The sequence below is a fragment of the Mytilus californianus genome, unplaced genomic scaffold, assembly GCF_021869535.1.
Source record: "Mytilus californianus isolate M0D057914Y unplaced genomic scaffold, xbMytCali1.0.p SCAF_21, whole genome shotgun sequence".
NCBI classification, from domain to species: Eukaryota; Metazoa; Mollusca; class Bivalvia; order Mytilida; family Mytilidae; genus Mytilus; species Mytilus californianus.
Window position 1 is genome coordinate 5797373 of NW_026262670.1, and position 72089 is coordinate 5869461.

Genomic DNA, 72089 nt, shown 5'->3' on the forward strand with positions numbered 1-72089 from the left:
TCTGTATGGGGTACATATCTCCTAGTTGTGTAAATTTATCTGCTATGTTGGGGTAAATTTCCCCATAGTTGATTATATATCTGCTATATGGGATAAATTTCCCCAAGTTGTTTAGATTTATCTGATTTATTGGGTATATATCCGTAAGTTGATTAGACATATTTTCTACATGTTCTATATAGGGTAAATATCCCCAGATTGATTGATATATCAGCAATATAGGAGAAATATCTTCAAATTTACTAGATATATCTGCTGTATGGGGTAAATATCCCCAAATTTATTAGATATATCTGCTGTATGGGGTAAATATCCTGAAGTTGATTAGATATATCTGCTGTATGGGGTAAATATCCTGAAGTTGATTAGATATATCTGCTATATAGGGTAAATATCCCCGAGTTGATTAGATATAACTGCTGTATGGGGTATATTTCTCCAAGGTGATTAGATATATCTGCTGTATAGGATATATATCCCTAAGTTAAAAAGATAAATAATAATAAAATTAACGCAGGTAACTCAATCAACAAAAACCTTTTAATCTTCATTTAGACCTTCAAAAAATATTAATACAATTAGAAAAAGAAATATAAACAAATAAAATGCATAATAGATTTAAGATTTTAATAGATATAAGAAGATGTGGTATGAGTGCCAATGAGACAACTCTCCATCCAAGTCAAAATTTATAAAAGTAAACCATTATAGGTCACAGTACGGTCTTCAACACGGAGCCTTGGCTCACACCGAACAGTAAGCTATAAAGGGCCCCCAAAAATTACTAGTGTAAAACCATTCAAACGGGAAAACCAACGGTCTAATCTATATACAAAACCAGAAACGAGAAACACTTATGAACCACATCAACAAACGACAACTACTGAACATCAGATTCCTGACTTAGGACAGGTGCAAACAAATGCAGCGGGTTTAAACGTTTTAATGGTACCAAACCTTCACCTTTTTTCTGAAACAATAGTGTAACATCACAACATAGAAAGACACACTATAAAATATCAACTGAAATAGCGTAACTCAATCAAAGGACATATTAACACCATTGAACATACACTGAACAAATAAATTTGACCTATGACACAATGTAAATACAAAATAAATAAACTAAGGGAAGAATAATAAAAGTAACATGTTATATCGGTAAGAATGTTAAACAATTAAAGAAAAACAATATGCTCGAACAAAAATATCAGCCATTTGCAATAACTTTAAACACAGGTAAATGAAAATAATTTTGTTGTTAGGTATACGTGTACAGTACCAATAGAGAAAGGAAATATTTTCATAGTACGAAGTGAAAATCTATAGTTATACCAAACATTTATCAAAGCTGGTATATAGACCAGATATAACCCTAAGCAAATAAATTTGTAATGAGATTTTTCAAAAGACCATTTAATTAAATATGAAAACTTTTTCTTGATAAGATTGTGTGGAAGTGTAGTATAGAGAGTAGAAAAATCAGAACTGTCAACAGAATTAAAAGGACCATCAAAAGCATGTATTTTATCTAAAACCTCTAAAGAATTTTGAACACTCCAAAAATAATTAATACCATTATTTTCATAAGCTTTATTACAAAAGTTAATAACAAGTTCTTTGATAGTAGTAAGGGAGGTAGTTAGAAGCACTGATAGATTAGTAGTAGAACACTTACTAGATGCGGAGATGAAACGGAATTTAAATGGTTTTTTGTGCAATTTAGGTAACCAGTACATAGTAGGGACTTTCAAATGTTCGGAAGAGGCCTTAAGCTGGGTAGTGGCAGTGATATGCTTGTTTACAATTTGATTCTCTGTGGAGCGTACGGACCTGAATGTAGATGAATTTGTAATTTCGTTTTGGAGAACTTCCGTGTAGTATATGCGTCACACCACCACTACATTATTTGCTGCTTTGTCTGCCGGTACAAACACAAACCGCTTTGCGAGTACTTGGAGTTTATTTTTTATTCTGGGAATGGGAATATCATGGACCCTATTACTAATTTCAGAATTGTTTTCAAAATGAGATATACGAATATTAACAGTATTCATAATTTTATTCAAATAACTGTCTAGAGATTTTTTATCAGATTTTTCACGTTTACACCAATTTTTACAGTAGACAGACAGAGCGTCTTTAAAGATCTGACGACACTGTTTCCAATCTATTTTAGATGGAGGACGATATTTCGGTCCTTTCTTAAGAAAAGTTATGACCTCACGGTCTTCGACGATGTTGAGGTCTCCTGTAAGGACATGACCATAGGGAACATATCTAAAACTAGATGTTTCACAATCTCAAGTGGATGGAACATTATTTTCTATATTGACATCTGATGTAACTGACGTATAATTAAAAATCAAACTTCTGCTGGGTTTTTTATAAGAATACAAAATAATAGGTGGTTCTATATTATCAAAATATGGAGGTATTTGGCTTTGGATGGTAGAGTCATTGAATATACTAGATAAGTTAATAAAATCAATACCTCTATTTATATATTTTAATTTAAGAAAATGCCGTTTATGATTTTCAGGTTTATCGATACTAGGAAATAGCCTATGATGACAAAAGGCTGAATAATACGGGTGTATTCATACATTGGGCTAAAAAAAGAAATTGTATCACACTCCAGAAAAATAGCATATAATTTACTTATTGGTATCTGACCCAGTTTGCATAATACTTGATGTCTGCCATTATTTTTTATTAAAGATAACAGATCAGCAAGTGTATAATTTATACGATGTTTAATACGTTGATTACGGTTTTTGCGTTTGCCATGAGACCTTTTATTTCTAAGTCGTTTATCGACAATATTAATGACATCAATTAAAGTTTTAGTTATGTTCCCCTGTCCTAATATTTTGTCATTAAGACCGATAGGATAAGCTGTTTGAAGTCTTTTTATCCAAAATAATTCGCGAACTTCACGTGATTTTTCAAATTGCTTGTGTGATTCTCCTGGTTGTTTCTGAACGGTTTCAAGTGGTTGAAAGGAGTAGGTCCGGTAAGGGCCGATTTTGGCCTCAAATTTCAGACTCATCTGATGAAAGATTTTGGTCACTTTTTAAACACTTAAGTGTCTACTTCAGTCGATTCAATTACTTTATGTGATAGATTTGAACTGATTTTATCATTAAAGACGCTCAGATTCAAGCTTAAATATGAAAAATCTATCAAATATGCCATAATATGTCACTTTTCAGATGGTTTTTGTCAAAAATGAAAGTGGCCGCATCCGTGTTCACTCTCAACCTTTATATATGTTATGTATTATAATCAAATACAAATTGCGTTTAAATATTAAGAATGAACACAAATGCGGCCACTTCCATTTAAGACGGAAACCGTCTAAAATTTTACTCAAATGCTAAAATTGTGAAGATTTCAGTAATTTAGCATGACTTAATGATGCTAGTACCCTATATATATATGCATTGTGTTGTCAAAAACTGCCCATATTTATGTAGCAGAAGTATTCTACTTTCCAATAAATAGCTAAAAGTTTACATTTTAACAATTTGGTAAAACTGCTATATTTTGGGGCCAAAAAGGGTTCTTACTGGACCTACTCCTTTAATAAAATTTAGATTGTGATTATGTTTATCTGAATGTTGATATATCAAACTTTTGAATTTTTAGGTAAACACATTTTATTCATTAAGATATAAAAAGGATTGAGCAACAGGCACAGTCTATAAAGCTCTCTCCATAAAATGCATAATACATAATACAGTTAACTATATGAAACACCTTAAATATTGAATAAGCACATATGCATTCAATTGAAAAGAAATACATTAGATTCAGGTATTTTCATTCTGTACAGTTAAAAACATAGTTTGAACATTTGATCTTAAATGTATCTAAATTATTTATTTCCTTAATATTATTTGGCAAATTATTGCAAGTAATAAGACCAGAATATTTAAATGTTCTTTTAAAAAAATCAAAATGAGGTCTTGGTACATGAAGAAGTTCTGAGCGAATACTTATAAAGATCAGTACAAGCAGTAAATTTATTATATAGATAATATGGTGTTAGACCATTCATACATTTAAACATTAAGACAGCTTGAAAATATTGTATCCTTGTAAATATAGTCATCCATTCAAGCTCTTTAAGCATTAAAGTTGATCAAAAGAAACAGATAAAACTAATCTTGCAGCACTTTTTTGGAGCTTATGAATCATTTCCAGATTACAAGTTGTGGTAAGACCCAATATTGTACAACAGTAGTCAATAATGGGTAATATATAGCTGTTAATAAAAAACAAGAATACGACCCTATAATGGTAAATAACGTTTCAACCATTTTAACAGGTATACTCTGATTGGAATAATTTCACATATTTTATTAATTTGATTGACCATGACAATTTTTTTTATCAATATGGATTCGAAGAAGTTTTTCAACTTTTACATTATCAAAAGCGACATTATCTTGTGATAAAACACATACACATTCATTGCAGCTTTCAAGTTTTCTGTCTGATCCAACAAGCATATAAAGTTGAATAAAGATATTAGCAATATGGGGTAAATATCCCCCAAGTTGATTAGATACATTTTATATATTTGGTGAATATCACCACGTTGATTAGATATATCTGTTATATGGGGTAAATATTCCAACGTTTATTATATATATTTGTTATTTGGGTAAAATATCTTGAAGTTGATTAGATATATTAGCTACATGGGATAAACATCCCCAAGTTGACAAGTGTAGCCGTTTAAATAAAACCAATAGTTCTAATAATTTATTTTCTTGAAATTATTTGTATTATCTTCTATACAGAAATGTAAAAAAAAAAACTACAAATGAGAGAGTAAATAACAAAGGAGAAACAAAACGTATAGGTAAAAAAAAATCACTCACGCCATGACAAAAATCGAAAACACTTACAATAGAATAAACAAAACTCTGCAGAAACAATAGACTGAGCAATTCGCATCCTTCCAAAAATTGGTTTGTGATCAGGTGAAAGGGTAAGCATAACCTGCGCCACATGTGGCATCTCATTGTAAGTGCAAAGTCGATATTAAGTCTCATTCGGAAATGTTACAATCAAGTCAAAGATTACGAGAGAACAGCTACGACAATTGAAACATGTTTGTGGTAATCTTTTACACAGCTATGTCAAAATGGCATTGTCAGTTTATTTGAACCAATTCATGATGTTGCGTATTTTGTGTGTTTTTCTTTTCGTCGTTTTCCGTATTTTGCAAAGGCATTGTCAGTTTATTTGGAATTGTGAGTTTGAATATCCCTTTAGTATCTTTCGCCTCTTTTTTTAACTCTCAATTTTACCACTTGGGATCCTTGGTTCAGTAGCCCATTGTAAGCAGCAACGCTCTATCAAATAAATCATGATAGAAAACGTAGGCTCTGGAATATTGTATTAGTAAGGATACATATATACAAGTCTTTGTAAAATCTTAAATCTTAAACTATATTTCCTAGTTGCGATTTAAAAATTCTAACTACTTTATAAAAACGTTACATTTACATTATTTATAACAATTAATAAAGTAGTTTTATATCTTTTTTCATTAGGTTAATGTAGACCTAGAAATATTAGATAACATCAAATCAGTAATTTTTTCGAAATAAATAGATTAAATCCTTCCGAAATTGTACTTACATGACTATAAATACGCATTTAACAGGTACATGCGATGAAACTATTGTTTATGTCAATATGAATTGTTCCATTGAAAAAGATCATTTATATATAAGAATTCATTTTTAATATTCAAATCATTCACTACATAATATACAATTTGGAAAGATATGATCTTTTCCTTAGTTAAGGGAATACATACATTGAGGGAAATGTATAATAAGTTTTTTTCTTACGGAAAGCCTTTGTTCTTTGAGTTACTGGACTGTTGATACCTTCAGGGACAAATCGTCCACCAGCTGTGGTAATTTTTATATTATACGATTGGTATCAGTAATCGTTTATTCTACTGCTGTCCTTTGTGATATTTAAAAATCAAAAACGTCCGTCCCTTTGTGTTGCTCAGTCTTTTGTTTTCTAAGTAGTGTTTTGTGTACAGTTGTTTGTCTTTTGGTTTTGTCTTTTTATTGCCATAGCGTTGTCAGTTTAATTTCGACTTAGGAGTTTGAATGCCCCTTTGGTGTCTTTCGCCTCTCTTTTAAAACAGTGATTGATTTGCTATACTATTTTATTTTATTAGAGCACAGTTCATTATTTGATATTATTTATGATAGGAAGTATTGATCCGTAAAACTATCCTTCTTTAACATAAAAAGTATAACAAATATACCGAATAAAATAAAACGTCATCAAACAACGGAACGATTGTAAAACAACTTTCGTATTCCTGACATGGTGCAGGCATTTCCCGAAGAAAATATTGGGTTAAACCTGGTTTTAATAGCTATTTAAACTTTCAACTTGTATGACAGTTATTATAGGTAACATGTTTAAGAAAAATCTGTTTTTATAGTATTGGCCAAATTGTGTTGGGATAATCTTAGCTACGACAGTGTTATATTTTTCAATAATTTTAAATATTCCGTAAAATAAAAATACTATTCAACGCTACATATTGCTGTTGATATTACTTTGATGATAAAAATGCAAATCTACCTAAAATAAGCTGTGTCTGTAGGAGCAGGAATTCAAATTCCTTAATAATTTCTAAATATATAAAAAAAGACAGAAAAGAAAAACCAAGGGACAATAACAAATATTGAGTTCAAAAATAAAGACCACAAAAGTTAAGAAATTTACCTGTGATAAAGTACACGTCACAAAAAATACGTCACTTTTTGTGGCATTGATACATTCGTGTGATGCACAGTTTATAATTGGTTTGTGGTGTCCTTGTGTGCTGTCGTGGATTCATGGTAGGAGTTCGTTGTTATTCTGTGGTTTACATGTTGAAATGTACTATTATATTATTTATATATGTGTTTCTCTGTCCTGAGTGTTCTTGCGTTTATTTGTAATGTATTCTTGTCACATAATGTTGTCATTTTAGCGGTATTTGTTAACATTGCCATTAATTCAAATAACAATAACTGTATGGCAACTGATTCCTATAACAAAAACTTTATAACAACTAATTCCAATAACAAGAACTTTATAACAACTGATTCCAATAATAATCATGTATAAATTAACGAAAATAACAAAATGATTCGTTGCATTTAAAAACTGTAGGGTAGTGAAAGCTCTTCATTATTTGAATTATAATTTATAATAAATGCAGCAATCATGCAGTTATAGAGATGAAATGTTTTGTTAAGGTATATATCAAAAGTAAAATAACAAACAAACCGAACTCCAAGAAAAATTTAAAATGGAAATTCCCTTATCATTATGTCAAAATCAAAAGCTCAAACACATCAAACTAATGGAAAACAACTGTCATATTCCTGACTTGGTACGGGCATTTCCTTATGTAGAAAATGGTCGATTAAACCTAGTTTTATAGCTTGCTAAACCTCTCACTTGTAAGGCAGTCGCATAACATTCAATTATATTGACAACAACATGTGAGCAAACAAAACAGATATGATAGGTAAAAATGTCAAAAATTGGGGTGCAGCAGTCAACATTGTGTAACTATCTTAATCACTATAAAACAAACAACTATGTCAACAAAGGAAAACAAAATGGCATATAGACACTCTATAGACAAAGCACATAAACAAAAATGAAAAACAAGAATACAAAAAATGACCATAGCACAACAACACAATGGCGGGATGTATAAATACCAATCCAAGGCAGAAGGATATCACCAAAAATGGAATAAACGGCTAATATATACAAAGCCAATAAAAAGAACTCGTACCTAAGATGATTAACAATTTCAGCACCTAGAATCTTTACTTCAAGACTATCGGTATTTTTTGCGAAGTTCATACGGAATTTTTATCAACAAGGTCTTGGTATCTTCCGAGAAAAAGGTAATACTAGTAACAATCTCTTTACTCTGGTTGAATTATTCATTCACAGTGACTTGATATCGAGGTCAATTTTACATCCGTTATAAAACACATTTTATTCAAGTGCTTATTATAATATATCAATATTGAACTGAACAACAAATAAAAGAATACATTGTATTAATGTGTGTATAGTGAAACATTAAAAAAGAACAATAGATCAACTAGATAATACATCTGGAAAAGGTTTCCTTCAAATAATCATTTATGTATTGTAAATCTTCCTAGTACACATTGCATTATTTTGAAAGAAACGGATATATTTATATTTACAGAAATGGATGATTAAAAAGGCATTAGCAACCTTATTGAACAATGTTCATAGACAGTACAGGTTAGTGTTTTATAATTGCAATGCAAAGTTAGACTTTAAAATATAATGTTGATATTGCGAAAAATTTATGTACATGCATATTTGATATTAGGAAGATATCCCATTAGAACTGATTTTGTTATCAAAAATTAAAATCATACTAAATAGTTTTGTTATACACATATGCACTTTAACGGTACTACAATCTGTCGATACCTTTATTTTGGCATTGCACAAGGTCATGTTTTTTCTCTGACTGTTAATGACGCCTTTATACTAAATCCGTTGGATGTTGGCTGTGTACTAATTGATATTTTAGTCTTAGATATATGATTTGTTTTATTAGTTGTTATTGGCTTTAAACTAGCTGTCAGTAACTGCGAGTACTCTCAAATCTGTACTTAATGTCTTTTTTGCTGTTAGGGATGAGGGATGAATAAATACCCTGCCACTTCCGGTCTGTGTTTATGTTTGATGTTTTTCTGCTTTGCATCGATCTGATGAGTTTAGCCCTTTTGAACTGGTTTTATTGTTTGTTCTTATGGTGTGCTGTTACACCACTGTCCAAGGTTAGGGGAGGGTTGAGCGCTCACAAACATGTTTAACCCCGCCACATTTTTATGTGCCTGTGCCAAGTCAAGAGCCTGTAGTTCAGTGGTTGTCGTTGGTTCATGTCTGGCATATTTGTTTTTCGTAAATTGTTTTGTTGTAAATTAGGCCGTTAGTTTTCTCAATTGAATTGTTTCATATTTTTCATGTCGGGGCCTTTTATAGCCGACTATACGGTATAGGTTTTTCTCACTGATAAAGGCCGTACGGTTACCCATAATTGCTTACATCCACTTTATTTGAACTTTGATGGGTAGATGTCTCATTGGCAATCATACCCCATCTACTTACTCTTCTATAGTTACGGAAACACATTTCTTGTAAACAGAAATAATAATTGATTTATCAATTCATAAGAATGCCTTGTTTGTACTGAAACCTTATTTAGGTCATTTTCAGCACATCTATTTTTATATTATACATTTAGAATAAAACTGTTATGCGATAAAAAAAACGTATTTTTTTTCTAAGTTAATTCTCTTATATAAAAGTAAGAAGATTTGGTGTGTTTACCAATAGTCATTATTTCATTATGAGCCGATTGCAAAATGAAATGAAACAAAATGTTCTCTGAAACGGGCAACATTATACAGTTTGTGATTTGACTGTGTAATGTTGCCCGTTTTGTATGTTGTATGAGCTTACATCTGATAATTTATTTCTAGACAAAAGAGTCTAAATTAACTCCTTTGTACAAGTGAAATGTTTTTATAAATAATCGAGTTATCTCTTTGATAGGAAAATAACAGACTTCTGCTCTTGTCTCTTTGACATATTCCCCGTTTTCATTCTCAATTCTATTCATATTTGAAATATTTCCAAAATCAAACACAAATAATAAAATCAAACAGTGTCTTGACGCTATGTGATTGCTCTTAATGTATTAATATGAATTGATAATAGATATTTTCAAATAAAGTTATTGAGTATAAGAGGACGTGATCTGGCGCAATACAAAGAGCAATTCTGCAAAGGATCTCAATGAAGAAAAGCACTAAAAGAATGATTTAATCTAGATTCAAATACGCGAGTTCATGTAAATTCTAAGAAAATAAGGAAATTCAAAACAAAATGCATACATGCATAGACGACAGAAAAGGGTGTTAAAATTATCATATACTAGACATTGTAATGCTTTGAATGCCTGTTCTTAGACAGAAATAAGTAGCTATTTTTTGACATCTTTCAGTTACATTGACTTTAATTCTTAATCTTACCTTTCTTTAATTCTCTGTTGATGAATTGAAAAATTATTTAAAGAAATTTAAGTCCCAACTTCCTTGAACAAAGTTGACCTCAAATATGTTGTTATGCTTTCAGTCATAAAGCTCATCACGTCTTCAAGTAGTTATACATCCTTTTAGCTTGCTTTCATAATTTCGGTTTTGAGCGTTCCCGATGAAGGTAAACCAAGAACAACACTTCAAACGCTCCAAATTGAAAAGAATAATTTGGTTTAAAAAATTGTATTAACTTACAATAATTCTAGTCACAGCTTGACTTCATGAATAGTTTGAATGGCTCGTTCCTTTATTCATATGAGGCTGACTTCATACAAGAGCTTCTTAGGAAATATGAAAAGAAGCTACGATTGTCTATCATCTTTACTTTCGACCATATATATTATGTCCTCTAACTGAAAAATTCAAAGTTTGGTGACTATGTTAAACGAATATCTCCCATTGAACTTGAAAAAAAAAGATACAGCAGATATAGTTAAGTCTGTCCCATATCTAGAAATTGACAATTTGAAACGGTTGAGAACAAAACTACCGAATAAGACTTATCACCAGGTTAGTACTAACATGAGCCACACTACGTGTGCCACATGTGGAGTAGGATATGCTTACCGTTTCGGAGCCCCTGAGTTCACCCCAGTTTTTGTTGGGTCTGTGTTGCTCAGTTTTTTGTTTTATATGTTGTGTCTTGTATTTTGTTGTTTGTCTTTAGGTCGTTTTTTGTTTTTTGCCCGGCTTTGTCAGTCTGTTTTCAACTGTAACTTATGAGTTTGAATGTCCCTATGATATCTTTCAATTCTCTTTTAGTGGTGAAAGTTTTAAAAATTGTGGTTGAATTTATCATAATTACGAATTGGTTACATATCAAACTAAGCAAATTAACTTATGTTCGCAGATATTTTTATTAATGTTTTTAGTCCTCTTTACTTTACTGAAAGGATATTTTTTTGGCGATTTTCATTACTGCAACTAAGTTTCTTTAACGTAAAATGATACCAAGGAGATTATCTCAAACCTTGAATCAAAGAAAGTAAGATAACACCACGACCAAAATAAAAAAAAAAATCCAACAGACAAACAACAGTCCACAAAACACAGCACCGAAATGTAAAAACGAACACTACCTAAAACCGTGAAAAATCTTATGTGGTCAGAAAGGATATTCAATAACACAACTACTTATAAAGTCGTTACTTACACAATTACCTGCATTTGTGTTTAAAAGTTTATAATGAAAACACCCCAAACAGCTTTGATTCGAATACTGAACATATTCATTCGAATATTTAAAGATATTAAACTTCTTAACACAATTAAAAAGCAGTATTATTTCTAGTTCGTGTATATCAAATAAAAGACAACCAAGTGTTCCCAAACGCTGGTTACTTATTTTAATGTTGCCTACGGTTTAGTAGCAAAGTCATGTTTGCATTTCAACTTGACTTTAAAAGGTAAATAAGTTTGACTTCGAAAAACACATATTTTTACCTCAATCAACTAGTATATTTCTTTTCGAACATTAAATACCCCTTCTTTAATTATGAAAAATTATTGTCCTCCCTGATATTGACGTGCTATCTAAACATAGAAAAGGAAAATGATCGCTATTCGCTAATGACAGTTTTTCGGGCAACTGCAAACACTTCAATAGAAGGCTGTGCACAGAACAGTATATACCAATTGCATCTAAAAACTATGATAAAATATTCATTGACCTAAAAATCATACATTTATTTGATTTTTGAGTATACAAATATCGATCCCCAAAGATATATTTTGCTTTTAGACCATTTTTCTCATTTTTGTAGGATTGGTTTAGGAATTGCAATTTTCGGGAAATATTGCTCAACTAACTTCTTAATTTACGTTTGATTCGGAATTAATGTATCCTGTTCTATAAGGTTCATATGATCTTTAGGACAATTTTACCGTAAAATTTGTTTACGACCGGGCATAACAGAAAGTACAGATAGTAAGCGTTCGAATGATATTTAATACAGCCGTGTGTTAGGTGGGTGAATTAAAATCCACAACTAAGAGGCTTTTTGAAAAAAGTAAAGTAATATACATTTAAGGAAACGAAAATAAATTAAATGAAAAATGCAAGTACTACCGCTTTTCGTCGATTTTTGTTTGAAGGTTACAATGATAAATTCCGATAGTAAGGTCTTTAACGATCAAAAAGTGGATTGCGTTAAATAGGTTCAGATATAATTTCAAAGTTTGTGTTGTTGAATTGACATGTTTCAATTGAACAATACTGGAATCCCGAAAAATAAAATAAAAACATTACTTCTTACGTTTTATGCGTCTGAAGCACGTTTCTAGATCTACCTTCATCAGGAAAGCTCGATTCCGAATATTTGAAAGCCAATGATGTATAAGAACCGAACAGATAAAGAGTTATATAACCAAACATGACCTAAAAATAATAGTCAAATTCAGTTAAGGTCAATTTTGTCTTAGGGAATTGAAACCTTAGTTTCTTAATTATTTCGAAATTTATAAACGGCCAATTTTAGAGAGATTTGTTATAAATCATGTCAGTACCGAAGTACTGACTTCTAAGCTGATGATACCCCCTGGGACTGATAGTCCACCAGCAGCGGTATCGACCAAGTGCTATAAAAGAGAAGTTACAGACTACATCTGAATCGATCGGTACCCTATTTTCATCCGACAAATCGGTTCAAAATCGCATCGTGTGAACGGAGAAACGACAAATCTGTACGATTTCTTACAATGTTGATAGTATAAAAGCTATAAAAAAACCCAAAGAAAAATGAATTAAGAAAACATACATGTACAGAAGCTCCCCCTTTTTTCTTCTAAACTTGAAAATACTTCTCAATAAATCTAAATTGTTTAAATTTCAAAATTTTCAAATAGTTCGATAATTATCAGATCTGTTCTTATCATAAAAAATCATCGTTTTTCTATAGAGTCAATCTTGTATCATAATATTTTCGACCTGATATTTTTGGCTGAAATCGAAAGAAACGACGCGAGAGAAGAAGCTGTAAGCATAGAAAATGATTTGTCAAAAGATGTCATATTGATAGAACTATTTGAAGCAGAAAAGGCACTATGGGATGTCCAAGAGAAATGTTGTCTTTAGAATTAGAAAGATATGTTTAATCAATTGAGCTTATATTGGCTGGTGACGTTGACCTTACATTTCAGCAAAATAAAGAAATTTTTGAGTTTGCACAATCTTATATCAGAATTACAAAAAGATTCTGAACATCCAATTAAAATTCTGAATTCCTACTTTCTCATACTTCACTCCAGTCCAGTTGTTTTCTAATATTTCATATTATATTGTATTTTTGGAAAGGGAAGAACGTCACTAATGTTGTGATAACTTGTGTCATTCCCTTTTGCTACTTTTGCAAATAAATTATGTTTAAATTAAACAGCGGTTCTTCTAGAATCTAGGGTTTACTATCTGTACCTGTTGAATTTAATATCATATACCATTTATTTTGCCAGGAACATATACTCTAATAGTTCTTCCAGTCGAAGTAATTTCTATTCCACGACATAGAGCTTTCAAAAGTCCTTTTTTATTTTTGTCGTTGGGATGCTGGCTCATTGACGGATACGGCCATATTTCCTTTTATTCATCATTATAAGCAGTTGTCTCATTGGCACTCATACCACATCTTCCTATATCTATTTGAGCATATTTGATAAATTATGAGCAGTGCGAGTGAATGAAGAAGCACATTATGTAACACGAAAACATTCATATTTCTTTTAAAAAAGTGTAAAATTTGCATTCAGCAAACAAAATCTGATCAGAAACTAATTTATTATATGACACACGACGTGATATTTGTTCAAATATCAAGCGAAGACACCTGTTCGAATCTGTCCAAAATCGGATGGAAAATCGTACCGTGTAAACAGAACGCTGCACAATTTACCTTGGCGACGGTATCAAATCGGATTGAAAATCGGATGGAAAATCATACCGTGTAAACGCATTTAGTCTTTTCGTTGTTCTTTGTTTTTGCAATGGCGTTGACAGTTTGTGTTCGACTTCTAAATTTGAATATCCCTTTGATATTTTCCGACTCTTTTTTCTGATATGAATTTATCATAAGATTAAAATTATTAACATCACTTTTATCAGCCATCAAAGTCTTTGTGAAATTACCTATTCTAGAGGTGGCGTGAATCAGATGTGGATACTGAAAAATTCCAAAGATCTTTTAGAGTACATACAATCTAAGATTCTTTCATCTTGCAATAGTATTAAACATTTGACATTTCTACATTTTACACAAGTATTCCCCATTCCAAACTAAGAGACAAATTGAAAGAGTTGGTCCTGCTTTGTTTCATAAAACAGAATGGCTAACGTAGATACAAGTATCTTGTCTTAGGGAGGGATAAATCCTACTTTGTAAAAAATCACTGATTCAAACAAAAATTTCTCTGAAACTGACATTATCAAGATGCTTGAATTCTTGCTTGACAATATATTTGTTACGTTTGGAGGACGTGTTTTTCAATAAACAATCGGCATTCCCATGGGAACCAACTGTGCCCCTCTTCTTGCCGACTTGTTCCTTTATTCAAACGAGGCTGACTTCATACAGGCACTTCTTAGGAAGAAAGAAAAAAAGTAAGCAGTATCCTTTAACTGTACTTTTCGCTATATAGATGATGTTCTCTCACTAAATAATTCAAAATTTGGTGATTATGTTAAACGCATCTATCCCATCGAACTTGAAATAAAGGATACAACAGATACAGTTAAGTCTGCCTTAATATCTTGACTTACATCTAGAAGTTGATAACGAGAGTCGGTGGAAAACAAACTTTACGACAAAAGAGATGATTTCAGCTTCCAAATTGGGAACTTTCCATTTCTATGTAGCAACATTTCAACAGCGCCTGCATACGGAGTAAATATCTCCCAGTTGATACGATATTCCCGGGCTGGTATTTCCTTTCATGATTTCCTTGATAGAGGGTTGCTGCTCACAATGAAGCTATTAAAACAAGGGTTCCAAGTGGTGAAGTTGAAATCATCCTTTCGTAAATTTTACGGACGCCATCCCGAGTTGGTTGGCCGTAATGGAATATCCGTTTCACAGATGTTAGCGGATATGTACTCAATGTCGTACTACAATCCCGTCCCCTTTTCCCCGAATGTGAACTACTTATTTAGACTTATAACCGGTTTTGCATTAACATGAGCAACACGACATGTGCAACATGTGGAGCAGGATCTGCATACTCTTCAGGAGCACCTGAGGTCACCCCCAGTTTTGGTGGGGATTGTACTGCTCAGTCTTTAGTTTTCTATGTTTTTTTTGTACTTTTGTCTGTCTTTTTCTTTTTTAGCCATGGCGTTGTCAGTTTATTTTCGACTTATGAGTTTGAATGTCCCTGTCCCTTTGATATCTTTCGCCTCCCTTTTAAACCTAAATGCGCTGTCAAATATGAATGTCATTTTTTGATATTTTGTTAAATAAAACGATTCAGCAGAAAACAACCGAACACTTCATTTCTTGTAAATTTACTGTTTATTAAATGTTGATCTAATCAAAACACTTAAAGTATTTTCTACATACAAGCATATATAGCATTTTTCGTATTTGGCAAAACTGTTGGAATTGTTTGATTTTCAATGTTAACAGTGTATTTGCTTTAGCCTATCTTGATTCGAATGCCATTGGTGAGTTAAATGTAGATGAAACGCATGCGTAGAAAATCAAATTATAAACCTGATATCTTTGATAAGTTTTTACGCCTCGTGAACATTGTATAGACATTAGCAAAGCTTTGATGTTTCACTAAGTCAAATTATCCTTTTTCTACTAGGTACAATTGAAGGTAAACGCCAAAAAATACTTATCTAATTTTGATATAGGCTTTACTTACTTCATTAGTACTTTATAGATAGTAACTGTTTGTTTCTCTACCGTTATAAATTTTGTTGCTTTCCGACAAAATGCTAACTAATCCACAAAAGGATTTTAACCATAAATTTGAAATTTAGATTCATTCAATCCTTACTTTTGATTATAAAAGTTATTTTACACAATTTAAAACTTTCAACATTTCCATTACCATTAATGATAATTTACTAGTTCTGAAATGCTCACTATAACCAGTTAATTTACAATAAAAATCATTTTACTATACTATAACTGTCATTTCTGGTATTATTGATTCGACCAGTTTGATATTTCTTTTTAATCATGCTTAAAAAACTACGTTAAAAAAGATAAAAGAAATTGCCATAGAGAATATAAACAAATGTGTTATACAAAATGTTATTGTCAAAATAATCATAAAACGATTCCGTGGATTTTCATTGTTTTTGTGACTATTTGATTCTTTATTGTTCTCAATATCTTCTTCACGACCATATTATGTCGTATATCCAGCTGGTACACAAATTTTAATAAATGTGGTTATGATTATTATTGATACAATGCACAGCTATATAAGTGTGTTTGGTGATAACAATCTGACGCCAATTTATGATATTTCCAATTTTTCATTACGAAATATTTGTGCTCTTAAGCAGTATATTATTGTCTCGAAAAACATTAACTTTACTTTATTGATAAAGTCACGCTATGATGTTATGTGGTAGCTGTATGGGATGCCAATAACATAACTTCTGATTCTCAAAAGTCTCATTAAATTCATCAGATTACGGAAATAAATATACAAAGTTGTCAACAATGATGTAATTGTGCCCTTACATTTCCCTTTAATTTGAATTTACAGCAGAAAGAATTAAACATTATTTCATAAGAGTTATCGTACTCATAGATACAAGTCTTCGATAAAAGCTGGCAGGTTGTCTTAGAATTTCGTGAATGTTAACTCATTAATATCCAAGCTGTTCAAAGATGCATATTTAAACACTTCAAAACTTTTCCTGAGAATTTTGTCCATTTTAAATGAACAACTATAAGATACAGCACGCACTAAATTTATAAAATGCAATATCAATTTCTTGTTCTAGTCGATACCGCTGCTTGATGATTGATAGTCTGAATCGCTAGTGACTTAATTTATAATATACTTTTCTTGAGTTCTCCGTTTATTGATTAAGAAATTGAAAAAAAAACCCTTACGATCCATCTCCGAAGACAAAAGTGACCTGAGATGGAATTGTCTATTTGTTTCAATATTGAAATAAGAAGATATGTTATAATTGGCAATTAGACAACTCTTCACCTGTGACTAAACGACGTAGAAGTTATCAACATTAACTATACTGAATCAGTTGTAACATAAAAAAAAAAAAAAAAAAAGTAAAAAAAAAGAAAAAAAGGACGGCCTGAATAATATACAAAGCATAAACGAAGAACAAAATGATAAGCGCACAACGAACTACCATCAATGAATTACAAGCACACAAAGACTATGGTGGGGTTAAACATGTTAACGGGTTCCCCCTAAATCTAAGATAGTTTTACAACCGAACAACACAAGGACAAACAAACGAAAACCACTCAATTACAGTCTCTAATCCCTAACCTGGGACAGTGGTATCCTTTTATTCATACATGGCCAAACGTTTGTAAGTACTTATACTTCCTAGGGTTTCAATATCTGATTGTTTGAGTGTTCATCGAGAAGATAAATTAAGAGAATGGTCGTGCTCATTAATTTTACACAGTGTCATTTCCATTCACTATTTTATATTTTTGTTGGTCTCCCATGCATTGCTTCTATGCTAAATAGTAAATACCATGGCAAGTTTCATTATAATGTGTCATATTGATTCTTGTTCTACTATTTATCAATTGAAATTAGACTTTTGCTTGTTACCTTAGAATTTCAATCATAATAACTCATTAACATTTGATTTTTATAGATGTTTAATACTTTAGACTTTTGCTTGTTACCTTAGAATTTCAATCATTACAACTCATTAACATTTGTTTTTTATAGATGTTTAATACTTTAGTCGGTTAATTGATAGCAGTTCCTTGGTCTATAGTTATATCTCTTCTCGGTCTTTACAACTTTATCGTGGTTCCTTAGAATGTAATTTATGATACCACTATAACGGTTCATGTTTATATATGAAATTCCTAGATACGTCGATATGCCTTCGTCGAATATCATTATTGATTAATAAAACCTTATATTGCAGTTTATAGCTATAGATGTTGTGGTGTCTTAACTCATTAACGACATGTTTTCGCAGTCATAGATCTTTAGACGCCAGAAGAATTGTCTGATCAACAGTTTAAGTGATTGTGTCCTATTCCCGATTGAGACATTTTGACTAAGTGTGTATTCGCATTCGGATGATGCCTGCATAACAAGAGACGCTTACCTTGTCGACATACCCAGTCTTGCTCTTTTTTTGAGTCCATGCGATTTCCTCAGTTTTTGTCTGCTGACTTGATTTGTCTCCCATTAATTCACATACGGGATCTTTGAATATCGGTAAACTTTTGGCACCTTATCTATAGAATAATCACTTTATTATTTTGACCTAGTCTGCAGATTTAAATATTTGTCAACCTTTTTTTTAGTCAGTATTTAGTGTTCTATGTTGAGTTTTGTATACTGTTGTTCGTCTTTTGGTCTTTTGTTTTGCCATGGCGTTGTCAGATTATTTTCAACCTATGAATTTGAATATCCTTTGGTATCTTTCGTCTCTCTTTTTCGTATTTGGTTTGGCATTTTGATGTTTTTGATTTGTGCGTCACTGATGACTTTTGTGCATGTCTCATTATGTTTTGATATATTATTCTATCAACAAAAAAATATTTGTGTTTGTTAGGCGTCTTTGTCAGATTTATCTGTATAAATAAAGGCAACAGTAGTATACCGCTGTTCAAATGTCATAAATCGATTGAGAGAAAACAAATCCTTGTTACAAACTAAAACCGAGGTAAACACATCAACTATAGGTGGAAAACAACGGAACAACAGAAACACAGAAGTGCAACAAAAACAAACGCCAACATACATAGAAACGAACTATTTGATAACAACTGCCATATTCCTGACTTGGTACAGGACATTTGAAGAAAAAATGGTGGGTTGAACCTGGTTTTATGGCTAGCCGAACATCCTGCTTATATGGCAATGTTGAAAAGTATCGCTAAAATGACAACACTACGTGACAGAAATACAGCACAAACAAACGCAAGAACACTCAGCACAGAGAAATACATAAATAAATAATATAATAGTACATTACAACATGTAAACCGCGTTTGCTTTTGTTGTAGTTCAATGTTTCGGTTGTTCCGTTGTTTTCCTTTTAACTTAAAGTTGATGTGTTTCCCTCGGTATTAGTTTGTTAACCGGATTTGTTTTTGCTTAATCGAATTATGACTATTGAACAGCGGCATACTACTGTTGCCTTTATTTCCTAAGTACATTAAATCATTAGGTGCATGCATTAGTAACTACAAAATCGTTTTTGTTGACGTCTTTGTCAGCTTTATGTGTATGTTTGTTTATATTTGAAGCCAGTTGTATAGTGTTTCTGTGATGAATGTTAACACAATTTTGGCTGCTAGATGACAATTATTGTCATGTTAACCAGTTATTCTCGTGGGGTTATATTCGGTCAATTATGTCAAAATATCCGATCAAATGTCATACAAAGGGGGTTTATCTATCAGATGTTTAAAACCTTGTTCAACCCAACATTTTCTTTAGAAATTGTCTGTAATAAGTCAGAAATATGACAGCTGTTTCTAGTTATTCTGTTAATTGATATGGTCGAGCACTTGGTTTTGTCAGGCTTCATGGACGTCCCCCTATTCAAATTTACCTTGAATATTGGTATTTGTGTTAACGCATTTTGTACATGTTTTGATCAATGTACCTAAACTAGTTTATTGTCTAAATGAATCATAGGACTTATGATGAACAATAATGGTTAAGTTTGTTGTATTTGCCAATGAAGTCGTCAAGCATATTTTCATTTTAACCTTGATCATGTTGATGCTACAGTTGTTATTCCTTATGCTTACCGTTTATATTTCAGATACATTAGTAGAATGTGATTTTGAAAAGAAGACTTAATCAAAATACTTAATCAGATGGAATCATTTACACAAGGTGTAAGTAAAATATTATAGAATGACAAGGGAAAATAATCTATTGACAAATAATGTACATGTCATTAAAAAAAAGTTTGGTGAAAAATAGAAGAAAATCAAAGAACCTAAATTTATAATTTAGTCAGTCAGAATCGCTATTAATATATTCTGAAGACGGCACATATTCTTTTATGAATTTTTTCAATTTGTTTTCTGTGGACTTACTGTAGACACGTGTAACGCTCGTTTTTGAAAACAGTGCAGTGACTTGTATTCGTTCACATGTATGTTTATTGTCTTTTAAATGATCGTTGTTTAAATCAAGACAAAAACAAAAATTGTGGTTATCGCTTTAACTCAACACGGACAGAGACAAGTCAAGGTTAATAACAGAAAATGAGGGCATTGCAATTTACAGCACAACAAGGAAGGAAACCTCCTGCTATACTTACATCGCCATGCGCATTCACATTCAGTAAAAAGATCACAATCGAAAATAGGTTACAACGATACAATAACAAATCAGACGACTTTAGTTATATCTACAGTTCTCATACCGCGCAAATATGTCGCTAGTAAGTTGAGACACTGACACATCGTATCGGAGAACCAATTCGCAATGGTGACCGCAAAACTTACAAAGTGTCGATTTTAGGCCTTATTCCTCATAACAAATCTGTTTATTATTAAAAAAAGTTAAAATTTAGCAATGGAGCATTCAGAGCTCATATTAAATAATTTGTAGGCCCTTTTTGGTTATATAGTTTAACGGTTTTGGTTAATTTACATCTTTGCTTTCAAATATTCGGCCTTAAGCGTTCCTGATGAAAGAGGGGCGAAAGATACTAGAGGGACAGTCAAACTCATAAATCGAAAATATATTGACAAAGCCATGGCTAAAAAAGAAAAAGAAAGTCATTCCAGACAATCTTCGGACACATACAATTTATAAGTGTTGTTTTTATTTTGTTTTATTTGCCTCTTTCAAATCGATATACGGATGTAAAAATCACCCTGATTAAGTTACATTTGTAGATTTAAATTTATATTCTGTTCAAGATATTTCATGAAAACACGTACAATTGACAACATAAAAGGCAAAAAAATAAAAAAATAAAAAAAAAATAAAAAAAATTGGTGATTCATAAATGACAAATACTAATAGTACATATGTGCCATATTTTAATTAATTTGCAGGTAAACGAATCAACAGCGATATGTGGTGGGATTAGTGTCTATGACAAACTGTTTAACTTTTTAAACAATGATATAAATCAAACAAAATGTGCTTTGATGAACGACGGTGTCATTTCAGAAATATACAATACTGGGCGCAATTTCTATGCATATTTTACCCCGGTTATACTGTTGATAGGAATTTTAGGAAATTCATTATCTCTAAATGTTTTCATATCGCGGAGTATGCGTTGTTTGTCAGCTAGTACATATCTAGCTACATTATCAGCATCAGACCTTTCAGTACTGATATTCTATGTCACAGTTGAATGGCTAAGAAGAGGGCTTGCGTATTTAGTACCAGAAGCAAAAATATATTTTTTAGATGTAAATGGCATGTGTCAGCTACAAATTTATCTGTCATATGTATCACGTTTTTTATCAGCTTGGATAATTGTAGCTTTTACAGTTGAACGTTACATTGGTGTGTGTCATCCGTTACAAAGACGATATATCTGCAGTTCTAAAAGCACAAAGCAAATTGTATCCAGTATATTCCTTATTGCAGTAGTAATTGTGATATATAAACCTGTTTTAAGTGGCGTTTATAAAAGTAGTGTGGGAACGCCATATTGCACTGGAAGCAAGGAGCATGGTTTTGCAGCTTTTGTTCTTGATAGCATTTTTGCGATTCTAATAACACTAGTTCCATTTATTGTAATAACAGTGTTGAACATTTTGATAATGAGGAAGCTGTTTATCAGAAACAAACGACAAAAAGCCTGTAGAGTTATTACTGAAGAAAGTGTAATACGACTTGAGTTTACAATTATCCTATTAGCTATATCCGTTTGCTTTATTGCCTTTAATACACCATACTTTGTTTTATGGTGTAGAAACTTTCTAAATTCTAAATATGTATCTAGATATGTGGACAATGCATCTGATGCTAATTTACAGTACTGGAGAGGTTTACTTTACATCGCCCGTACGATATTTTACATGAACTACTGTGTCAATTTCTTCTTATATAGTATAACTGGTGCATACTTCCGGCGAGAAGTGCGTATGTTATTCACGTACTCAAATAGTAATGCAACGCAACAACAACCAATATTCACCAGATGTACCCGTAATTCAAAATATAATACTCCACTCACGTGGTTGTGATCAACAATACGGTGTGATGATTTCTGCTTTTGAAAATATCCATTTTCTCCAATAACGAACTGAATTAAACACATTTTTCTTTTTGTTATTCTGTTTTGTAAAATATTTCTGTTTCATAAAAATCAAGATTATAATGTAAATCTGTACTCTTTCGTCGTTAATATTAATCGGATCTGCAGTGTTTGCTTTTGTTGAATTTTATTTTATTTAATAGAAGACATACAAAATATTAAATGGTTGACATTTTAAATATTCTATCCATGAAAAGTTTAATAGTAAACAAATCATTTAAGTGAAGGAGCATTATAAAATGTACAATAATTAGCACACAAATAGAATAGGTAAACTATCCAGGAACTGCTTAATGGTAGACAGATGGAGGACAACTATCAACCAGAGACCAAGGAATGTTCAACAATTACACATCACCATACAGTCTTCGAGATTGACCCAAACCCTTACCGTATCTATAAAATGCCTTCGTATTACAAAATACATAATGTCGCTGGGCTACGTATGATTGATAGCACTCACTGTACCCTTATATGGAACAGTTGCATGAAAGAAGAACGCAAGAAATATTTTCAAAGTCGATTCAAAAGGTTGACGCATCAGATCGACATAAAGTACATGAACACTGAACTAACATAAGCACAACAGACACCAATTAACCATCTACGAGCGTTCACAAAAGCTGCAAGACTGTTTAGACCAATTGCAATTAATATATGAATCATATGTCCCATGATTGAAATATCCGATTAATTCATTGTAAAGATGGAACAAATAGTCTATAGAAAGTGTTCCGACAGAATGTAGGACGATAAGTATTACTAACTGTATAGTTATGATTTAAGTATATCAATGTTAGTAATGATTCAGTGAGTTATCAAAGATATTTATACAACATGGCAGACCCAGTAATATACCGTTGTCTGTAAGGATTTTAACGTTATTTAACATGGCTTAATATTCAAAGCAACATAGCAGAGACAAATCATTGCTCAGGATTTTAATGTTGATATGGTCTAGAAAATAAGAAACATTCAGAGGACTCTTCATGAAAGCGAGAAATCAAACGCAATATAAGAGGTGCACATCCGTACAAACATAGACTTTAACGATCAAACTGCACTCAAACTGAATCACTTTGTAGGTAAATACAATAACTTTTTTCGTTTTGACATGTTTATGGTTTTTAATGTCAGTAACTGCTAGTAGTCCTTTGTTCATTTATGTATCATTGTCATTTTCTTAGTTTCTTTTGTTACCTATTCTGACATCGGACTTGGACTTCTTTTAAACTGAGTTTTACTGTGCGTATTGCTTTGTGTTTCTTTTTTCTTCATTGACTAGAGGTATAGGGAGAGGGTTGAGATCTCACAAAACATAAAAACCCCGCCGCTTTTTTGCGCCTGTCCCAAGTCAGGAGCCTCTGGCCTTTGTTAGTCTTGTATGTGTTTTAATTTTAGTTCATTTATATGTTATTGAGTTTAGTGTGACGTCCATTTTCACTAAAATAGCACACAATTTTATTTACGGGTCAGCTGAGGACCACCTCTGGGTGCGGGATTTTCTCGCTGCATTGAAGACCCATTGGTGGCCTTCGGCTGTTGTCTGCTCTTTGGTCGGGTTGTTGTATCTTTGACATATTTTCCATTTCCATTCTCAATTTTACTTGATAAATTTGACGTGTAACAGCGACATCTTAAATTACTTTTGTACACTAAGACTGCCAGACTATATCATTGTTCTTTTATAACCATAATTTGAAAGGTTTAAAGAACTAGTTGCATCAGAAATTTTATCAAATAGTTAATTAACTTTTATACGTCTTCTACGTTATAGATATCATATCATCTAAATATCACTATAAAGTTATCAGATATAAGAACATAATCCCTTTTACTTTGATATAGAAACCTGTTATATGAACGTGATGAATACTGAAAGTGTTTTGGATAGGAAATTGACCATAAATGTAAGCCACATCGTGAATAGTACAAGGTGTATATTATTATTTGTCACTCTAAAATTGAGAATAGAAATGGGGAATATGTCAAAGAGACAACAACCCGACCAAAGAGTAGGCCACAAATTTATTTGTCAAAGCTTTTAACTTTCAAACTGAATATGTATAGACTCATCATAGAAATCAGGCATAAAAGTTTGTATGACAGACACATTTTGTCAAGAAAAGATTCATCAGTGACGCTCAAATTAAATAAGTAAAAAAAACCAAATAATATACAAAGTCAGAGCATTTAGGACCCACAATACATCATGGTTAGCCAAATACAGCCAAAGTAATACATTCCTGGGGTAGAAAATCCTTATAAGTTGGTATAGGTTATCTCTCGTTTTACTGTTCATTTAACTTAAATCGTAAAAAGAATTGAGAATGCTAAACACTTGAAAAGAATGCAAAACACAAAAATAATAGTTTACAATCCTTTATCAAATTTTTGATTTCATACATCAATCAAAGTATAGTACAATTTCGAATCGTGTTGAACAGTAAAAACTTAAAAAAATAAAATTCTGCCGTATAAAAGAATTGAGACGGTGAAATACTTGACATGAATGCAAAGCATTTTCTACATAAGGAAATGCCCATACCAAGTCAGGAATATGACAGTTGTTTTCAATTCGTTGGATGTGTTAGGGCTTTTGATTTTGCATGGAGTTCAGTATGTTTGTTTTTTTGACTTTTTCTCAAGGGTATCACCAACCCCGTAGTTAGAACTTTCATGCTGGCATAAAATATCATTGATATATAGAAAAGAGGAGCCATGGAATGATTATCGATGAGACAACTATCGAGCAACGTTCAAATGCAGTTGTAATAATGAACTGCTTAATTTATGAAAAAAAAAAACAATTTACGAAAACAAATATGACGGACATGAATCTAAGACACCCCCTGTACTACAGGCTGATGACTTGGGACAGGCACATACATAATGTAACGGGGTTAAACATGTTTGTGAGCGCTCAACTCTCCCCAAACATGGGACAGTGGTTTAACTGAACAAACTGTAAAAATCAGTTGCAATTAGCTTAACTCAAAAGATCATTACGAGGCGCAAAACAAATAACATAAAAACAGTAGACACAAAACACCGAAATACGAGTACATGCAGTTACTGATAGCTAGTTCAAAGCCAATAAAATGTTGAATTATTCGAAACATTAAGATTTTTCTACCACAGACATTTTCGCATTTGACAACCTTGTTTTTGGAATTTTTGGTTTTTTAATGCCCTCCAACTTAATACTCGATTTGGCCTTCCAACTGTTTTGCTTCGAGCGTCACTGCTGCGTCTTATATAGACAAAACGTGTGTCTACTGTACAAACAGATAAGCCTGATATATTTGGTGAGTTTAAACTATGTTGTACGGTTCATTCCTGAACCGTCTGTTCGTACAGACACATTAGCTATAATAAATTATTAACAAATGACAAAGATTAGAAACAAACACAGCAACTGACTTACAAAAGTCAAATAATTTATTATATCGACTCGAATTTTTACATTAAAAAATAGAAGTTTATACAAATTGAAAATATATTAAATTTATACTTACACACTTATTGTTTAGAGAACGTTTATTTTGTATAAATGAATTGAAATAGTAAAATCAAAATGATATATTACATCGAATTAAAAATTTGTGATAAACTCATATCATTAATTAGATAAGGAATATATTATTGTCAAATGATGGCAAATAGCAATGAATTACCAATAATGGAATTTTTGGTACTTCTATCTGAAAAGTAGTACATATGTTTTTTTACACTTCATATAAAGTCACTTTCTATGTCGTAATGAATATTTATTCGTTCTAGGGACTTCAATACATTTAAAGTAAAAGTTGGCCATTTGCTTTTGTCTTTATAATGTCCCCTGCGGTATAAGAACATTTCTTTCATTCCTTATATGTTACAAACTGATGTTCTCATAGAACATCTTCCATAGTATTTTTTATCCTGATGCAAAAGACCCGATGCCTCTATCTATGTCAAATCATGTACATTTAATTTAAACATTTTAATGACAATGACCTATGCCGGAAGTTACAAATCTAGGTACCTCCTACATTTGAGTTTTAATATTACATCTACATATTTTAATATCTTATTACAAAAATAAGGAGATATGGCTAAACTCCTAATGTGCTTAAATTTTAAACCTCAAAACTGGCTTATGAGGAAAAAGGAAAATATTTTGTTTGAAAATGTTTTTTTTCTAAATTATAGTTGGAGATAATCCGCGGCATTTTGTTTTCTTCCTTAGTTTACTTCAGATAAAAAAGATATATCTATTATATAAGATGAAGAATTGTCAGCATACAGCGAAACCCATAACGATGACATATATCGCATAATCAGCTTATATTTAACGAGGAAACTGATTTTAAATGTTCGAATTGTCCGTGAATTGTACCATTTAACCTGATATTTAGAAATAGTTAGCCAGCAGGATTAATAAAACATTTCTAAATGATAACCTAATAACATGTCTTTAGAAAGGTTAGTTTCAGAGATTACATATTATTTTTCAGTTTTGTGTCTAGCATGAAGTGTTGAAATGAAAGATATGAGAAGGTAGTAGGATTATATATTACTTTTCAGTTTTGTGTCTAGCATGAAGTGTTGAAATGAAAGATATGAGAAGGTAGTAGGACTATATATTACTTTTCAGTTTTGTGTCTAGCATGAAGTGTTGAAATGAAAGATATGAGAAGGTAGTAGGATTATATATTACTTTTCAGTTTTGTGTCTAGCATGAAGTTTTACGGTGATGCTGTAAACCGAGTCCGGAAATTTAGATACGATCCTGGTAAACTTATAAATCCTTTAAATGAACTTATTCTAAAAGGTTACCTATTCAACATTGTAATTAAATCTTTGAATATTGTTTTATTGGTATAAATATTAATTTTGTTATCAGTAAATTAAAACCATGCTAAATATTACAAATATGTATTTTAACGGTACTACAATCTGTCGATACCTATAGTTTGGCATTGCACAAGGTCATGTTTTTCTGTGACTGTTGATGACGTCTTTACACTAAATCCATTTGATGTTGGATGTATACTGATTGATAATTAAGTCTTAGATATCCAATTTTTGTATAAGTTGCATTTTGCTTTGAACTAGCTGTCAGTAACTGCGATTACTCTCAGATGTGTACTTAGTGTCCACGTCCACACTTTGTTTTTGTTAGATATATTTCTATTTGTATCCATCTGATGAGTTAAGCCTTTTCGAACTTTTTTTATAGTGTGTTCTTATGGTGTACTGTTACACCACTGTCCCAGGTTAGAGGGGGAAAGGGGGGGGGGGGGGGGGTTTGAGAGCTCCTAAACATGTTTAATCCCACCACATTCTTTATGTGCATGTCCCAAGTCAGAATCCTTTTATAGCCGACCATACGGTATGAGTTTTTCTCATTGTTGAAGTTCTATAATTGCTAACATCCACTTTATTTCAACTTTGATGGATAGTTGTCTCATTGGTAGTCATACCACATCTCCTTCTTTTTATATAGGAGATAAGCAAAATGCTATTTCCCACAAATAACGGGTTTCCACCGTAAATATTCATGCATTCAGTCAGTCCTATAATAGTCAGCAATATAATTACAGACAGAATATCAAAAACTAGATAATTTCCTTTTACCAAATATGTTTTAGATTGTTCTTAAGCATTATTTGATTTGTCAGAAGAAATATTTTAATAGTTTTTATATCTTCAACTATTTCGAGACAATTATCATTGGCAGGAATATTGTGTATATAAATAAAGGCAGCAGTAGTATACCGCTATTCGAAATTCATAAATCAATTGACAAAAAAAACAAAACAAATCCGGGTTACAAACTAAAACTGAGGGAAACACAAATATGTAATAGGAGAACAACGACACAACAGAAACACAACACTAAAATGCAACACACACAGAAACGAACTATATATAGCAATGGCCATTTTCCTGACTTGGTACAGGACATTTTAAGAAAAAATGGTGGCTTGTACGTGGTTTTTTAGCTAGCCAAACCTCCCGCTTTTCTGTGTTTATATTTCCTCCAAATAATTTCATATAAAAGAATGTATAGATCAGTCCCTATCATATAAAATAAAACAAAATTCAATTTCCTGTTTTGCTCCTGTGTAAAGGTTAAAAAATAAATCCATGAACGTGTTGCACTAATTAGTTGGACAGAAATAATTTAACAAAATATAATTAAATATCCTATTCTTAAAAGTCTTTAAAAATACATGGTTTATATTTTGGTATGCTAGATTCATCACTTGCTCTCGAATTAAAACAGACAGTGAGAATTCCAAAAATAAATTACAAATATATCTTAAATATTTGATTGCAATATTTAGAACAAATACAGCAAAGTCTGGGTTTTATTTTCTTATTTTTGGTAATAAAGTGGATACCATCTTCATATATGCTTATGATAGACCATAACACGTTTTTTTATTCATGATTTCTTTTCAATAATACTTTTTTTGTAATTTCTTTTTAAGAGGGATAATAAACTGAAAATAACAACAAAAATTTGCACGTTTTGTATTACGTCGTCTAAACTGTGTACTGTGAATACTTAGACTAAAAAAAAGAAATAACAATCAATAACAAAAGTCATGACCGTATGAAACCTTAAACACAGAAACTGGAGAGTTATTTCCAATGGTAAGGCATGTTTGAATGATCCTAATCAACTAACGCTAGGATTCTATTTGAAGGAATGTATTAGTTCAATAAAAGTCTGACACATTGAACTATTAACTGATAAAGAATTTACAAGCATTCTGACTTTAGCAGATTAGCATGGCATACACTATTAAATCATAGATTATGTTCCTTTAATCAATGGTGAAACGCCTAACGTTATTTTCAGCTATAAAACTTGTAAACGATATTGATTTTTATGTTCTTTCAGTGATACATTGTAACATGAGAACGGTTACAGTTAGAATAAAAGTACATTAAAAGGAAATTGGTTTTGTCGCAACGGCATTAATAAACAATTAACTTGAATTTATTTCGAAATTTTGATTGGTAACCTAATGATATTCTTGGATTATTGCTTTGCTGACCTTTCAAGATTTTATTATTTTGTTTTATGTATTTTTCAGCGTTCTTATCAAATGTATAATAAACCTATGAAATACTTTAATGTATATAGGATTAATGTTTTATTTTCTCATTATCATGCACTAGGAACGCTCCTAAATTTTACAGTGATGTTGTTTACCGAGCCCGGAAATTATATACGATCCTGGTAAACTTCTTAACTTAACTCTATCCTTAACTTATTCTAAAATGTTATCAATTCAACTCTGTGGTTAGATCTTTGAATATTGTTTTTTTGGTATACTAATGATATAGTTATCAATTAATTAAAACCATACTAACTATTATTGTTATACACATATGTGACCAGCCATGAGATCTGCAGGCTTATGGAGGTACCAGGTTCAAAATGAGTTTTTTTTTCATTTTGATGAGGTTAACATAGATTCAAAACACTCTGACAATTTATCTTGCTAGATTCTGCAAAATAACAGAATAATGATCATATTTTTTATTACCCATTTTATTAATAAAATTTCATTTTTTTCAATCTTTCACATGTATGTTGAGTTGATCAATTATTGTTATTTTTTTAACTTATTGCTTGGGGGGGGGGTTCTATTTTTTTAATTAATCAAAATGTAATTGTAGCTTTTAAAACAATATAACTAAAAAAATGTATTTCTATATCAGCAATTCGGTTGCCATAGCAACAAGATACCGGAATTTGTAATCTGAATAATACTGACTAAAATATTTCTCTTTCTCTTAAGGAAAACTACATCAATGCTAAGAAAGTGAATATAATAAACGATCAAAGAGCTGTGTATCATCCATAACCCCGATTACGTTACGTGACTTTACATAGACGTTTTCTCATTATGACGTTTACCGCCATAAACCTGGAAATGTCATGGCGGGTCACATATGCGCATTCACGGTTCTACAATCTGTCAATACCTATATGTTGGCATTGCACAGGGTCATGTTGTTTTCAAACTGTTAATGACGTACTTACACTAAATCCATTTGATGTTGGATGTGTACTGATTAATATTTAAGTCTTAAATACATCTTTTTGTCTTAGTTCATTTTGGCTATGAATTAGTTGTCAGTAACTTAGAGTCGTCTCAGAAATGTACGTTGTGTCCTTTTTGTAGAGATGATGGATGGTTAAATTCCTTTCCACGTCCGATCTGTGTTTTTGTTGGTAAAGCCCATTTCAACTGATAAATATAGTTTGTTCTCATGTTGTTGGTTGCACTTTGTAAATACAGCTGTTTTACAAGCCACGCCTCTTTCGGGGAGATATATAATATTCATAGATATGTTAATTTGTTAACATACTGGTTCCCAGATATGATCTCTGTGTTTCATCTCATAGAGACATAACTTGAGAATGTGACAGTATAGAAAAAAATGGTATCGCCTAAAAATTAATTCTTAGGAGGTCCAAAAGTGAAGGTAAGGGTAGTATAGAATTTTAGTATAAGTTTAAACTCTTAGAAGTTCAGGGCATATGTTGCGGAGACGATTTGAATTGTGCAGTGGAATAAATTGTTCATATAAAGTTCGACGATTTGGGATTTGGGAGTTCGACGATAATGTTATACCAATAGCATTATTATATCCATAACATATAACTAACTCGAATGTTTGCTAATAACTACGTTTTAATCCAATATTTACAATATTTAAAATCATTGCGTATTACAATTTTACAACATTGTTTTCGATGTTAACTTATCGCATGATAAAGACGATCTGTTTACGTCTGAACATTAGACATAAAATTTCACACTAATTTAACCTGGTTCCCAAAGATGACCAAAACAAAGTAATTAAATCGCCACAGCTGCATTTGCAGACGACTATTATTTGAACTCTAACTGACTAGACTGACCTACTGAAGGTGTCATAAAATTTAGGAATCCCGTTAAGATTAACAATTAACTTTCTACACTGTAATAAATTCTTTGGAAAATACTGTTATCTTTAACTAATCTTAAGAGACGATAATAAAACTTTATTTCAACATAATTATATTGAAAATTAACGATGAAAAATAAACTTGCAAAAATATAAGTGCAATTAATAAAAAACCAATTTCTACTCTATTAAAAATTATAACTAAAACACAATCATACTAATAAAAACAAAAAAATATTGTCTTCAATCCATTCTCCCCCTCTTGATTGCTCTAAGCCAATCAAACAAAACAATAATTAAACGATACAAAACTGTCTCTGATCTTAGTTCAAATTATCAAATCATTATTTCAAGATATTAAACTGACTAGATTAAAATGAAACTATATGTCCACACTTCAATTATTTATCACTGTCATTTTCGGAGGTTTCGATGTCTAACGGACACAGTTTTGTTATTGGTCTTATTAATACAGTTTGTCCAAGTGAAACTTTTGCAACTCGAACATGTCCATCTTTTCCGGGGAAAACTTCGAGTATTCTACCAAGCGGCCAATGTCCTCTCGGAACGTTCGGATTCATAACAAGCACAATATCATCGGTTTTCATGTCCCTTTTCGTTTTAGTCCACTTGTCACGCTTGTTTAGTCCCGGCAACCATTCTCTAATCCAACGTTTCCAAAAATGTCTAATTAATTCCTGTATTCTTCTCCAGCGTTTTCTCGGATTAAGATCAGTATTATCAACAGTTTCTGGAGCGAAATGACCACCTAATTGTCCGTGTAAGAAGTGGTTCGGTGTTAAAGGTGTATCATCTTTCGGATCGGCTGACTGGTACGTAAGCGGTCTCGAATTGATCAGCGCTTCAGCTCCGGTAAATGCTGTTAAAAGTTCTTTATCGTTAATGTCTGCATTTCCTAATATTGCATAAATAGCCCTTTTTGCGGATGTTATCATTGTTTCGTGAATACCACCAAAATGCGGTGCTAGCGGTGGATTAAAATGCCACTTAATCCCTTGGTTACTTATTGAATTCTGTATTTTATCATTGTCTAAAAGCGCAACTAGTTCTTTCAGTTCTCTATTTGCTCCAACAAAATTAGTTCCAATGTCTGAAATAAATTTCTTTAGGAAGACCTCTCCTATTCACCATCCGATAAAATGCGTTTAAAAATGAGTCCATATCTAATCCAAATGCTACTTCCAAGTGCACTGCGCGTGACGCTAAACATGTAAATAGACATAAGTATCTTTTTCTGACGTCGTTTTCCTCTGCCCTGAACTGTTATGAACGGTCCTCCAAAATCAACTGCTGTACGAGCGAAAGCATGTAACGGTGTTTTGAAACGAATTTCCGGTAACGGAGCCATAACTTGCTCGGCAACTTTAGCTTTCCTCTTACGACACGTATAACACTCATGTTCATATTCTCTTATTTCTTCTCTCCCTGAAATAATCCAAAAGCGTGACGATAATGCTGAAAATATTTGATTTGTCCAACTAACATGTTTTCCAAGTTCATGATAGCGTTTCACAATAAGCTTCGTGTTCCAATGTTTTCGTGGTGATATAATCGGATATCGAGCATCGAATGATAGAAAATCGGCGTACTCTAAACGTCCATCACATCTGATTAATCCATTTTCATCAATTCGCGGTTGTAATCCTAATAATTTGCTAGTTTTCGGTAAATCTTTATTTTTATCAGAGCGTTATATTCGTCTGAAAATGCCTCTCTTTGTGCATTTTTAATTATTTCCAGTTCGGTATCTGCATATTCGACGGTAGATATACTTCCTATACGACGTTGTTCTTGCTTTAGTCTGCAATTGTCAATAAATCTGTACACATACGCATGTACACGAACTAGTCTTACAAAACTTGAATAACGTACGGGATCTAAACGCCAATCTGAATCACTAGTGTGAATACTTTTCAGTGTAGTACAGTTAGTTAATTTATGGCTTGTTTTCTTTTGACACTTAAGTTCGGTATCACGTACGTTTACTATCTGAATATTAGTTTCCGGCCATTGAGGTTCTTCTTCTTGTAGAAATTCCGGTCCATTCCACCAAATTAAGTCCGACTGTAATTGTATAATTTTCCTACCTCTAGATACTAAATCTGCTGGGTTAACTTTTGTTGGCACATGTCGCCATTGTTTAGGGTGCGATGAAGTGTGAATTTCTCCGATTCGATTCGCTACAAACGGCTTGTACTCTCTACTCCTGCCTCTAATCCAATAATACAAAACGTTCATACTGTCTGACCAGAGTGTCATGTTATCCTCAGGTACTTCTAATGCGTGTTTAACTGAAAGTGCTAATCTTAATCCCAAAACTGCAGCCATCAACTCAAGTCGTGGAATGCTGACTGAAGTTAACGGAGCAACTCTCGATTTCGCTACTATTAATCTCGTAGATATCGTGCCACTCTTATACTCTTGTCTAGCATATATAACTGAACCATAAGCCTCTTGAGAAGCGTCGCTGAATGTGTGAAGACTCGTTGAAACAATGTCATCGTCTAACTGCAAACATCTCGGAATTTTAATACAACATAGTTCATCAAGTTCACGGAACCACTCTCTTGATTTGTCAACAAGTATTTCGTCTAACTGGTCGTCCCAGTCTAGTCCTGCTGTCCAAATGTCTTGTAGTAGTAGTTTTCCTCTTATTGTGTACGGCGCAATAAATCCCAACGGGTCGAATAACGTAGCAACTTTGCTTAGAATGTTTCGTTTAGTAAATTTGAAATCATCTGCCGGTGGGTTAGCTTTAAACTTGAATATGTCATTGTCTGCCTGCCATATAACTCCTTGAGTTTTCACGGACGGTAAATATCCCTCATCGAGGTCGACTTGTGACGCACGATCTTCTTCTGGAATACATTGCAAATCTGACTTTGAATTCGATAGCCGTTTCCGTGCATACATCCCTGCTTTTTCCCATAACTGTGATAGCTGATTATAAAGTTCGATGCCTTGTTCATCGTTGGTTACAGAGTCCATACTGTCGTCCATGTATGTAGATTTTAAAACTGTTTCGGCGGCTCGCGGATTAAATCTTTCGTCATTTCGGCATGTTTTCTAGAAACAAACTGAGCTTGAAATGGAGACGAATTTACTCCAAAAACAACACTATTGAATTCATATTCCTCTTGTACATGTTCAGTTTTCATTGCGCGCAATAAAAATCTGTGAAACGGTCTGTCGTCTGGTGCAATTTTAATTCTCAAATACATTTCGGCTATGTCACAAACAAGTGCAACTGGATTCTTTCTAAAGCGTAATAGTACATCAAATACAATCCTCGTTTTAGTAGTTTCCTTGTCCGGTCTAATCACCGGAAAATGCGGCAAATACCATTTTCCTGCTACGGTCTCCTCCTTTGCCGACACTTTTCGAACATATCCCTTTTCAATGTATTTCTCTATGATTTTTGTGTAATCTTTTGCAATACTTGGGTCTTTCTTTAATCTTTTTTCTGTGTTTTCTAATCTATGAAAGCCATGTTGAAATTGTTCGGTAACAATGGTGTGTCGTCTTTCCACAGTATTTTAACTTCGTAGTGTCCGTCCTTAAATTCCAAAGATTGCTCTACAATAGACAATGCTTTTCGCTCATCACTGTTTAGAAATACGTTTTCGCTTGGTGTTTTGACATTTTCAATTTCCCAAAACTTCCAAACAATGTTATCTAAATCATTTCGATTCTCTTGTCCACGAGCAAAATACGTTCGGTTAAATAGTGTCTGCTCCTGTACGCTATTCGCATCTCCGATACACGTCCAACCTAACGGTGTTAGTCTAGCAATTGGTTCTCCAAGTTTACCACGAATAGCTCTATAAGAATAATTTAGATCCGGATAGTCCAGCCCGATCAACATATCAACGGTAGGTCTTTGTCCTAGATTCGGAAATTTAATCCCTACAAGATGCTCCCATTTCCGAGCGTGTTGTTTCCAATCAACTGGTTGTAAACTTCCGGTTACACGGTTAGTAGTGAATGCGACTATATTGGCGTCTGTCTGACCATTATGACTTTGAAGTCTAACCTCGACTGGCATAGTTTCAAATGTTTCGACATTGTCATTTAACACATTAACTGTCACTTTCTGAACTTGTCCTTGAAGTCCCAATTCAGCGGCAACATCAGCGTTGATATACGTTTTCGTACTTGCGTCATCCAGTAATGCATTTACGCTTACGGTACGGTTACCATATTTAAATATTACGGGTACTGTTCTAAGCGTGACGAAGTTTGATTTTCTGTCTCGGCCGATCATTGTGCGATTCTGACTCTCCCCCATAGTGGCGGCGGCTGTATCTTCCTTCATTTCAGTAGCATAGTTCTGTTTTGTTTTCGATTCGGTTTTCACTAGAACTTTAGGCTCACTGAACGATTGCTGTGCACTTCTTTGCCTAAGTTACACGCTCGTCTTCTCGGACACTGTCTGCCAACGTGATCAAGTCCTAAGCAACGATAACACAACTGAAGTCGTTTTGCGGTATCCCATCTCTTGTGAACGGTTAATTTCCGAAATTCATCGCACCTCCAGACTCCATGATGACCGTAACAACACTTGCACAAATGTTTTATTGATTCCCTTTTTCCGATGTGGTCCTCATTTTGCGATTCTCCAAAAAATGTTCTAAATCCATCCCTACGATTTCCCTTATAATTCCGCTGTGAATTGCTACTAGTGTTCGCACTTAATCCATGTATTGTTTCTGATGCTATAGTTTGAAACTCTGACTCTTGTAAAATCCACTCCCGTAAACATTCAACTGATTCTATTTTTCCGTTTCAAATATCCAACGATGGTTCCTCGACAACATCGATTCTGTCATCTTTCGCTGCAATTTGTTGTACAAAGAACCATTCTTTAACTCCTCAAAACGACCTGCTTCTTTCAAGTTCACAACTGCTATATCCAGTAAATCTGCAAAATTTTCTATGTCTTTTGCGAATCCTTCTCTCATAGGTTTAAAGTTTTCAAGTTATTCGATATACAATGTTATTTGTCTTCTTGGTCCTCCATACTTTCTTTCTAAACGCTCCTTTGCAGCATCGTAAGCAACTGCTGAATGTCCTAAATTTTCTATAACTTGCAAAGCTTCACCTTCCACATATTGTCTCAGTTGCAATAATTTATATTCCTTTGTTGCCGGTGCTTGGTCAATACATGCTAAGAATGCAGCTTTCCAGCTCTAATAGTTCCTTTTATTTCCTGTGAAAACCAGTATTGAAACTCTGTCAACTGTTTCCACATATCCTGTCCTAATTCTGAACTATATTTCGTTTCATTTAATTGCTTGTCGTTATTTTTTTCTTTCGTAGTTTGTTAAAATTCTGGTTTAACTTCCTTTTCTTTATTTATAGGTTTACTTTCCACTTTATTTCCGGAATTCACATAAGCTCGTTTCGATATTCTCGATACACTAGAACCAACGCTTGACCCAACCTTACTCTCGATCAATTAATCATGACACTCATTTTCTGCGTCCGTAAATTCCTCTTCCATTTTTTCCATCTCTTTTGTTGTTTTCTTCACATTTAGAATATCATTCTTGAGCTTATATTCATCATAAATATTTCCCATAATATCCATCGCTTTTTCTTCTGCATTTATCAGTTTCTCTTGAAATACTTTTATTTCTTCACGATCCGGAAAATCTTCAAGAATTTGTAGTAATGAATGTATAGTTTTTGTGAATGCCGATTTTGCTTTGGCTTTTTCCTTCTTCAGATCTTCTAATTGTAAACTTTAGTCCGGTTTAGCAATAACGGTTTCGTCCATTTTGTCTCCCTCGCTTGCCACTGCTTCTATTTCCAAATCCCAATTACTCATTTTATTTCACAAAACGATTACGATTACAGTTCATTGAACCACGCTCTGCTACCAAAATGTTGCGGAGACGATTTGAATTGTGCAGTGGAATAAATTGTTCATATAAAGTTCGACGATTTGGGATTTGGGAGTTCGACGATAATGTTATACCAATAGCATTATTATATCCATAACATATAACTAACTCGAATGTTTGCTAATAACTACGTTTTAATCCAATATTTACAATATTTAAAATCATTGCGTATTACAATTTCACAACATTGTTTTCGATGTTAACTTATCGCATGATAAAGACGATCTGTTTACGTCTGAACATTAGACATAAAATTTCACACTAATTTAACCTGATTCCCAAAGATGATCAAAACAAAGTAATTAAATCACCACAGCTGCATTTGCAGACGACTATTATTTGAACTCTAACTGACTAGACTGACCTACTGAAGGTGTCATAAAATTTAGGAATCCCGTTAAGATTAACAATTAACTTTCTACACTGTAATAAATTCTTTGGAAAATACTGTTATCTTTAACTAATCTTAAGAGACGAAAATGAAACTTTATTTCAACATAATTATATTGAAAATTAACGATGAAAAATAAACTTGCAAAAATATAAGTGCAATTAATAAAAAAACAATTTCTACTCTATTAAAAATCATAACTAAAAAACAATGATACTAATAAAAACTAAAAAACTATTGTCTTCAATCCAGCATATAAATGTTGAAAATATGCCGCACAGCCCTATATTTTGACCTTTGAATAAAATAGTAGTGCATATCAACTGTCCGTTCTGGGATATAATTTTTCAATATACTTCGTAGTATAAGTGGCACAGTTTTAGCCGCAAAGGGAGTTCCTATGGCAAATTGCATTGTCTATTTTTACAGAATTGCAACCTGTACTGTTTTACCTTTGTCCCATGTTAAGTGGAGGGTTTGGTGCCGGTAAACATGTTTAACCCCGCCAAATTATATATGTGCTTGTCCTAAGTCAGCAGCCTGTAATTGAGTGGTTGTCGTATTTTGCAGTTTTTACGTGTATTGTTTTGCATATTTTGTTCTTGTGTTGTGCCGTTAAATCATTGTCCCAGGTTTAGAATGTTTAGGGAGAAATGCGCCTTCAAACATTTGAAGTGTGTCTGTCCCAAGTCAAGAGCCTGTGGTTAAGTGGTATTCGTTGGTTCTTGTCTGTCATATTTGTTTTTCGTAAATTGTTTTGCTAAAAATTAGGACTTTCATAGCCAACGATTTGGGTTTTTCTCATTATTGAAGGTCGTACTGTTGCCTATTATTGATATATCCACTTCATTTCAAATTATGTAAATAGTTGTTTCATTGGCAATTATACCAAATCAATCAAATTAACTAAAATGATTAAATCTTGTCACTCTATGGATGAAATGGTAATTCTAAATGTCTTATTTGCTGAAATTAAACAGGATCTTTTGAAGCTTACTATATGATTTAGGTTTTGTTCGTATGTCCAAAAGACTGTGTAAATAGATACTTTAAAATAATCCAATCTATATATCATTTTTACTAAACTCATTTTCCTTCATCATGTTGATGTATAAATTTTCATGAAGACGTCTTTACTTATATTTGCACTATAAATATTCCGACACAGTTCATTAGATATCAAACAAATCAACTGAACTCGAGAGTTTATAGTATTAAATTTGATAGAATGAACGGTGTTAAGTCCTTACTCAACTGTTGAATACCTTATAACAATAGAATTCGGAAAGCGTCCTCTGATATTGGGTACGATACACAATATAGATGGTTGTTTATATATTCAACATCCTTTCTTTCAGTATTTTGCCAATCAAATTATATCTAGAATTTTGATAATTGTAGCTCTGTGTATTTTGAATTGAAATCAGTTTTTTTGAAAGAGTGATCTACAAAGTGTAACACACTGAATCAAGATTGATAATGCATGAGAAGGTTATGAAGATCAAAGAATACAAAATAAAAGTTAATTTTTCCAATAGTCGAGCAAAACTTATATGATTGTTAAATGAGACATTTAGCATATGAAGTTTTGTATCTTGACAGTTATGTTATTCTATATCATTTAACAATATTTCTGTCTCTTTATTTTCTTATTGACGTAAGGTAAATGAAAGTATTACCAATTAAAACAACGATTCCAACTGTGCTGCACAAAATCCAAATAATGTGTTTTCAGTGATGCTCCCAGCCGAAATATGCGAAAATCGGAAACCTAATACAAACGTTGAATAGTTGATAAAACAAAAAAGGACCAAAAGTTAAGCTCACCTCAGAAACGGAATCAGCTATGCACGAAGAAGACATTAATTAAGAATAATTCACAGCAAATTTGGATAAAAAAATGTCCTGTTGTTTAATTATACAAAGGTACTGTGTAATGGTCTTATGATACCATCGGGAGTATTCGAAATACCATGAATGTTTTACCCAAGGAATAGATAATCTGAGCTGGCAAATCCTGGTCCTCAATCTTTTAATGTCGTACTTTGTTTGGCCTTTTTAAATGTTTGAATTGAGCTCACTTATGAGTCTTTTCATGCGTACCAAATTTTAATCTTGGTACCTATGATGAGTGTATTTATAACCACTGAGTCGAAGTCACTGCGAGTTTAGGTTTCTTCTACCCCAGGAATACACTACCTTAGCTGTATTTGAAAAAAACTTTTTGGAATCGTGTGTTCCTCAATGCTCTTCAACCTCGTACTTCATTTGGCCGTTTTCATTTTTTTGATTCGAGCGTCACTAATGAGTCTTTTGTAGACGAAACGCGCGTTTGGCGTGCAAAATTTTAATCCTGGTATCTTTGATGAGATAATTCACTTACAAATGACTGACAGAAAGGTTTTAAACTCTTATATAGAGGATAATAATATTTAATTTTTATCAACTAAGGATAGGTTAGATCGTCGTATAGACTAGCCTTCTGCAGATAATTATGTTAGCATAAAATACCCAGACATTCAATATATTGACAAAAAATTAAAAAAGTATAATGAAAACATAGCAGTCCGTACCCAAATGAAACATTTTCGTTAAAACTTTGAATAAATCATTTTCAAACAAAGCGACACAACTGATAAAGAACAAGATATATTTTGTTTTGTATCTTGATTTGTTTCTTCGTAATAGATTAACCGGATTTGAACATCGGTAAACTACTGTCGCCTTAATTTATCGCCGTTTTATCTTTATTTATGGTGTAAATTTTGTTGTTTAATCTTTATTTTTCTGTGTTAGGTTTTTCATTGTTGTTTTTTATCTTTGTTCATGGTGAATTTGTATTGCTTCTCACCTTTGTTTTTAATCGTATGATAAAATTATTAACTTCATGCTGAACATGCAGAACGTACAATTTAAAAGATATATGTTAATAACTTTACGACCATACGATTAAACATAATACCCTGTGAAATAATTCAACTAAAACTGCATAGGGTGATGTTACTCCGTTCTTCTTTATTTCTTAATTTTACACCTTTAACGAAGTTTTATTTAAGCAATACCCATTCGAAGCCACCAGATTTTCCATTTGGTGTCTCCTGCAATGGATAATTGGTAATATATTAACCTATTCGAGGCCGATTGAGGGAGAGAGAGAGAGAGATAGGGATAATAAAATTGTAAACAAATAGTCAGCAATTATTTATCGCAATTCCAAGAAAGTCTTGGCCGGTTGTATTAAACATGAATATCTCGTCACTATTCAAAGAAGCAACCACATCAAACCAAACAAATATAATAATGACATAAAGGAAGAAAATCTAAACATAGAAATATGTTAATTTTATCTCAAAATAATAAAAAGGATTCTCGAATTTCAAACCATAAAAAGGTTGGTTAAAAAAGGTGCGGAAGATTAGTTTTTGCTAAATAGCTATACAAGGTATCCTCCTGAATATGCCGATGTAAAGTTAGAACTATTGTGATCTATTATGATATCTCTTCAGTTCTAACAATATAATATAACAACAGTTGCGATAGACCACAGTATCTTGTCGGTAATGGTAACGATGGAAAATCTGAACATCCCAAGAAAGAAATTTTGTGATCTTTTATGATATCTCTCCAGTTCGCACCATATAATGCAACAACATGTGCACTAGATTACACTATCTTTTCAGTAACATTAACAATGGAAAACATGAACATCCCAAAAAAAAGTTCAATCACAAGTCAAAGACTCATAATCAGTTAAATCGAAGAGAAGTACCAAAAATTTAAGCTATCAAGGAAACACAAATAATTAAAACAAATTATATGTCCACATACTCAACACGAACATTTTATATTGATATGTCTTCGAACTTATTTAAAAAGATAATTTTTAAGTATATTTCGCCTGGAAAAGGTATACAGTTTTTATTTGTTGTATTTTCTATTTTACTGGTAAAATCAATGCGTCTGTCCTCAGTAAAATCAAAGTTATCTTTCTTTCATCATCTGTATTTGGTCATGTTTTAACGTTAACAAGTACTTCTGCATGTTCCTTCTATGTGACATAACAATGATGACAATATAGTGTTGAAATTTAAACTTTTAAAACACAGATAGACTATAAGAAAAGTATACCTGTGCATGCAAAAATGTATTAGAAAACGCTTCGATAAAATGTTATGTTGTCCATATTTGCTGACAAAATGGATAAATTTTACGATATTTGTTACACTAAAAAATACCGTACATATATGAGAGGCTAAAGATACCAAAGGGACATTCAATTTCATGCTAAAAAAGAAAAAAGACCAACAGACAAACAATAGTACACAAAACACAACATAGGAAACTAAAGACAGAGCAACACGAACCCCACCAAAACGGGGGGTGATCTCAGGTGCTCTGGAAGAGTAAGCAGATCCTGCTCCAGATGTGGCACCCGTCGGATTGCTCGTGTTAGTACAAACCCTGTAATGAGTCTAATTCGGTAGGTCACATTCGGGGGAAAAGGGGACGGGATTGTAGATACGACATTTGGAACATATCCGATATACTCTGTGAAACGGATATTCGATAACGGTCAATCAACTCGTGATAGGGTTCGTAAAATTTACGAAGGGATGATTTCAACTTCACCACTTAGAACTCTTAGGTTAATAGCTTCCTTCAGCAACCCTCTACCAAGGAAATCATGATAGGAAATAAAAGCCCTGGAATATCGTATCAACTGGGACATATATACTCCTTATGCAAGCGCTGTTGGAATGTCGCAATGTTGATGTCAAGATATGTGGCAGACTTAACTGTATCTTTGTATCCTTTATCTCAAGTTCGTTTGGATAGATGCGTTCAATGTAATCACCAAATTTTGAATTATTTAGTGAGAGAATCTCATCTATATAGCGGAAAGTAAAGTGAAAGGATACTGCTAACTCCTTTTCTTTCTTAAGTTCCTATATGAAGTCAGCCTCATATGAATAAAGGAACAAGTCGGCAAGAAGAGGGGCACAGTTGGTTCCCAGTTACTTCGTACTTTTAAGCGTTGTTTACTTGATTTCTTGTATAATTTTTTGAGTAGAAAATACAAGAGTCAATAGTAAAGTTACATTTCTGTAAAATGTGATTTACACTGAGATTACATAGTCATTTTTTCAACAAATGTGATTGTTTGTTGAAAAAATGACAATGTAATCTCAGTGTGAATCACATTTTACAGAAATGTAACTTTACTATTAATTCGTGTATGTTCTACTCAAAGAATTATATAAGATATCAAGTAAACAACGCTTAAACGTACGCCGTAACTGGTGACTAACGATTTTAAATGTTTGCAATTCCATTTAGAATACACAAATCAAGGTAACAATGAAGGAATATAAAGACAGCATCACCAATTGCATTGACAGGGTAAGCCTTTCCCGCCATGCATCACTTGCAGTGTATCTAAACATCAAGTCAACTTATCACAAGAAGGAATAGGACACTATTGGAAAATCCACAGACACGACAATCATTCAGATATTTAAAAACAAAATAGTACAAATATCATCAAATATCAACACCAAAACAAGCTTTGTTACGTGCCTTAATCATTTAAACCTCTATTAAAAAGTGGATGGTGGTGTACAAAGAAATATGCAATGTAGAAATGAAAATGATGATAATGACATCTAAGTATGGTAAATGTCAAACAGAGTATAGTACAATGATGATTGGCGAATGGTGAGAATGACATTCAACAACAGTGTATGGTAAATGTCAAACAGAGTATAGTACAATGATGATTGGCGAATGGTGAGAATGACATTCAACAACAGTGTATGGTAAATGTCAAACAGAGTATAGTTCAATGATGACTGGCGAATGGTGAGAATGACATTCAACAACAGTGTATGGTAAATGTCAAACAGAGTATAGTACAATGATGATTGGCGAATCGTGAGAATGGCATTCAACAACAGTGTATGGTAAATGTCAAACAGAGTATAGTACAATGATGATTGGCAAATTGTGAGAATGGCATTCAACAACAGTGTATGGTAAATGTCAAACAGAGTATAGTACAATGATGATTGGCGAATGGTGAGAATGGCATTTAACAACAGTGTATGGTAAATGTCAAACAGAGTATAGTACAATGATGATTGGCGAATGGTGAAAATGACATTTAGCAACAGTGTATGGTAAATGTCAAACAGAGTATAGTACAATGATGATTGGCGAATTGTGAGAATGGCATTCAACAACAGTGTATGGTAAATGTCAAACAGAGTATAGTACAATGATGATTGGCGAATGGTGAGAATGACATTCAACAACAGTGTATGGTAAATGTCAAACAGAGTATAGCACAATGATGATTGGCGAATGGTGAGAATGACATTCAACAACAGTGTATGGTAATGGCAAATGGGGTACGGTATACTGATGATTGGTAAATTGTGAAAATGACATTTAAGAACTGTGTATGGTAAATGTCAAATGGTGTATAGTTCACGAGTGGTTAATTGTGAGAATGCCATTTAATAACGGTGTATGGTAAATAAAGGCAACAGTAGTATACCCTGTTCAAAAGTCATAAATCGATTGAAAGAAAACAAATCCGGGTTATAACTGAAGTGCAACAGAAAAAAACGCCAACATACATGGAAACGAACTATTTGATAACAACTGCCATGTATGGTAAATGTCAAATTGGGTAAAGTATTAAATTAACGGAGTTTGTCTCACGTGCTATGTGGAGGCCGTAGAATGTTTCCCCGTGTTGAGATGTATGCCTTTCTGTATTTTTAAAGTTATGGTGTATTTATTCTTGAGATGACTTCTCTTATGTGTGCCACATCACTCTCTAAATTTTAGACCAGTTTTTTTACTAACATTTTATTAAAACGCAACACACCTATTCTTGGCTGCAACTCTATCCCATTACATTTTTCACTTTCGAACATTTAATGGGGCGGGATCAATATACCGTTATATACACATAAGACCGCACTGGTTACCGGAACTCTGGATACAACCAAACAAGGTTTTGAAACACAGAAGTGCTGACTTCTTAGTAGGTTACCCTCTGAGAGGAAACCTCTACCAGCAGTGGCATCAGCCCAATGATTGTAAATGAAGTATTAAAATTTTGTACGCAAGACGCAAGTTTCGTCTACAAAAGATTAATAATTATCACTCGAATCAGAAAAGTAAAAAACACCTAATAAAGTACTAAGTTGAAGAGCATTGAAGACCAGAGAGTGCATGAATAATAATGAACCCTTGTAACAACTCTATGAGGGGTTCCTGTGAGACCTGTTGCAACATGTGCAGTGAAAAATGTCTTACCTTATCCAACATATTCAATTTTCCTGTTTGCAGTCCTAAATTTCTCGCCTTTTTCTCGGCGACCCATATATTGCAGATAATGTCTATAGTGTTAACTGCTCATTGGTTGTGGTTTGGACGTTAGATAAACAACTATCAACCAATTGATATAAAAGCATTGTTTAAATGCTGCTGTATAGAAGGTGAAATTTCAGGATTAGACAAATTGAAAACAATTTGATGATAAAGTTGAGTTCTCAACCGACTGTCATCGTCTTATTCTGGATGAACATCAAGATATGAAGCAGACAACGTAAAGTTGAGGGAACATGTTTTCTTAGAGACCTCCTGGATTTAGTCTGCCTCATAAAAGATTAGCACATTCAATTTCAATTGCAATGCTGATTATGTGTCTTTAAAAAACTAATTCTCCAAACGTATCAAATATGTTGTCATTAAATTCACGCTTGTTGTTGATATCAATTTGAGAGAACTTTATATTTGAATCACTGTGTTTCTAACACGATATAATTTGCCCTTCCATAAGTCAGGAATGCGACAGTTATTTGCTATCCGTTTGATGTGTTTGAGCCTTTATTTTGTCATTTGATGAGGGACTTTCCGTTTTGAATTTTCCTAGGACTTATTTTTGTTATATTACTTTATGATAGGATTTTTGCGTCTATATATATAATGAATTATGAAAAAAAAAAAAAAACAATTTGCAGCAACTTTGTTTGAAAAATATAATTCATTAAAAGATAACTATCGAATTGAGTTTTAACGTTTAAAGGTAAAACATTCCTGAGAACTGACACTGATTTTAATGGTAAATAAATAAAACACAATTTCTCTCTTAATTCCAGTCTGACAATTATGATTATTACACTGTAATTTTTATTAAAAGCTTATAGATATTATATTTCTTCTATTTTGTTTTATATAAAAATAAGAAGATGTGGTGTAATTGCCAACGAGACAACTCTCCACAAGAGACCAAATGTCACCGTACGACCTGCTACAATGAGCAAAACCCATACAGCATAGTCAGATATAAAAGGCCCCAAAATGACAAACGCAAAACAATTCAAACGAGAAAACTAACGGCCTGATTTATTTACAAAATAATAAACGAAAAACATACTCTTTTATAAAATAAATGTGACTTTACAGAAAATGAGAATGTTGCACAAGCGGAGACTCCAGATTTAAAAAAAGTCGTTATCACGTTCTTTAGAAATCTGCTTCTAAGAATGATGTGTGGATAGAGGCTGTATGTTATTGAGTTTCTATTTTCCAATTAATATTTGTTTGATAAATATAAGAAAAACTATGAAATAATTTGATTTACAGTTGTGGACAAGAATGACCAAGCAATCCCATTAGAACCACAACCTAGCACATCAAGAGGGAAATTGCCTATTTGTAAACATGGATTACAAATAACTCCAACCTCAAAGAAAAGCAAACACAAGCAGATAAGAACATATAAAATGTATGATAATGTTTTTTTTATATCTATTTTGCCGAACGCGCCTACACTTTTGAGTTCTGCAAATTAGATTCAGATAAGAGTTATAAACGCATTGTCACTGCAAGAACATATTTATTGTTATTTGTTCTTGCTTGGGTGCATTCATATAAAAAAATATTTAACTCATTCCATGCACTAACTATGGTTTTGGTTTTGGTCTAATCTCATCTCAGTTTCGATTTCGGTTTCAGGCTATTGTGAAGATGACTTAAGACGGTACTCTCCCTGATTCGAAACACAATTGGAATAGTAAGTGTAACACAGAAGTAATACCATGATTCTTAAAAAATCAATATCATAAATAAGGTGAACACATGACGGTTTTCCGTCTAAAAGCTTATCATAAAAACAACCTTCTGCACTCCTTTTGATCGAAAGTGTTTCATTAAAAATTTTAATATGCTCAAAAGAAGAGTCTAACATATTGTCCTCTAGTAGCTATGCATACCGTCACCAAAGTAAGTACATGGCATCATCTTAGTTCGTATTAAAGTTTCAAAACAAATTAGACAAATCAGATTCCCATTTTTTTTGTCATATGTTAGATGACCACAGTCTGTACAACTCTCAATTGAAAAATTTTCCTTCTTTTTGGGGTTTATCTTAAAGGTCCTCCAAGAATTTTCATTGACAATCCGTAGACTATATCAAAGAGCAAACTTCGATTTGTAAATTATATCATTGTAACGTAATCTATTATCATTTATTCTTTTATCAGTCGAAAATTCTGTTCTAGCTTTTTGTCGCACACTTATTCTGTTTGTTTTTTTAAATGCCTTTTCTTTGTCTCACATATTCTTTCCTGATTATTATACTTCGTCATTCCAGAAAGTTTTACTAATGTAAAAGATTCTCTGGGTTCGTTTTGGGCAATCTGTAAACTGTACTGTCTTGTTACACGAACAACTGTTTTACAAAAGATATACACACTATATGTTTCATTCTATTTTCCCTGCAAAGCTCAATTGTTCTATTGAGGTATACTTAAGCTATTATAGTAAAATATACTACAATATCAATATACAATCAAAGGTATAGGTATGAAAATAAGAACATGGATTTTTTGGCGTACGTGGATGATGATGTGAATGGAGAACGGAAAAACCAAAGCATACACATAAAATCGATCATATTTCTGTCTCAAATTAGTTAGTATGTCAACATGTAACCGACCATTCAAAATACTTAAACACATCCTTACACAAGAGGCTGTTTAAGCTGTATCGAAAATTGCAGACAAAATTATATATCATTTTAATACATAAAAAAACAAAAGTTATTAGAATAGCTTGCCTACAACTTTACCTCAGCCATATCAATCTTGATAACACTGTTGAATTCATTTACAGGTTTACATCCAGTAGGTACATTATCTATTGTGGAAATGATGCATTTGTGACCATGGGCTGTTTTCTGCTCTTTGGTCGGGTTGTTATTTCTTTGACACATTCCTCATATCCATTCTCAATTTTATAATGTAAACAAACAGACATTGTTCAGGTATGACGTAAAACCGGGGCTTAAAATAAATTTAAGAGGCAGTTTTGTATAAGTAATAAAAAATCTATCATTATCCACATAGAATTTGAAGTTTACAAGTTGAACTTATCCTTAAAACTCTTAATAAAAAAGTAACATAACGCCATTTCAATACACAAACGAGTATTAAAACCAATAAAATTCGGTTATAAAAAATAATTGGATAAATAAGGTCATTTTGATATTAAACTGCTTTTTATACATCTTAGTTATTCGAAAACAGATCGATTTTTTTCGAGTGGCGTCCAGGTTTTATTGAATTAATAAACAATTTTTCCATAGGTTCAAATGTGATCCATAAATGTATTGACGTAACGAAAAAAATCAAAAAAAATCAAATAAGACTTTTTTAACAAACAAAAACAAAAAGTACAAACACAACAGTTACTGCAAGCGAATTTGATAAAGCTGTATACGCACATTTCCTCGAAAAATCGTCGTTTAATCGTATAGGTTGTCTAAGTAACATCTATAGTACGAGAGTATTTGTGAAATGTTTGGCAGAAAACGAAGACAAGTTTTATAAATGTTAATTTGTTTTATCTATCCAGCAATTGGAATGATGGATACTGTAAACCTGTAGAGTTCCAAGTGGTGAAGTTGAAATTTTCCCTTCATAAATTTTACGGACGCCATTACGAGTTGTTTGACCGTTACGGAATATTCGTTTCACAGATGATAGCGGATATGTTCCTAATGCCTACAATCCCGTCCCCTTTTTCTAAATGTGACCTACCGAATTAGACTTATTACCTGATTTGTACTAATATGAGCAACACGACGGGTGCCACATGTGGAGGAAGATCTGCTTACCCTTCCAGAGCACCTGAGATCCACTCAAGTTTTTAGTGGGGTTCGTGTTACTCAGTCTTTAGTTTTCTATGTTGTGTTTTGTGTACTATTGTTTGTCTGTTTGTCTGTTTATCTGTTGGTCTTTTTCTTTTTTATTCATGGCGTTGTCAGCTTATTTTCGACTTATGAGTTTGAATGTCCCTTTGGTATCTTTTGCCTTTCTTTTATCATTGTAAAGATGAATCCGATGTGACATTATTAATAGTTGGTTGTGTAGTAACAACACGCCATGCTAATCTAATTAAAATCGTTTTTTTTATCTGTTTTCAAAGTTATATATGACAATATACATTAGAGAAGATATATATTTCCATATTCTTCCAATACCAGCAAAGAACAACCAAATATACGGAAGCAACATACTAGAAATGGGTATCTTTGATGTTTTGTTTATGATTAACCAGAATATATAATGTATGTATGAAAAAAGTAAAATCACAAAAGTACTGAACTCCGAAGGAAATTCAAAAAGGAAAGTCCCCAATCAAATGGAAAAATAAAAAAAAAAAAACACATCAAACGAATGGATAACAACTGTCATATTCCTGACTTGTATTACGATTCTCCTAGATTTGAAGATAATATAACTCTAGTACTCAGACGATTTAAAAAGCTTGCTTTTAAAATATATAATAAATAAGATGACAATAATCCTCAACTGTAATAAAAAAAAATGAATATAAGTTAAAACAAATTGAGAAGTATTTCATAAAACTGACATAATTGCGAGATAAGAGTAAATTGATTTGATCGTATGCTTGAAAAAACCCCGGTCTACAATCGACAAAGTGACCAATACACTCGAAAAAATCGGACACTTCACCTACCTTGATGCAATTAGAAACAATCCATGTAACTATGTCTTTTTGAGTCGAAATATAAACAATATGAATAAGTTTTACCCTGTGTATTAATGGTAATGTTAGTTCCAACTATGTATTAAACAATGTTAAATTTCTTGCAACTTTACCAATAATTACGTATTTTATAGAACATTCGTCAGACAACAATTAAGATATCTAATGTTTGCTTTTATTATCAACGTGTGTTGTGAAGTTGTTGTGCATTGTCCTTTTTGGATAATAGCGCTTCACGTGTTGCGGTACATAGCATCCTCGGGTTTCAAAATTTTGGCTTTAGTCGTTTCTTAATAATAATTAGTAATACATAAATACATATTAATTAACAAATTAATTATGAAAATTGAATAATTTGAGTAGGAATATATCAATTGTCTTATTTGATATGTGGGGTTCTTGTTGCTCAATCTATTTTTTTCTATATATATTTTTGTGGACTTGTTCTTCTGTTCGTCGATTTTCGTTTTTTGTCATGGCGTTGTCAGTTTTTATCTGACCTGTAAGTTTTAAAAATACCATAGGTATCTTTCATCTCTTTTTTTTGTATATAAGTCAAGAATTACAAGCTCCGAATAGCTTGTTAGTCTTAATAATATGAAATCTGTCTTTTGTATTTATCAACTGATTGAATATATTTAAACTAGATCTGATAAAACGATTTATGTACTTCTTCTTTCTCAGCAGTAACATATCCTTCCCGCAACGTATGACGTTTCCATATCTCAATTTATACGTTTTGTCCGTGCCTGTTCACGCTATACGGACTTCATTGGCAGGAGTGTCCTCCTTTCTAGTACTGTTAATTCAGAAATGATTGCGTTCATTTATTATATAACATGCAGAACTGCGCATATGGTGCTGTTGATATCAATAACTGAGTGTTGATTCTATCGGCGGGTGATGCATGCCTAACAGGAGACGCTAAATCTGTCAACGCATCTTGTCTCGCGTGTCTCATACGATTCTCCTAGTTTTGTTATATACCTTGATCTGTTTTCTTAATCGTTTGATTAGATTTGAACATCGATAATCTACGGTTACATTTATGTTTTTTAACTATACTAATAGAATCTGTAGGTTGACACAATAAACTGATTTGTGGTATAGATTGATTGTTGATTAGATCATCGACAAACGCTAAGTAAAGATGAATCTCTTGTCAATTCTAATTAAATCTATGAAACCAGCACTTTCATCATTGATGAGGTACAAGCGTATAAACTGTATTAGATGCTAATATAAAATCTTCCGTCCTCCGAAAGACAAAAACACCTTTAACATCTTTAAACTCTTCTCTTCAGACTTGCAAGAACACCATTATAATGATTAAAGACACCAGGGGAAAATAAATACGAAATCTAAAAGTTAACATTTGATACACAACAGGTGTTTATTCCATTTGTCAAAAATAAATCGCCTCGGAGTCGAGATAAGAATACATCCAGCAAATCTGCAATCAACGACACATTAAAGACAAAACACTTACTCTTGTATACCGGTATAAACACAATGATACAAAGGTGCTGGTAAAAAAAATCCTAAAACATACATTATCAAAGAGGGTTCATACTTACTAAAAGTAAGCTGAAGCTTATTGTGCTGATATAAAAACATACCGTATTCCACAGTAAAAACAGTCGATAAACACTTTACTTATAAACTCAAAACAATGAGAAATACCAGATAAACGTTATTATCTATAATAGTTATATAGAATGTTTTGCCACTTAACAACTTTAAAAAATGTAGACCAATTAATGAAGGCAACTGTATGTATCGAATGTAAACTGCAAACATTCTTCATCATCCCTGTACGTTTCCTTGTATTGTGAGTTGTAGTATCAATTTATAAAATTGATTATTTTGAAAATGAATTCCTTTAGAAAAAGGATCACTCAAAACTGTGTGTTTTAAATCAGAAATAAGAATATTTAAAAAGGCCATCACTGGATCTACTTTAGCTGTCAATATTGTCTCATTAATATGAATTTCGTTCATACGGAAATGCAATACAATTTTTTTTACTGAAGTGCGCAAATGTTATTTACAATGTCAGTCCGTTTTAATCGATAATTTTGTTTTCATTTTAAGTTAAAGTGAAATATGAACAATGTATAACTCAAAGATATATTTGCAGATTTTGGTGAGAGAATGTTTTTATCTACAAATAACGGAACATTTTCCTCACTTTGAAAATAATTTTTGCACTTTTCTTCGTTGAAAAATTTGACTACCTATATAAAATTTCGTTATTAATACATGACAGACATATATTTTATAAATATCTGATGGACATATAAGACATATAAGAGTTTTTAATTTAAGGTGCAATTTCACTGCTCCTCTTGTACGTTATCTTATTCCAGCAGATGCAATTTGTTAAAAAATCTAATAAAACTGTTTAACATACCTTCATGCTAGCTAAAAACACACTTACAGACAACATTTTACATTTTATTCTAAAATTCTATAAACTACTTTTAACACAATAACAGCAAACAAATAAGCCAATGTATAAATTATATAATAAACTATTCAAACTATATATAAGCAGTTTGACATACCTTAAGTAGAACAGAAGATTTCTTCATCTATAATTGAATTGAAAACCTTGGCATAGTGATGTATTACAATTTGTAATTGAACTGTGTAGTTTTATAGCTAGTATGATAACATTATCAAGCTGAGACATAGCGAAAATAAAAATCATAGGTAGATTAAAACATTTGTAGCAAAATTTACATATTTATTTCAACTATTTCTGGTATTATTTTGTATTCCTATTGATCAGGTGGTCTGTAAACTTTCATTGATATTTAACATTGAATGCTTAAAATATATTGACTTTAAACTGGATGGATACCTACAAATATTTCTGTAAAATGTGACAGAAAGAATACAATAGATCGCATCTTGCAATAATTTTACAAATGAAATTACTAAAATCGACGCCAGAAGACAAAACATTGAGTTTTCGTCAAATATGAAAACAGTTAAATATTTTGCATACACACAGATACATTACAGAGGGGACATTTATGTTTTTTTTTGATATTTTAATATGCTATGATAAATATTTTAAACGGAGGGGTTACGAATATTCAGCAGAAAACATTTTTTATAATCTGATGAACACCAACATTAATCAATTGTATGATAATTAAGATAACACAATGTCCCCGTTATAATACAAAGTGAAATGGTCACATTGCATCCACCATAGGAAAGCTATTGATAATTTGATCATATGCAATTCTATTTGTCATAAATAGTAATATGCAAATGAAATAGTTTCATAAAAATTTGAAGTGTTTGTTAAAAGCATTCATCATAAAATTTTAGATTATCACTCGTACTTTTAACAAATCGTCGTTTTTATAAGTTTATTGAATTTGCATTTAAGAAATGGTCACTTATTTAATTGGAAAAAAGGATGACAAATGGGTTCTAAGTGCTTTCTATTCTCTTTATGTTCACAATTTGTCCTTTTTAGATTTTAAACGCTTAAATCGTTCCAAATGAAGCTCTTTAAAAAAGTCAAATATTCGATGAAGGGTATCCTTACATATATAATGTAATTTTATTTGAAAGTAAATTGTCATATGATAATTATTCAATAAATGTTTCATACATCTATGTTGTTGTACATATTGTCATTTTGTATGGTAACTATTTGTAACTATTGGTAACTATTGGTAACTATTGGTTGTTCATTTAGGACAATATACTCAATATTGAATACATAGGGGATAACAAAAATAGAATGTAGACATTTTCAGTGAGTCGTAATCACAGTGAATTTAACAAACAATTCTACTATATCTATACGAAAGTGTAACAGAAATTGGTTCTACTTAAACTAGTACAGAGTATTACGGTTTGTTTCTATTGAAATTACTACTAAAACATTAGTGATTTGTTTTGAATTAATTTGTTTGTTACATGTCAATGTTGTCATAAGGATTTGTGGTGTGAATGCCAAAAGACAGCAATGAACAAATGAAGCAGGATGTCAATCACTCAAGATCACAAGTATAGTAAATTGCCTAGAGATCATAAAATATGAAAACAAATCAGTGAAAACTAATGGTATTATTTAAAAAAATAAAAATAAAAAAAACTACTGCAGACAGCAAGCAACGACAATCATCGGTTCCTGGAGGACACATACATTCTTTCTGTATAAAATGTGTTAACACCGAGCATTCATGCAAATTTTCCCTTTTCAATATAGGACAGCGTAGTAACGTTATTATTGACATCTACCTTTACTCATTTTAAATTGAAACTATTTCTGGAAATCAATATCTACAGTAAGTATATATGCCAGTAGAGGACGATAACAGTACCTTACAATCTATAATGCATTTTATTTATAAAAGGAATGAGGATTTCTAAGTTGATGCTTTAATTTGATAAACTAGTGAGGAACTATGTTTTGTTATATTCATTATGTATTTCAAACATAATTCTCGTCAGGGCTACTAAAAAAAAAAAAAAAAAAGAAGAAAAGATGGACACTAAAACCAGATACGCTATACATTTAGGATAACCTTAAAAATATCACATTTTACAGTTTGGGTTGCTGACAACATTTCTATAAACAAATGAACGTTACAACGTTTAGATTTAACAAAATACTGGCCATCAGAACAAAGATACAATCGCAAATTTGCATTTTACCGTCATTTGCTTCAACGCAATTACGAAGTACCAAATTTAATTGAACACAGATGAATTTTCATCCTAGAATTCCTCCTTAAAAATCAGCTGAACAACCGACCCACACCGACGACTAATGACTGTATTATAGATATAACAACTGTCCCATGATTTATATTGACAAATGTACATCAAAATTAGACAAGACAATAGGGAATTGTTATCATGACATTAGACAAATATTTCACGAGCTCAGGTGATAAAATTGACTACTATTCCCCCGATTTTGAAATCATGGAACTGGTCGTACGTACAGAACACCTGTAATATGATTTCGATTTTTTACTTTTACATTTAAACAACATCAACAATTCTTTTCTGAAATAGGCACCTGTAATACTATAAAGAAAAAAGTGGACAGAATAGTTCATGAAGTATACAGTTTTGGTAAAATATAGAATGTTTTGTGACTTGCTTAATATTGCTCCTATATCCATATGCCCAGTTCCTGAATTGATGAAATGAGTTAACCATAAAACTGCATAAGGAGTGTTGAAAACAACAAAACATACGGACACCGCTATCAGTATAAGAGTGAATTCTAACCGTATGATACTTTCCTCGGAAATGATACGATTTCGTCGATGATGTTTATTTCTCCTGATTAGTTTTCGTATGATTAAAGCATTTAAACATGTTATGATGAGGAATGGTATAAATGTAATAGATACACAAAATATACAATCGTAAATAAATGAAACAAGCCGGTACTCATTTCGTCGCACACACCAAGGCACTTCATTTGGTCCTATGTTTATTTCTTTGTTTAACCATGGACGAAATAACGCTACACATACAGATATAAGAATAACAACAGCAATGACTCTACGTGATGAGCTCGTATCGCTTATGTTTCGACGTCGTTTTAACGGATGACACACCCCGATATATCTCTCTACTGTAAAGCAAACCACTAGCCAAGATGAAAGGAACCTAAAATTATATGTTAAAAACAAAATCACATGGCATGTACCATCTCTCTCTAGAAAAAGTGGTGCAGATGTGCCGAATGCAGTTGGAAGGCCTCTACGCAGCCATTCTATTAACACATATGATAAAAGTGCCATCAAATCTGCACATGAAATGGCCGCTAAGTATAAACTAGCAGGCAATCGTCGCATATTTCTTGCCAGAAACACTAATAGAGATAATGTATTTCCAACAACTCCGATAATGAATATAATTGGTGTAATATATGTAAAAAATGTCTGTCCAGTTGTCCTTACCAATGTTTCTCCTTTGAATGTAAAATTGAAACTGCTGTCTGTACAGTTTGGTAGATTGTTATCAGATCCATTCAAATTACATGCAGGAATTGTTGAAAGATTTCCCTGAAAAAGAAAAAAAAAATAACACATATCTTTTATAAATCAAGTAAAGCATTATGTGGATCAACAGATTCATTTCTCTTCTAACAGGTATTAAGACACCTTCTTTTTTTTATCAAATCACGAACGTCAAAAGAAATATTTTTTTTATAAAGTACATTATCATATTTTGGAGTTTAAATGTATTCTAATCAAAAAAGATAATGATGGTAAATGAAAATAACTGTTAATAGATTTAGTTTTACAAAGGGTTTTTCTTGATTTACCTTCATCTGGAACGCTCAAACCCAAAAATATTCAAAGCCAGGGATAAATAAGTATGTAGAAACATTCGGAGTTTTATGTTTAAAAGCTTTAGTCAAAGATAAATCCACCACATGTGAGAGTTTTGCGCAAAACAACCTCAGTAAAACGCCTTCAAGTGTTCGGAACTTTTGCCCTTCAAATGTGTTCCAAGTTACAAAATTTTTTTGATCTATTATTATTTTATTGTTGTCTTACATTATAACTGTACCATTAGAACTTACAATCTTTTGTATGATAAGTTAAGTATGCTTTACAAAATAAAATGTACTTTATCAATGAGATAATCACAATTTATATGTAAGAAAAGGACAGACATTAGGCCAATACGATAAGATGCAGTATATCAAAAGGAACACGACAGCAATCATGACTTGGAGACATGGCAGCATTGTATGTACACACAGCAAAACGTATTGTAACTGTCTTTAGTTCTGAAGTCCATTTAAATCTATACAAAATACACACCTAAAACTGGGCACGATTTCAAGTGGTCAAGGAAATATCATCCAATTGGAATGCTTTCAGCTTTCGATTACGACTTAATTATTTAACATTGCTCGTAGTAAATGTTGCTTAACTAAATGATTATTATTGTCAACGTTGATTCATCGTTAATTCACCGTAAACAATATAATGCATTTTAGTATCCAATTTTACATTCAGTTTTGAGTAAAAACTATACCTTTTTCTTAGTTATAAAGGACATGCGATAACAAATTAAGAAACAATTAAACAGCATGATTTAAGCTCATAAGTTAACAAAATATGGAATACATCAAAGAGTGACTTATAAGTTGTCAGGACACATTCATTTCATCCACTAAAAAATGAGGAACAAAAAAATTGAAAAACAAAGTGTCACACAGAATGCAAATTATATTGTAACACATAGAAAATCAAGATAGTATACATTGATATAATTTGAGCATTGCTTTTCAAAAATTAAAAAGAGAAAAAAAATTTCATAATAGCCAAAAAGGATATTTTTAAGATGATTGTTTGGGCTAGTTGGACACATACGTCAACTACCAATATACAATTTCTTCACAGACCTTACCTAAAAATACAGGAATTATCATAAAAACCAACCAAAGATATAAAGCTTTTGATTTGAAACACCATACGATTGGTTTTTTTTTTGTCGAAATAAGACTCATCAATTGCACTCGACTCAAAACATTTGAATAACAAATCAAATGCAAAGTTGACGAAGCTTAAAAACCTTTATTGATACCGAAAAATTATACCAAAAACGGCTTCCACATTCTCATTGTTCTCTGCCTTTAGAACCTAAGCGTCGCCAAAATTCAACATTTAATAAACAGTTATGAATAGATTTAACTGACCTTTTAATAACGGATATAGTTTAATTGTAAAAATCTTTTAAAAATAAGACGCTATATTTTATAAATGAGGTATAACATAGCACGGCTATTTTTTGAAGGCATGTCATTTGAAAAACATATTCATGAATTACATCAAGAGCATTTCTTTATTGACATGCTTGAACAAAACTGCCAACTTAAAATTTTCTTCACCGAAGTATAGCAAAGCATCAGCGTTGCAAAAAATGTTCCTCTTCTTTAGGTCAAAGTGAACGAAAACCCACAGAACCCTGCAATACAATGACATTAATTATGCATCCATAAGACCACAATATTTTGCCAGATGTATAAACAGCTGTACGTTTGTATTGAGAGTCATATCACTGTATTCATTTAACGATACATTCTTCATTTACTATGCATTGTAAAGATAGAAGGCATATGTATAGTTACGAATTTACAAACGACTAGCGATTTATAGTTTAAGATCTAGAGGTCAATGCGCAGCTTGGAAAATCAATTAGATCAATTTATACTCTGAGTGAATAACACTTGATATAGGAAATGTCTTGTCTGCTACCGTAATTCTGAACGTCAATAAAATGTTAGCTGAATAAGGAAATTATGTGATGAAGTTATATTCTGTAATTCGATTAATTAAACAAATGTAGTCTAAGTAATTTCTTGGTTACTTGGTATAAACTCTTATATGTATCTAAAATAGATACACGACTTGCAAAAATATAAAACAAATGTCTAATTATCTATAGCCAAATGAACTATACTGAACTTTCTTTTACAAGGTGAAACAACAAATAGAATATATAATTAAAGACAAAAATGAAACGGACGCTGATGATGGAATATATGTTATGCACTGCCATTCAGAAATTTAAATACACGCTTAACATTGTGAATACTGAAAACAAACACATTGTGGAACGCGATATATACACATGTATAAAGTATCACACCACCTTGTACTAATGACTAGAAAAAATGTTACCCTGGAACTAATTAGTCATTTAAAAAACAAATATGGACAATGTTTATCGTTGTTAATATCATACATGTGTCCCATCGTTTCTACCTACCGTAAAAATCCTAACTAGAACATGCATTATTGTACTCACAACTAAGGGAAACCTCACCATTGTTACCATATTTGTTATTGATTTAACTTACACAGTTTTACAAATTCTGTTACGAAATGAAATAGCTTTAATTTCGTTACAGAAATTGCAACTCTTAAATCAGGAATGATGGCAAATTCTTTATGAGAAATACTTTATGTCACAAAGATAGATTGCCAGGCGGATGGAACATCATCACACAATTAGCAGTCGTATTGTACGAACGCATTAACTCACGTATGCTGTTAAAGACAAGTAAAGGGTTGGGAGAACCATTAGAAAAATCTGCTCGAGTCGATACTGCTTAAGAAGACTTGTTAGACGAAAACCGTTCTCAAACAGTAAATAGAAGTTGTTGAAAAGTCAGTGGTTTCCCCGCATGCACTGTCTAGCAGAACTCTGTGAAATCGTCCGAAAAGACGTTGGATATCGATACGTGCGTAATGAAGAAACGCGCACTGTCTTACGATAACTGCTTTCTTCTGTTGCATGTTACAGTTCATGCATCGAGTCAAACTGATACTGCATATGCAGAAAAGAACATTCTAAAAAGAGTTCCTGTCGGCGGAGGGTATTTAATGGTATGAAGGTTTGTGTCATATGACTGCCATCTTGATATTTTAACTGTAGTAGGCAACTTTAACAGTCAAAGGTACCAGAGGGATTCCTGCACTCAACTGTATTGCCTCATTTTGACAACCATCCTCTGCACACAAGACCAATATTTTTGAATCTACACGCCAGATCTCACACTTGAAAGCCAGAACGTCTATTCCATGGCCTGCCATTAGCCCAGTTTGAACCTTATTGAGCATATCTGGGACAAATTTGGTCGTCGAGTAATTCAGTTTAGAATATCTTTGAGTTATCACAAGCTTTGCATCAGGAATGACACTGACTTCCACATCGCTGAGTTCAACATTTGATCCAAGGAATGAGAAGACGGTGATTCGTGCCAACAATGGTTACACTGACAGTCTTTTGTTCATGCGTTTAAGCAAATAAGACACAAACCAAGAGCACTTTTGCTAAGACACTTTGTCATCATGCTCACGTTTCAATGAAAACAAGTGTTTCACCTAAAAAGTAGAAAAAAGAGACTCGTTCCCTGTCGACGCTCTCGGTCTTGCTCATTTGGAGTTCAGTTTTTGTAAATAAATTTATCATAGCAATACAAGCTACGTAAGCTACCTTTTTGTCTCTTCTTCTAAATCAAATTTACGAAATACTGTTCTTCATTACAACTTTTCGGCTGGTAGATTTTAACCCTTCCCTGAAGGCATCAAAAACATATTAAATTTATGCATGATCAACAGTACTACAAAAAAAAAAAAATACCGGCTAGGACGTTGCTAGGACGTTGCCCTTTTTGTGAATTTATTATAGAGTCTGGTACTTTGGTAAATAATGTTTGCCTTTATCTTGATCTAAAAATGCAAATATTATTGTCTGATCTAAACATTAACCATTGGTGTCCTATACTTGACTGTAAAAGTTAGACTGAGTAAATTTCATTGGCGGTTGATTAATACCAAGCAGATGACGGTGTTGATCATTTTGGATTTTATCCAATTCTTTTTGTTTTGCAGTTTTACCCTAATTTCTATCGTTTAAATGGGTTAATGAGATTACAACATCGATAAACTCCTGTTTCCCTGTAATTTATTTCGATTTATTTCTCACTACAAACAACACGAACAAGTAACATTAGTAAAAAAAAAAATTTTTTTGACTTGAATTACCATACACAATTATTGCTCTATTTACATGGAACTTTTTTTCAATGAAATTAATAACATCACTTCATTTCACACCATAGCATATAACATATTCTGTATGCAAATACTTATAAAGTTAGGCACCATTATTGAAATCCAGATCAAAGATAGATATAATAAAACGTATACTAAGTATTCAACTAAGAAATCTCGAGAAATCACAACTTGAATTAAATGAATAGAATCATTTCAGGAAATTAGATGTGTGTAGGTGAAATGAAATAACAGGTACATTGTTTTCTAAGATTAGTTTTAGACTTCTGAGTTTTAATCGATTAATTTTAGTTTATTTCCACTCTCTTTTAGTTGATGATATTTCAATAAAAAAATTGTTCATTATTGAAATCGTTTTGATCCATGCAGAGGTTTATTAAAAACTGCAGCTGTAATTCTAAAAAAATAATATGACAGCTGTTTATTGGTATTCTGTATCAGTGCTTACGTAGAATTTTATTAAATGTCAATGGCCATGGCAAGGAAGATATAGATGAATAACAAAAATATAGATTTGTCTGGTGTTAAACCATCAAAATACATGTTTCACATGCCACAGCCTTTTATCTTATTAATTCGAGGGATTGAAAACAGAGAAATCAAACGATTATAAAACCCGACAAAACAACTTGAAGCAGAATGTGGTTAAATAACTCAACATCTTTCTCAATGTCACTGGATTTAACGAATGGATTTTCTTATCCCAGGAATAAATAACCTTAGCCGTATTTGGTACAACTTTTTGGAATTTTGGGTCCTCAATGCTCTTCAACTTTGTACTTGTTTGGCTTTATAAATATTTTGATCTGAGCGTCACTGATGAGTCTTATGTAGACGAAACGCGCATATGGCGTTTTAAATTATAATCCTGGTACCTTTGATAACTATTTACACCACTGGGTCGATGCCACTCCTGGTGGACGTTTTTTCCCCGAGGGTATCACCAGCCCAGTAGTCAGCACTTCGGTGTTGACAGGAATATCAATTATATGGTTATTTTTATAAATTTCCTGTTACAAAACTTTTAATTTTTCGAAAAACTAAGAATTTTCACATCCCAGGAATAGATAACCTTAGCCGTATTTGGCACAACTTTTTTGAATTTTGGGTCCTCAGTGCTCTTCAACTTTGTACTTGTTTGGCTTTATAAATATTTTGATCTGAGCGTCACTGATGAGTCTTATGTAGACGAAACGCGCGTATGTCGTATTAAATTATAATCCTGGTACCTTTGATAACTATTTACACCACTGGGTCGATGCCACTGCTTGTGGACGTTTCGTCCCCGAGGGTATCACCAGCCCAGTAGTCAGCACTTCGGTGTTGACAGGAATATCAATTATATGGTCATTTTTATAAATTTCCTGTTACAAAACTTTTAATTTTTCGAAAAACTAAGGATTTTCTTATCCCAGGAATAGATACCTAAGCCGTATTTGGCACATCTTTTTTGGAATTTTGGGTCCTCAATGCTCTTCAACTTTGTACTTGTTTGGCTTTATAAATATTTTGATCTGAGCGTCACTGATGAGTCTTATGTAGACGAAACGCGCGTATGTCGTATTAAATTATAATCCTGGTACCTTTGATAACTATTAACCGGTGTAATGGTATGTTTTACTTTAGTGATAGATCATTAATAAAAAGAAATACAAATAAACATAAAAGATTGACATGTTTAAATTTTTTGTTTATCAATATATTGCGAACAAATAAAATCTAATCTATAACGATTTCACCTTTTAATCATAAGAAAAAAAACCCATGTAAGATGACCCAAATAAACGGTGGTCATTTTATTTACCTAGGAAACCTACCAAACAATCCTATTCTAAAATAGTTATACCGTAAGATTTGTTGAAAATGAGCAAATTAATAAAAATGTTTATAAACATGGAGACCAAATGCCTTTTTTATAATCAAGTTGCAACAAAATGACATGATTTTGTATGTAACTGAAATTGATTATATCAACAGTACGTTTTGATTTTAAAAAACGGAGTAAATAATCGTCGTTGAATACATTGCGTTGTTCGGTTTTCAAGATATTTATCATATTTGTGTAGCGATTCGACAAAGCAGGGGTGCTGTTTCTTGTGGTTTCGGCTGTCGGCGTCGGCGACATGAACAATGTATTAGTTTGTGATCATGTCTTATGCTAGTTGAAAAGAAACCAATGATGGTAAGTTAATGGTTTTGCAATTGGTATGCAGTTTTAAAAACATTGGCATTGACCATGGAGGTTATTTTGGCCTGCACCTTCAGTCATGCTTCATCAACTCTGAATGTTTTGAAAAGTGTTGCCATATCAATTTCAGCACTTGCATTATACTTTCTTAATAAGAAAAAGGCGAGACATAGCTCAGGGTCAACAGTTTATATTATTTAAACATGTCCTAAATTAGTGGAGTAAATGTATAAATTCACAATAGACAAAAAAGAAGCAGAGTCGTTTTTCATCGAGCTTACGTGCAAAACACCTTTGCTAAAAATGCATATTTCATAAAAATAAGGAAATGTGGTATGATTCATATGAGACAATTTTCCATCAAAGTTCAAATAAAATGGATGTAAGCAATTGTAGGCAACCGTACGTCCTTCAACAATGAGAAAACCCCATACCTTATAGTCGGCTATAAAAGGCCCCGACCACAAAAATAAAAAACAATTCATTTGAGAAAACTAACGGCCAAATTTATATCAAAACAATTTTTTTACTTAAACCAGATGGGGATGATGTATAATCTTTAGTGGAACAGTCACCAATCGAAGGAAAGTCTTAAAAGATAAACAAGTGTGTGCCAAAAAAGTTACAATTATGAACTGAGACTCGTTTGATGTATGAATTAAAAATATCAACAATCATATAAAGGAAAAAATAAAACCTACGTCACAACTGATAGCGGTTGCCTGATATATAAACTTGGTTATGTTAAACTATAATTGTTTCGGACTCATCCTTTCCTCTGCTTTTATTTCACTCAGGTGCCTGACTAGAGTTTAGATAACCGTACATTACAAATTGATACTATGCAACCGTTTAACTGTATTCAGTTGCTGTTAAAAAACAGCAAGTAAAGGTACAAGGTACACATGTTTTTCTTTTATATCTCTGTTTATTATTTACCCTGCCTCTTCTCATTATACAATAGATGATATTTTGAGTATTCACCCCTAGCATTGGTTTTTTGACATGTACATTAGCATGCAAGTTTCTTTGACAAAGGTATGTTCTATAATTCAACTACCTTAGATATGATAAGCAGCTATCCTAATTATAGCAATAATTTATCTAAGGAACTTATCAAACCGATGACATCTATAGTGACTATAATCAAATCAAATTAACGATGTCATTAATTTGATTGATGTGAAAATAATAACCTAATGAAGCAATACACCGAATTAATGTATTTCACATCAGGACTTTTTTGTATGTAACTGCTTAAATTTAGTGGGCGAAACATAATCAATACTGAGTTAAATAAGCTGAATCGTTTTATAGTGTTACTGAAATGCAGATAAGTTACGGACAGAACCAGTTCCCAACATCACACAATTAAAGCTCGGTGTGCAAAAAATATGGTCAGTTATGTAAATGGACACTGACATACTACAAACGCTTTGATTTGAGTTTTTTGTTTGGTATGGTGTTGACCGTTTTTCTTGGACTAATAATTTTTCGTTGTTTCTATGGTATTTTTTGTCTTCTGTAAGTTAAAGACATTTGTCACGCATATTCAAAAGGAACGTAAATTCAGAGAAATCTGTAGCATTTCCCATGTTATAGTAAATTCCCTAAACTATACATTTTGAATCACTTAACGTGAAAAAAAAAAAATATTTTACGATTATACAAGAAAAGAGTAAAATATCAAAAATAACGAAATCCAAGGAAAATTCAAAACAGAAAGTTCCTGATCGGATGGGAAATCAAAAGCCCAAACACATCAAACGAATGGAAAACAACTGTCAAATGCCTTTACTTGGTACAACATTTCCTTATGTAGAAAATGGTGGATGAAACTTGGTTTTATAGCTAGCTAACCTCTCACTGGTATTACAGTCGCATAAAATTCCATTATATTGACAACAATTTGTGAACAAACAAACAGACATAATAAGTAAACATGTCAAAAATTGGGGTACAGCTGTCAACATTGTGTTATATTCTTAATCACTATAAAACAAACAACTATGTCAACAAAAATAAACAAAATGGCAATTATACAAAGTACTTAGGTGGGTTGTATAAATACCGAGCAACGTAAAAAGGATTTTACCAAAGATTGACTAAACAGTGAAGGTTAATAATATTCAAAGAGAAATAAAACAACACTATAACACGTTATAAATAACATTTACATATAGAGAAAACTCGATATTTTGTTGTTGTTATAATTCAAATTAAATTTTTAAAAGTAGACCTATCACCTTGTTTGCTGTCAATTAACTGGTTTTAAAGAATGCAGCGATACCTCTCTACGTAGGATCCTATTCCTTTACAACTTTTATCGAGGTATTTGTTGTAATCTGATAAACGGATAATTTGAATCAGACATTTCGATTTCTACAACAAATATCTAGATATGATTTATCAGTATTTCTGGCTTGCACGAATTAAAATATAGCATTTTATAATATTGCAAGACAAAATTTATTGAGTGTGCTAAAATAAACACATGGCTAAAGATGTCAAAAATAAGTTTATTTTTTTATATAGAACTGGTAATGAAGAACAGTATCACGGATGACTACGTATTTGTAACAACTTCTGTATATAAAGTCCTATACTTTATCATCAATTGTGACTTTACTTAATGCAACTTTTCGTCAAATATTTACTTGCCATGATTAACATTACGGGTGTCACTAGTGGTACAGGAACTAATTACCTTGCCGGTAGCACTTGAACTCACATCTGATTTTGTTTTGTCAGAGTTGATATGTCTGGTTTTCTGTTAGATTTTACAAGTAACCGGCATTTAGCTTGATCAGCCAAAAGGTATTAACGCTATTCAAATAAAAAAAAATTAATAAACATATGATAAAGATTGACAAAAATTAAAAATTGTTTTTAATCCATTTCAATCCATATCAAATTATTTCAATGCCAGTCAAATAGATTCCCTTGCGGTCATTCAAGTTAGTTTCAGATGTGGTTAAGCTGTGTCAAACTACACAATGTAATTGGCCACGCTCCCGTTAAACCATTTTCAAACTGGCTTTAATTCGTTTTAAACTGTGTTGAGACCCGATCTTTGTACAGGTTAATCACTCAAGCAAAACAACCCCAATGTATCTATCGTTAATTTGTTTCAAACTTTATCGATTTTAAATATAATACTTAGTAAAGTAACATGCTTCAAAATTAAAACAAATGAATGAACAATTAATATAAGTAAATAAAGAAAAGCTTAAAAATATTGATGCATGATTTATAAAGTGCAAAAATTGTGAATCTGTTAAAAATAAAATAGTTAGATGTATAACATAATTTTAATTTGCACAAATGCAGTAGCTCTTTATCTCACATATTCGTTTCAAAGATTGCTAACTGATATGAAAACTCGTGGAATGTAAGTAACGTTTGGTCTCTTACAAATACTTGCGAAAAATTAAAAACGGGAAAGAGAATTAGAAGGTGGTAATTGCACTCATTGGCTCGACCCTAGAAGTGAAAGATGTTTTTAAAAACTCATTAGAAAATAAATAGATTGAAATAAATTTGTTAGGTGAAATGGTCACTCAAATTTCTGTCTAAATTTGTCCTTATTATATGCGTAGAATTACAGTTTTCCTGCGACTCTTTTCACAAAAACTCTTACGATTAAAATTGATCGTAAGTTATACTGAAATGTGTATGACTTACGAGTAATTTTACTCTTAAGATTTTTTTGTGAAAAGAGCCGCTGTATATTTACCTTTTCTCTTTTTTTCTGTTTTCCTTTATTGTACTCGTTATTTTTATATAGACACACACGTAAAAGGAACAGTAATTATTCATTGTGTACATAAGTTGAATCGATGCATCTTATATTTTCTGTAAAAAAAAGCATTTGCAGTCATACCGACATTTAAAATAGCTTATAATTAAAAACTATGTTTTGTTAAATAATGAAATTGATATTGATAATGCTGACATTTGTTGAATTCATTTAGTAAACAGTTTAGTCTTGCTAAAAATTGTAAATAAAGCAACAGCTCAATGAACTTTTAAAACTGTGTAAATTGTAATACCGGTCACTGGTGCAAAACATGCGTTAATTGTGGGAAAGCAGCACATGTCAAACGAAAATTGAATCGTGGTTACTAAGGAATTATCGTGCTGTCCGCACGTTAAATAATTCTTGCAAGAAATGAACATGGATTCTATGAAAATATGACATAAATTTCAGGCTGCGATAATGATGGGTGGGTTTAACGACCTTGACTGGCCATTAAGCCCTCGCACGGTCGGCCCTGGCTTACGCCTTTTAGTGCATTTAAAAAAACGTATGTTAACGTTTGCGGCATTTAATATAATTATACAGACCAAAAGTTAACATAAACATTGTAAAACAAGAATAGAAATCAAACATTTCCGCAATGTTTCTGTCATATAATTTTATTAACTATGTTTTAGCGGTAATAACTAAATAAAAATTAATTGGCTGTTCTAAATAAAATATTTCATCTAGGTGCTCTCATTGAAGTCCGCGTTACATATTCAAATGAATTTCATTGGTCGGAACGTTTGCAAACTTTCAATCCATGTGTTCTCATTGAAGTCCGCGTTCATGTTTCAATAGGATACCAGAAGATAGACAATATTGTAAATTTTTCAATCCGTTTTTTTCTACGATGCCCACGTTAACAAAAACAGAGACGTCTCTGACAAAAAATGTTTAGAAAAATAACACTTTTATGATTCTTCCCACACAAAAAAAAACTGTCATTTTCGCAAAGCATAATTACTTTCTACTATTCTACTTTCTATTGACGAACAATACTACTTTATTAGAATAAAATTCAAGCATACAAAAGCCTGTTGAATTCGTCACAAATAAATGGTCGATTTCAATGTATACTTTTATTACAATAAAGACTTTTTTACTTATGCTGAATAGCTATAATATAAGACAGTATTATACAGAAACAAATAAGTAGCTTGAAATAATTGACTGCGAGTACTCAAACCCTACCACGGCCGGTCTGTGCTATGATACACATAATACATGCAGTACAATACTAGTACCAGTAATATTTTATAACTAAATAGGCAATTACAATACATGTCATACATGTATCTTTTATTTTCAAAACAAATATGCAACGAAAATACTCACAATCTTTAAAACAATACAGATAATCACAATTCACCAAGGACGTATGCGCCACGGTGTACTTGTAGTAATGCCAATATGTGCACTTCTTATGACATGTCAGGGAAACATAAGTCTTTATCATTATCATTATTATCATTATGCATTTCATTCCTCATGAAATAAATTTTTCTTATTCGCTTAAATCAATAATTGACCAACTCGAACTTTGAAACAGTTACATAATTATATCTTTTCGCAGCCTTAATATTAAGTAATTAAATCCAAATAATTATCAAATGAACTAAAATTAAAACTCCGATATTTTTTATTAATCAATCAATGCAGAAATAGTGGGACTTAATGGAATAGCAAAAAAAAAACCTAACAGACCTCTACCGGGAAGTCGTTATTTACCTAAATTATGATTAGAATCTGTTAGTTGTTTTTCTGTTTTGTATCGATCAGTCAGTGGCGAATTTATCGAGGGGGTGGGGTGGACGGGGTGGGGGGGGGGGGGGGGGGGTGGTGGTGGGCACAGCGTTAACTACATGTACATGTTGATTAGAATGAATTTCTTTTGGTTTTTAATACAACATCACAGATTCAGATCGATTAACAGGTGAAATCTTCTGATCAGGAAAGAAATTACTAACTAAAATCTGTAACGAATATGTACAAATAAATGTTTAGTGCCAAGAATATTATTATCGATTTATAGGATATGTCTTCATAACAAAATTCTCACATTACCATTTTTTGTGATTTTTTTTTCCAAACATTGTTTTTATGACTTTATCTAACAACAATTTTTTTTTCATATAAAATTTTTGTTTAAACTGAATGTCGTGTATTTTCTTTTCCCTCTTATTTTCAAAGGAAACCAACAGTTTGTTTAAAAAAAATGTCCCCCTTTTCCACACAAAAATGAATTGGATTGGTAAGGTCTAATATACAATCATTAATAAAATGCTTTTGTATTTTTATAAGACATACTTTATCACATAATCTGGGACTAATATATTTATCTTTGAGTCAAAACATACAGTATAATATATGTATGACGGTATATTTTTCCTGTTTCAATTATTATGTACATGTATGAGGCTATGAATGGGTAACCATTTATAAGAGTATGAATAGAGTTTACAGATAAGATAATAATTGGACAACAAAATAAATAACAGTTTAAAGAAGTGATGAAATATAAAGAATAGATTGATTGATTCTTGGTTGCTTAATGTCCAGTGGCATATATTTCATGCATGTTTAAGACGAATATAATAGAGACCAATTGGCAGAAGAATAAAGAGTAGAGTGAAATGGTAAAAGAATAAAAAATTGAGAGCAATAGAAACGATAATCCACCCACACTCGCATATATACATCTCTAAATAAATATTTAATTTTAATTTCATGGTGCCCTCCCCGCAGCCATCAAGGTTCTGGATTCGCCCCTGGATCTGATGAGTTAAACCTTTTTTTAACTGTTTTTCTTTTAATTTGTATAATTTTGGCCCGTACACATTCTGGATGTGCCTGTCCCAAGTCAGGATACTGTACAGTGACGGATCCTGGGGGTGTTCCGGGGGTCGGAACCCCCTTTGTTTGATGATCAATGCTTTTGAATGGAGACATATGATTGGAACCCCCCCCTTTTTAAACGACTGGATCCGCCCCGGCTGTAATCAGTGGTTGTGGTTCAAATTTGTTGCTGTATATCATTTTTGCTTTTCGTTTTATATAATAGTATTGTACATAAATCAGACCGTTAGTTTTCTCGTTTGAACTGTTTAACATTTGTCATTTCGGGAACTTTTAAAGCTGACTATGCTTTATGGGTTTAGCTCGTTGTTGAAGGCCATACGGTGATCTAAAGTTCTTAACTTTAAAGTTATTACGTTTAGTTAACACAAAATTATTATAAGCAGAGACATATACACACTGTATATATATGTCTCTGTTATAAGAAAGACAAGTTTTTACGACCTAATGTGTGTCCATCTAATCAAACGAAAAAGGATTCTCGTCTTATATGTCGGTAGATTTGCTAAACTTTCAATCCAGGTGTTTTCAGTTAAGTCTGCGTTCATGTTTCAATAGGATACACAATATTGTAAAAGCAGAGAAATAAATACACATACATAGAAGTAAAATAGAATTTAGAAAAATAACATTTCAATGATTCTTCCCACACAACTAAACTTTTTCGTTATTACTTTTCAGGGAAATCAATATATCAAGAAAGAATAAATAAAGAAAATAAGAAGATGTGGTATGATTTCCAACTCTCCACCACAGACCACATGACATATAAAAGTTAACAACTATATATCACCAAATACCGCCAATGAAAACAGTATACTATAATAGAAATAAGGAAATGTGATATGATTGACAATGTGACTATCCACATACATGTAATAGGCAACAGTACGACCTATTGTTGTTGGTATTTATTAAAAAAAAAGATTCGTTATTAGATAGAAATATTGATTTTGAAAAAGGTTAAAATCAAATTTTTAAATCTATTCCTTATTCAGTCAAGTCTTGTTTAAAGCTATTACATGTAACAAATTATTTTCCCTGAAATTTCCGCAAAAATGTAATATATTTGTCACTGGTGCAAAAAGCACATTCACATTGGAACTTACAAAAAAAATAGCGTGATATAATACGATGTTTCATTGGGAATATCGTACGACCAAGGAAACTCGCTGTATTCAGCAACTACCTCCCTACCTCTATTTCCCGGGACATAATACAGCAGTATATATGGAACGTATACATTCTAGCTTCAACAACAGAAAATGTGCCAAGCTTTAAATTGTCCGCCTCTAAAAAGGTTGTAATTACATTTAACAGTCTAATCTGTCATACAATTTTGACAACATAAAAATAAGATGATGTGCCCGGGTATGATTGCTAATGGTACAGCTATCCATCAACGACTAAAGCGGGGCAAGGATAAAACCAGCTACATGTCACCGTTACATTCGATGTATGCATTTTATTTTATCTTTTGTATGTGTATATGATAAAATCCACTTAAATGTGTGAAAAAAATAAATTGCTTGTCGTTTTAATTTTCCTGAAATGTTTTATGATAATTATCTCTTTTTACGTATAACATGTACATGTATAATATGAATACATTGAATCAATGGTTTGAACAGCTAATTTTTTTTAGAAATCTAAAAAAAGTTCAACATGCATGTATGTGTACAACACAATATTACTCTGGCATATATATAGATGAGACAAACATCTTTTTTAAAAAGTTCATCAATTGCTATGAAATTCTTTGAAAATAATTGCGGGACAAGGGTCGTTAAAGTGGAAGAAGGAAACACATTTTTTTTGCGGAAACGTGAACGCAGGAACGTGGTACAAATAAGAAACTGCGATTGTTTGTCAATAACTGAAATTAACAAAATTGTGATATATAACTGAAGATCAATGTAACATAGATTGAAAAGTTTTGTGATCATGACACCACCGATGTTATATACTATAAATACTCGAATTTGTCAATTATACCACATCTACTTATTTGTATATAAATCATGTCAAAATAAAAAAAAAAAGTAGGGTAATGTGTGAATGACGCGATTTTGATGACGATATTTATGTCGCATACATATACGAAAAGGAGATGTGATAGATACGTCAGAGAGACAGCAACTCAACTACACAACATAACAAAAGGTGAACTGTTAGCTCTTGTGTACTTCTTTCCTAAGGATCATTTGGACTAAAAAAGGTATTATTAGTTTTGCCTGATTATTTGAATTTTTTTCATATTGATTTCATAATGTGGATAAATTCAGAAATGTGGAGTGAATTCGGAACGCATTATATCAGTTAAAAAACAATTTTCGGGGACGCTGTCGTTTTGGCCATGGCGTTGTCAGTTTGTTTTCGATCTATGAGTTTGATTGTCCCTCTGGTATCTTTCGTCCCTCTTTTAAAGATAAAGTTAAAAACCTGCACGTACATATATCCTTGTTCATATTTATATCATATCGAATACTAGTATTCTCTACCTAATAAGTCATCTAAAAGTTGCAACTGGACGTTAAACAACCGATTAAAAAATTAATCCGTCTCATCCTAAGTTTTGTTATATTGTGTAAATAAAAAATTCATTTAACAATTGCAGATTTACACCATTTACACTGCAGTTAAGAGGCCGAAATAA

The 72089-nt window shown here is 32.2% G+C and overlaps 1 protein-coding gene across 1 annotated transcript; it reads left to right on the top strand.

Annotated features, from left to right (window-relative positions):
- The first annotated feature begins 20778 nt into the window (after positions 1–20778).
- LOC127731916 (FMRFamide peptide receptor frpr-18-like) lies at positions 20779–22708 on the top strand. Its single transcript, XM_052240761.1, has 2 exons — positions 20779–20787; positions 21410–22708. Exons 1-2 carry the CDS (start codon positions 20779–20781, stop codon positions 22556–22558), a joined length of 1158 nt encoding a protein of 385 aa, XP_052096721.1. The 3' UTR covers positions 22559–22708.
- The last annotated feature ends 49381 nt before the right edge of the window (positions 22709–72089 follow it).